General features: G+C 34.9%; 2 protein-coding genes across 4 annotated transcripts; one reads left to right on the forward strand and one right to left on the reverse strand.

The window, feature by feature from the left end:
• Positions 1 to 570: 570 nt before the first annotated feature.
• LOC100113675 lies at positions 571 to 29287 on the forward strand. Of its 2 annotated transcripts, none has more exons than XM_008213545.4 (9): positions 571 to 817; positions 4040 to 4143; positions 4718 to 4937; positions 25277 to 25573; positions 25649 to 25824; positions 26219 to 26374; positions 26452 to 26737; positions 28327 to 28455; positions 28542 to 29287. In XM_008213545.4, exons 2-9 carry the CDS (start codon positions 4040 to 4042, stop codon positions 28779 to 28781), a joined length of 1608 nt encoding a protein of 535 aa, XP_008211767.1. In that variant the 5' UTR covers positions 571 to 817; the 3' UTR covers positions 28782 to 29287. The 2 variants fall into 2 exon arrangements, with proteins under 2 accessions (XP_008211767.1, XP_001599057.2); XM_001599007.6 differs by having other exon boundaries at positions 25277 to 25561; positions 28542 to 29277.
• A 17518-nt stretch (positions 29288 to 46805) lies between these two features.
• On the reverse strand, positions 46806 to 49355 carry LOC100679172 (UPF0047 protein YjbQ). 2 transcript variants are annotated; one of them, XM_031923425.2, is made up of 4 exons: positions 48917 to 49274; positions 48465 to 48821; positions 48257 to 48393; positions 46806 to 48163 (listed from the first exon to the last, which is right to left on the reverse strand). In XM_031923425.2, the coding sequence occupies exons 2-4, from the start codon at positions 48622 to 48624 to the stop codon at positions 47948 to 47950; spliced, it is 513 nt and encodes a 170-aa protein (XP_031779285.1). In that variant the 5' UTR covers positions 48625 to 48821; positions 48917 to 49274; the 3' UTR covers positions 46806 to 47947. The 2 variants fall into 2 exon arrangements, with proteins under 2 accessions (XP_031779285.1, XP_003427218.4); XM_003427170.5 differs by having other exon boundaries at positions 48465 to 49355.
• Between the last annotated feature and the right edge of the window lie 22734 nt (positions 49356 to 72089).

Here is a 72089-nt window from a genome sequence, read left to right on the forward strand (position 1 = left end):
CTGCGCTCGGGCGCTCATACACGCCGTGCAATAATCGGCCACTTAGGTCACACGTATCGTAATATACTAATGCGATACTCTTGACTTAAATGGTTCAGTTTACACGGCGCTTAGCGCTCTCGCTACGCTCGGGTGCTAACTGCGCCGTGTAAAAAAGAACCATTTAAGTCACACGTATCGTAATGTACTATTTTTTCTGCGTTTAAAATGATTCTTCCATCATAATAAATTTTCATTAAATATTTCTGATATAGATTAAAAGGGATTGGTCTTATGGTTATCTTATAAGTGGTTAATTTGTGTAATCAAATCAAAATAAATATAAACAAGTACAGAAATTTCTATCCGGCTCGCAGCTTAACTCGTTTGATTTGAGAATATGATTTTCATATAAAAGATAATAGAAAATTGAATAAATTGGAAAAATTGGAAAAAGGAGATACTGAAGTAATGTGGTGCGGAGAACTCAAAGAGAAAAGAAAAAAATCAAGTAGGAGGAGCGAGGGAGGTGTGGAGCTGGAAGAGAGGGAGTAAGCGAAGCAGTATGGTTTAAAAAAAAAAAAAAGAGCTCAACGCCGGGAGATTCATTACCCAATAACGCGTCGTAGTTAGAGTATACATATAGCAGCTATTGTGGCTTTTTTCATATAGGCAATGTTGCCGCTGACTTAGGTCGACTGGGACTTGCTTCGTCAGTTATCAGCAGATCGTCAGTCGTTGGTACGAGCCTCCCGAGGAAACACACTCTTGGAATATTGCAGCGTACAGTTTCGTTTAACAGTTCAAAATCCTTCTACGGCCTGCCTCTGCGATAAACGTAACTATCAATTCAACGTTCTCCTTTGCATTAGCTCTCCATGAGCATAATATTTAGGTGCTTTTAATCTATGCCTATAGCCTCTAGTAACAAGTCTCCTGGCAGTAGTTCACATTTTTTAGTTACGTACAAAACATAAAAGCTGTAATGACTGTTGTGATATAATGGATCATCGTCAAACCATATATTCGTTGATTTGATAGTTAAATAATTTTATATTAGAATATATTATTCACTAATTATCACTGGCAGTGGTATAAATGATAGTCATATTACCATCTATTTCTTTTATCTACGCTTTTACCTTACGCCATGGTTTTTATAGTTTCAGCCCTCCTACGTTTATTTTCGTTGCAAGAACTGCCTTTTTTATTATATTGTGTAAAAGTGAAATATTGAAAGATTCTTATATTCTTCTGTATACTTTCATTATCGTGATATTTTTACAATCGCAGCTATCTATGTGGTGAGTAGCGTCCTGCTACTGGCGGAAACGCGCAATAGACGCATACTTGCCACACGTTGTCACGCAGTGCAGCATTGATAGTAGGATATACTGATAGTTTTCTAGGCTAAAAAGAACAAAAGCTATAAGTATTGTAAAATATGAAATATTATATGAAAGAGCCGAAGCGCAATTTAGTGGTCAAGCAAAACAACGTTAGAACAAAAAATCTCAAACGCTCATGCTGCGATATTTTATGTTAGGCTTGAAGTTCAAGAGCCGTGCGTCGTGGCTAAAAATGCACAAGAAAAACAGACGCAGATGGTTTTAAATGAACCACATGGCCCATGCCAGCAACGCAAACTTGAAACTCTTATAATATACATCTGCAGTCCTATATACCTATAGGCAATAGGCCGCAGGCCTTCTCTCCCCCCCCCCTCTTTCTTGCTACTTTTACTAAACTATAAAATGTATAAAAGTACTAAATTATGATTAATCTTTTCATGTTACCTCGAAGAAAATTTTCTACTTTCGAAAAATATAATTTACACGATTCATACTTTTAAAAAAATTAAATTCTGCATTGAATACTTTATAAAGTAAGAAAAAAACAGAGTTTCATGTGTTCAAATGATTAAACTCTGCTTTTTATACTTTTCGTAAAGGTTAAATCGACGCGTTTCGACTTTCTAGCGTCGATTTTATATGCATTGTAAATGTCTGAAAACAATAAAAATTGTTTGCTTTATGCGAACACACGACAAAAAACGTTGGCTTTTCAGGCATCTTTTCGCATTTTTGACGAATTTTACCTTACTAGGAATCACGGCGCGCTTTGCGTGTTCTTATTTATACTTTTGGTTTCTATTTATAAATAAAAATGAACGAAATCATTTAAGTATATTGGATGGATTTTGAGCTCTGGAAAGGATTTCCAGAGATATTTGCATATAAGTATATAAGATTTCATTAGAGATGCTATTCGAACAATTTGACATGTCATTGTAGTTATATGCAATGCAGTATTCAAATTAGACATCTGACTCTTTCCACTAATACTTGCGAAAATGGTGTAGAAACAGTCTACAATAACAGTTTCGATATAAGTCTCTTGGTTTGCTCTTTCACTTGAAACTCTTTGGCTGTGTCAACAGAATTTTTATAATAGCTGTCTATATAAATATAAAAAATTTCATCAGCTAATATGAAAATAACTTAATTTCATGTTTTAAAACCATGAAACAAACCTACATACAAAATTTCAGCTCTCTAGCTATGATAGTTTTTGAATAAACCTAAAAACAAATTTATGGTATATCAATCGTATTGAACCCAAATTTTTGTTTGGGCCTTTGATTAAAATCTATCATAGCTAGATATGTATGTAGATTTGTTTCAAGGTCCTAAAACATGAAATTAAGTTATTTTTATATTAACTGATATCATTTTTATAGTCATATAAACAGCTATTATAAAAATTTTGTTGACGCAGCCATAGAGTTTCAAACAAAAGAGCGAGCCAAGAAATTTATATAGAAACTGTTATTATAGACTGTTTCTACACCATTTTAGCAAGTATCAGTGTAAAAAGTCAGATGTCTAACTTGAATACAGTGCATATAACTGTATAAAATGACATGTCAAATTGTTCGGATAGCACCTCTGATCAAATCACATGTCTGGTGAAGATTAACAAAAGTCTATCATAAAAAAATTTTCATTCTATATTCTCGATGACGTATATAAATAATGATAGAATTTCTTCAACACCTTGAAACAAATCACTATACAAAGTTTCAGCTCGACACCATGCTTCTGCAGTTCTGCATATGTATAAATATATGTGCGAGGTTAGGTTGCCCATTTTCAATACACATTATATAACGGGTAATATACCCAGGTCTCTTTGCTACTACCTTATTTTATTTATTTTATTTCAATTTTTCATTCTGGGCAAGCAAACACCTTAAAAATATATATCATTAAGGTTATGAGTTTAAAGTATAGATCTTAAATCAAGCAGACGGTTGATCTCGTTACCTAGGCAACTAACCCGCAACCAATCAAAATCACGTATTAAATGCTTCACAACAAAGGCCATCATTTTTTTAAGAGAGGAGGAAGGAGGATTTAAAATTGCTCATAACGTTTGATAGGGGCGGTCATTTTTAACGATTTGGTCGCAGCTGTCCATTAAGGCCGGAAAAAATAATGTTTGCTCTGCTAAATAATAAATTATCCGGGGCGCAACAAAGGCTATTTTTTGTTAATTAGTAATTGACCCGTAACTTTTTGTTGGCATATGGTTTGGAGGTGGCATCCATCCCTGATAGCACAAGACGTTTTAAAGACGTTTTTAAGACGTCATAAAAAATACATAAAAACGCCTATCTCGTTATTAATAGATTTTAAGATGTCTTAAAATCAATAGAATTAATTAATAAAATATTAATTAATAAATTTGTTTACACAAAGTTAAAAGCCAAAATAGATATTATCCGGACGTTTTTTATACTTTCAGAAAATACGTTTTTACGTATTTTTTATGACGTCTTAAAAAAGTCTTTAAAACGTCTTGTGCTATTAGGGATATTTTTTACATATTGTATGTTCAAACACACGTAAAAAACTTGGTCCGGTGAGTGTGCCCTAAAAAATATAAGACATCGACTTTTCAAACGAAAAGTGTTCGACTTCTCGTATAATGATTCATAATATGTACCATACATATAGGAGAACATTTTCTGTAGCGATTTTTTTTTTCGTGCTTTCAGATGGATTTTTGTAAAGTGCGAGTCATGGGGCTCAAAGTTCTGCCTACCTTGCTGATTTTATGCTTAGGAGTATGTTTAAGTCGAGCAGAGTCTCGAGAAATCACGTAAGTTAGTAGTATATAGTGTCACTTTTTACTTTTATAATTCTCTCGAGCATTTACTACATTTATTACTTGTCGAAAAAATCGCCCACGAATTGGTGAATAAAGATGGCTTTTATCGCAGACGAGCACTATATACTGTCCAGTTAAATCTTCGATGGTAGCGGCTAGGGAACGCTAAGGTCTGGTGTTACCACGTACAGAAGTGCAGTGTATGCATTTCCGTAGGCGCGATCACTCTCCATCAACGAATCGCATCGACGGCAGAGCGGTCAGATCACCGCCGACTACCAGATTGAGCACAAATCTTATTTGCGTAATAAACTGGGCTCCACTAACTCCCCTTATTGCATTTTACCCTCTTACAGAGCAGAGATCATCATCCACCCGTCACACCATTTACAAAAAATTTTTTTTTGTATTCCGCACATACAGTGTTCAATGGAATAAAAAACATGAATTTTATGCTTTAAATTTTTATTTGATTTTACCTATAATATGAGTATCTAAAGGTATGGCGCGGAATAAACAAAGAAAAAAAATAGACAAACTAATAAAACGAACAAATCTTATTTAGACACGAGGATATAAAAGACGCGATGCTAAGCCTGGTGCACATGATGCGCGATAACACAGAGAAGCTCGAGAGACACGAAGCTAGAGATCGTCAAACAGCTGAGCAGCTCAAAAAGGCGATATCATTGTTGACCAAGAGGATGTCCAGCATCGACGGATTGAAGGCGTATTTTGTGAAATTTGATGAAAGGGTCACCGGCATCGAGCAACTTATCAGTCAGGTGAAACATTTTTTTAAAGATTTATCCGGTAATCCTTCAGGGAAAACCGCTAAATATATGCGAAATTTCCTGCAGGATATCCTACAGGATTAATTTTTACCAAGAGTAAGGTAAGTGTGTCGTCGCGTTAAAAAAAAACCGCTGTAATTAAATGCCAATTCATTGGCACTTATATAACCTTATTCTTGTATAAAAACGATGTCAGTGTTAGCCAATTATAACCCAATATTCTTGGCTTAGATAAGCCAATTCGACACTTATAACTTCCGACATTTTTAAATATAATAATGTATGTATCAAAATCTTGGGATGTTTGACACTTCTAACCAGCTCTCAAAACATCGAGGTTAAGGTAGTTCACTTGGTCAAAAGAGTAGTTTTAGAATTTGGAATATTCAAATACTATTTTATTAGAATAGTAGTTTTTATTAGAAAATCACTCATATTTTCTTAAACAAACTGATCTAGCGTCGTTATGGTAAATCGTATCTTAATTTTTCCTACCGTTACCATCCCTGAAATTTCTCAACGAACAAAATGAGCCTTGTTTCGTTAGGATTGAACAAAAAATAAAAAAGAATAAGAGTTATTATTGATGCTTTTTTATTTAATTAATATCCGAGCAATTAATGCTTGAAATTGTTTGATAAAACATAGCTTTTGTTCTACTTTATATAATTTTTAAATATTCTTGCTTGTATATTACTATTCTAATAAAATAGTATTTGAAAATTCAAAATTCTAAAACTATTCTTTTCACCGAGTAAACTACCTTAACATCAAGCGAATCCCGACTCTAGCTTTTTTATGAGCCCAAACGTCTTCGCAGGGTTCGGCATTTACTTTGTCCCACTTTCTTTTCATGGATTCACTCAATTTTTTACGTTGCAGATACACTTTTTTGCTAAAGTTTTTATTTTTCCACCGAAATGTTTTATCTTTCGGGATGCAACACATTTTGCGATGAAGCAACTCACTGTATTGTTTTGCCCTACTGAAAAAAGGCAGATGACAATCAGCTGATTATTAGATGATAATCAGCTGTTAATCTACTAAAAATCATGCCAAAACGTCAGCTGATTCCCTGTTGAAAATAATCGGACGGATGGATTGACATGGATTCCATGTGGATCCGGCATGGAATCCAGCTGGATAATCCGCCCGGATTTCTAGTTGGATATCTACTGGATTGTGGCAAAATCCAGGTGGATTTTCCAGCTAAAAATCCAGCTCAAAATAATCTTAAAAAAACGCCTAGACCTGGGCTCGAACCCGGGATCTTTGAGTTGATAGACTTGCGACTTAACCACTTGGCCAATTCATGACTTATCTTATGATCTCATATCGTAACATATATGGTAAATCCTGTATATTCCCGATATAATGTTGCATTAATTTGTGTTAACCATAATAGTACATTACGATACAAGTGGCATAAGTCGTACTTTACAGCACGGCGTATATAAGCGTCCAATAGCAGCAAGTGAATTTTCAAGCTGGAATTTGCGTTTAATCTCGAGCGTAAAATGATAAAGTTTATACATCGGTTAATGCATATTTATAACATTAATTAGGAATATGCAAGATTTACCATGTATGTTACATTATGAGATCATAAGGTAAGTGATGAATTAGCCAAGTGGTTAAGTCGCAAGCCTATCAACTCAAAGATCCCGGCTTCGAGCCCAGCTCTCGGCGAATTTCTTAACAATTATTTTGAGCTGGATTTTTAGCTAGAAAATCCACCTGGATTTTGTCACAATCCAGTGGATATCCAACTAGAAATCCGGGTGGATTATCCAGCTGGAATCCATGTTGGATCCACATGGAATCCATGTCAATCCATGTAGATATCCAGCTGGAAATCCAGGTGGATTATCCAGCTGGATATCCATCCGATTATTTTCAACAGGGTTATCAGGTGATATCAGCTGAATATATAAGTTTTATTGCCGTCGCGTCGGGAGGTGATATCAGCTGAATATATAAGTTTTATTGCCGTCGCGCCGGGAGCGCGTCGCGACCTATTGTACTTTGCATTTGCTAAATAACCTATTTACGTTTTACGAATTCTGTATATATTTTATTCGATGTCTTGTTGAAGTTTTTCATAAGATCTTTCTAATTACCATATTATTTTGTTAAGAAAATTGCTCGTTTTTAAAATAATTAATTTTGAAAATTCATTTTGCGAACTAAATTATTTATATCTATTAATTATTGATTCTCTTTTTTTTCTTTCAGTCAGTCATAGCGATAGATATACATACGGTTCTTTAATTATTACAAAGGCTACTTGATAGATATTACAAATATAAAAGAATTTAAATTATATGTCCTGTTGACTTATCTGTTGTATTATAGACGTAAAGAAGCTTGATTACTGTACACCCAACGGTAATAATTTTGAATGAAAAAACGGCTGCGTCATGTCTTATCAGGTTAGGTTAATTGATCAGCTAAGGCGAGTAAACACTCAGCGCGGGGCGCGAGTGCTCGAGTTTTATTCTCATCTCAAGGCTTGCAGCCGTTTCTTTATCGCTGCAAGGGTCGAATATGCATATTGCTATGCAGTTACATGCAATTTTTGAAGCCCATGCTTAGTAGCCGACACTGGCAGAAAACCGCCCGTAGTTCCAAAATATTCTTATTCCGAGAAGATAATCATTCAGTGCAAGCCCAGCTTAGCTGATCGAGCAGCAGAACAGTCAATATTCCAGTCAGAATTCAACAGATATAGATAGAGAAATTTTAGTTATATACTAATTCAGACGCCAGCTTCCTTTCTGTGTTTTTTTAATTGTTCCCTGGATTTTAAACTCGATATGGGTCTATTTATAGCGCTTATTGAAAATAACTTAGTTTTCCTCCTAGGAAATACTTTCTCTGTTTGCTATTAACAATAATAACGGCAAATTCATGGTTTTTTAAAAATATCTCAAAAACTACTGCACCTACAAAAAATCATCGTGATTAAAAGTTGCTTGACATATTGAAATGCATAAATTATCATCTGACGTATTTTCGTGTAGAAGCAGTTTTTGCAAAAATGTAACTCCTAGCATCATGTCCCTAAAATTTTTCAACTGGATATTGTTGTAATCGAGCAGCTTATTACAAATAATTTGGTTTTCCAGCTGTCAAATACTTTTTTTGTTCATTATTATAAATAATAATGGGCAAAATGTGGTTTTTCAACAATAACTCAAAAGCGACTGCTCTTATTACGAATAAAGTTATTAAAACTTGTTGAAGACAAAGTATACAAAGTATTATCTAAAGCATTTTAGTGCAGGTGTAGTAGATTTTGCAAAAATCAAACATAAACTTTAAACTATTATGCTATACTGTAATTCAAATTGAATTTTTCTTTAAATATTTCTTTATAAGTTAATTTGAAACTCATTTAAAAGTTATTAGATCAGTTCGAAAAAACACCTTTTTCAAGGTAAAATGTTGGCAACTATAAGTTGTATTTTACCCATCCTCACCATTCTGTATCTTAGTATTATAATTATGATTTCTCCTCTATAAAGTTATGCAATCTTTAAAGAAATTGTCTAATGTTTATAGCTTACAAAAGTTTTTCTGTATTTTTATCAATATACGCTAATGAATGCAGTGAAATCAGTTTTAAAAATGTTAAAAATCAGCACACTGACAAAAATCATGACTTACTCCAAGAAGAATCAAATATCTCACTATAACTTCAAGGTGAAAATCTGCTTTGTGTTTCATAATTTTCTCCATCTAATCTGAATGTTCTAAAACTAATCCAAATCATTTTGTGCAAAAAATGAGCAAAATCATAAATATAAAAAAACCAAGTAAATTCCTTCTAAGTATATACACTGAAAAAAATGATATATAAAAAATGATATATAATAAAAATTAAAATAACTTGAATAAAAATTGCTATAATCTTAAGTAATAGCGGGACATACTTGCACTGTTATAAAAATTACTATACTGAGAAAACTATATATTGAAATTTACTACTTTTGTAGGAAAAATTACTATATTATATAGTAATTTTTTCTACAAAAGTAGTAAATTTTAATGTATAGTTATATATTATATAGTAATTTTTATGCTGAGATGAATTTTTAAAAAAATTAATTTTTTTCTTGGTTTATCCATTTTACACGCTTATCGGATATTATTATTTTATTATTATTGTTATTTTATTTAATATTATATAGTGGAAGGAATCAATTAATTATAAGTAACAAATTTTCTGCGGCGACGGGAACCGAACCGGGACCTCTGGCATGGAAGTTGAGTGCACTGAACCTAAACAGAACTGTTATGTACCGAATTTCAGGTCTGATATATTAATCACTTTTACTTATAAGTTAACATTAATAATAATTTAACGGAAATAAATAAATAATACCAGCGAATAATATATTATGACTTGATAATATCATATAAACGAAAAATAATAGATTTTAAACTCTAATTACTGCATAAACTAACTTTCATAAAGACACATAACCTCAAATTCAGACACCCGGAGGAATTCTTAAAATAATTTTTATTATAAAATGACAACTTTTAATACAATTTTTAATACACGTCTAACAATTTTTATGACCGAGGGTTAAAAAAAATAAACTTATAAGAAAATATCTCATAGAGCCGTTATGTCCCGCGATTACTCAAGATTATAGTAATTTTTATTCAAGTTATTTTAAACTTTATTGTATCGTTTTTCTCAGTGATAGAAGAGTCATTTAAACACAAAGCGAATTTTCATCTGATATAAAAAATAAGATGGTTGTACTTTTCAAAATTATTCTTTTAATGCTTACTTGTCATCCCGTTGTCTTATAGTCTACGATGTGTACAGAGTAAATCATATGCATACTTACTAAAAACAACTTATTGATTACTTAACGATCAATACCCACATACATATGAAAATTTATCGCCTTTTCAATCGAAACAGATCTTGAAGCAAAATTATCAAAGTAAATAGTACATTACGATACATGTAACTTAAATGGTTCTTTCTTACATGGCGTAGTTAGCGCACGAGCGTAGCGAGTGTGATGAACACGGTTCAAAAAAGGACTACTTTAGCCACAAATAGGCGTGACTTAATAGTAAATTACGATACGTGTGACTTAGCACCCGAGCGTAGCGAGAGCGCTAAGCGCCGTGTAAAACTGAATCATTTAAGTCAAGAGTATTGTATAAAATTTTATAGCACAGACTGCTAAAATCCGTAAATCTCGCCTGATCGTGACTAAAGTAGTCCTTATTTGCACCGTGAGATTAGCGCACGAGCGTTGCGAGTGTGATTAACACGGTGCAAAAAAGGACTATTTTAGTCACAGATAGTCGTGACTTAACAGCGGATTTTAGCCATACTGTACTAGAAATAATATTATGATTCCAAAACTACTTACTATTTTTTCAAATTATTAAATTTAGCTTTGAGATTTTTTCTATGCAACAAACATGGTATATTTGATGATTTTGGCGACAACATCCTGATAGTAAATCTCCTTAGATTATAATTAAAAAAAACCGCTGCCAATTCATTGGTAATAGCTTTCTCCAACTAAATTTATATGTCCAATAAATAAAATATTGTTTAGAGGAAGCAAAAGTTTTGAGAAAAATCGGTTTTTACATTTTCGCTCTTTACTTGAGAGCTCGTCGTAATCGTTTAAAATTTTAGCACGAGATAGGTTTGTTTACGATGAATCACCATATACAATTTTAAAGCATTTGACTACATTGTTTTAGATATATATATATATATATATATATATATATATATATATATATATATATATATATATAATCAATAAAATTAAAAATATTTAAACCTTGATATCTCATGAACCATAGGGGTTTGAAAGCTGCGCAATTAAATTAGCCAAAACACATAAAATATCTACTTTTTCCCAATATCTGAAGTGCAATAAGGCCTTTTTACGACTGTAATCGAGGCGAAAAGAACTTATTTTTTTCATTTTTCGATTTATTACTGAAAAAATAAGTGATAAAATCACTTGAAATTTCATTTCATTAAAAAGTCCAACTTACGTAGATTACTTTGCTATTTTTAATATTGATAACGAAATCACTTTGTTGATGAAAGAAAACTCTGAACACTTCAATTCTGTGCTTGAAACAAGATATACAATCTATTCAGATGTTAAAGATTTTACCGATGGAATTGTATACAAAAAGTTTATAAAGTCGATACCATTGCATGAAAGAAATAACATTATAACTGCAACATTTAATACTCTGACTTATGGTATATGGTTTGGAAAAGACAAACCTGATATGGATATTTTTTTGAAACCTTACGTTTCTTATATGCATAAACTGGGAAGTGTTAGTGTTAAGTACAACATTAATGGAGAAGAACGACGAATTAAAGTGTGTGTATTATGTTGTTGTGTTGAGTCAGTAGCTAGATCTCGGGTGCAAGGCTTTGTGCAATATAATGGCTACTCCGGAGTATGTAGCTGGTGTTTACACCTAGGTGTATACGTTCGCATTTTAAGAGGGGGTGCTGTAAAGTATGTCCTTTTAGATGAACCATCGCCAAAAAGAACTGTATAGGATCACATAATCCAGTTTACGCCGTTAAAAGACCATCGATTTTAGTAACATTAGATAAATTCGATATAATTTCTGGTTTTGTGCCGGATAGTATGCATTGCATTTCTCTAGGTATTGCATATCGATTTTTAGGGCACTCGTTGAACACTTCTAGTCATATTCTTTGTCCAATGATATTTCTACAATAAATGAAATTTTGTTGTCGATAAAGGCTCCAAACCAAATAGCTCGATTAACTCATTCTATTGATGATAGATGTTGGTGGAAGTCGCGAGAATGGGAGAACTGGACTCTGTATTACAGTATACCTATATTAACGTGTTTTCCACATATTATGTTTGATTATATGAAACATTGAGCACTGTTAGTGGATGCTTTTTATATACTTAACAGCAAATACATATTCCGCAATGAACTAGAGCGCGCTGATATGCTGCTTAAACAATTTGTTGCTTATATCGAGCATTATCATTCACAAAGTGCTATAACATACATCGTCCATCAGCTATTGCATTTGCCACAAAGTGTGGTAAATTGGGGTCCACTATGGGCACATGTTATTTTTTATATAAGATGAAAATCAGCTTTGTGTTTAAATGATTCATAAGGTCAGTAGATGCGAGAGAGAAAGACGGCAGTACACGTGAGAGCAAGAGAGATAGTGAAACAACGTTGCCAAACTTCGCGCCTGATATTGTCGGTATTTTCACGACCGAAATTCAACATTTTATATGCTTGGACGTTATATAGAAGCCTTTAAAGAATATAAAATGCAGTCCTCTTTAAAAATAATACACAAATTTTCATTAAAAATATGATTATTTTAGTATACATTTTTATCGCCAACAGTCGGCATCAGATTCGCGATACAATGCTAAAGGATAGGACTCAGTGTTACCAATATCTAAAAACTAAACCACGCTACAGGACAACCTTAATGTTTTGTACGGTAATGCCATTAATTTTGCAAAGTAACCAAATGGGAAGCTGAATTATAAAAACTAATTTTTTGAGATACTAGCAAAATCCAGCATACTTCGTGCGCTTATCTTTTTACTGCACGCGCTCTTTTTATTATAATACCCACATAGCAGGAAACAATGTAAGAACGTTGCTGCAACGTTGCATTGGGAACCCCGGTTAAAAATAATTAGGTAAATTTAGTATATGATATTATTACATAATTTTATTACATATTTTTATTATATGATATTTTAGTCCCAAATATTCATGTAATAAAATCATATACTAAAATTATGTATATATTAAAAATATACATATAATAATATGATTTATGAGGAAAATGACACATATACATATAGACATTACAAGGTAAAAAGTAGACAAAATGATGCTGAATATTTTATAATGAATGTTTACACATATTTTTTACATATTTACCATATTTTAATAATAATATAAATTAAGCCCAACAGATAAATATGTACAATTGTTGGCATTGACAGAAATACATATTTTTTTAATTCTATCATCGTGAGATATATAAATAGCTATATCATCGTGAGAAATATTTACAACTCTTTTTACAGATAAACAATCTATTAAGAAATTCTCAGTATTTACAATATTACATATTCTTTCGTAGTGATTTCGACAACAATAAATTGCTGTATCCAAATGAAGCGATCGTCGTCAGTTGTTGCGATTGAATTATTCGACCTAAGCCTTGGTCTCCTGCTGGGCGTGTAGAGGCATTCTTCTTTAATCATTTTAAAAAATGATAAACTATCAACAGATAACTGTAGTTGTCTGATCCACGTGCTTTTTGCTCTTTTATGCCATCCTAAATATCTCGCGTTGGACAATTTTAACGTTCCTTCAGCATTTTTATTATGCAGATGTAATAAAAATGGTGTAATATTTGAATCTGGTTTTAAAGCAATATTTTCGTGTAAAATCAATTCACTTTGAGGCAAACTGATTAAACGACATAATTGATATATTACGCCTTCAGCAGCATGCATTTTGCGAACTAATTGGCCGTAGCTATTCTCAAAACAATAGCCACTATGTGCCCATAGTGGACCCCAATTTACCACACTTTGTGGCAAATGCAATAGCTGATGGACGATGTATGTTATAGCACTTTGTGAATGATAATGCTCGATATAAGCAACAAATTGTTTAAGCAGCATATCAGCGCGCTCTAGTTCATTGCGGAATATGTATTTGCTGTTAAGTATATAAAAAGCATCCACTAACAGTGCTCAATGTTTCATATAATCAAACATAATATGTGGAAAACACGTTAATATAGGTATACTGTAATACAGAGTCCAGTTCTCCCATTCTCGCGACTTCCACCAACATCTATCATCAATAGAATGAGTTAATCGAGCTATTTGGTTTGGAGCCTTTATCGACAACAAAATTTCATTTATTGTAGAAATATCATTGGACAAAGAATATGACTAGAAGTGTTCAACGAGTGCCCTAAAAATCGATATGCAATACCTAGAGAAATGCAATGCATACTATCCGGCACAAAACCAGAAATTATATCGAATTTATCTAATGTTACTAAAATCGATGGTCTTTTAACGGCGTAAACTGGATTATGTGATCCTATACAGTTCTTTTTGGCGATGGTTCATCTAAAAGGACATACTTTACAGCACCCCCTCTTAAAATGCGAACGTATACACCTAGGTGTAAACACCAGCTACATACTCCGGAGTAGCCATTATATTGCACAAAGCCTTGCACCCGAGATCTAGCTACTGACTCAACACAACAACATAATACACACACTTTAATTCGTCGTTCTTCTCCATTAATGTTGTACTTAACACTAACACTTCCCAGTTTATGCATATAAGAAACGTAAGGTTTCAAAAAAATATCCATATCAGGTTTGTCTTTTCCAAACCATATACCATAAGTCAGAGTATTAAATGTTGCAGTTATAATGTTATTTCTTTCATGCAATGGTATCGACTTTATAAACTTTTTGTATACAATTCCATCGGTAAAATCTTTAACATCTGAATAGATTGTATATCTTGTTTCAAGCACAGAATTGAAGTGTTCAGAGTTTTCTTTCATCAACAAAGTGATTTCGTTATCAATATTAAAAATAGCAAAGTAATCTACGTAAGTTGGACTTTTTAATGAAACTCTTTCATCCCAGGAAGCGCGTGTAACTTCGCGATCATCACGATGAAACGATCAACTTTATAACGGGTATCAGGAAATTTACACGAACCAAGGAAACAGTTGATCATTTTAAAAATGTATAAACTGAGATTTTGAAATGGAGAAATCTATAAAACAAAAATGTTGAATTAAAATATTGCGAAAAGTGATATTTATGGTTAAAATTTTGCAAAAGCGATATTTTTAGGAATTTCCAAATTTAGGTTTCCAAATTATACCTTTCCAATATTCTGGGACTTAAAATTTTACCTTTCGTTATAATTCAATTCGTAATTTTTTCTTTTCAAATATTTATTTTTCAAAATGTTTACCCTCACCCGTGATTAAATACTTTTTTGGAAATGCCAGAAGCTGCTGAATCAGTTGGAATCACACCCACTATTGTATTTCTAAAACTACCAGATCTGCTATTCAGACACAAAAGGCCGATAAAAGACAAAATTTTGAATTTTGATAGTATATCATTCCAAAGTCACTCAGCATTAATAACATTTATACAAGAGCATTTTCTAATAATTTTTATCTGATTATTACTTACAAGGTCTATTGAAACTCGTACAGGAGCCATATGTTAACTATTAATATACAGCTATTTGGCATTATATAGCTACGTTAACTATTAACACAAGTATCATTGGCACAAATCAAACATGCTTATGTTAACAGTTAACATACATCTTTGCTGCAACCTTACTTTTCTCATAGCGTGCTTCAGAGACATTTTAAAATCAAGATATCATAAATATATGTAAATTGTTTTTTTTATTATTTTAGTTAATGATATTAATTGTTAAAAATCAAATTATTTGATAATAAAGTTAATGAAGTAGCATTTTGGAAAAAAGTATCAAATAGTACAATATTTATATTATAAAATACATGAAGTATTGATAGAAAGGATTTTCATTTACAAATTTTAAACATGTTTTCTAAATAATAAAATTCAAGAGAAAATTGATCCAAAGTGAGAAAAACTGAAAATTTTTGTTATCGATGAACAGAAAGTTGAAACGCGTATTAACCTTTTCTGGTCAAAACACAATACAATTTGAATTGCACCATTTTTGATCTATTGTATGTTACAAAAGGACATTTTATAGCACCATGCAAGTTTTTAGACCTCTGAATGCTATGTTTCAAGAGAAAATTGATCTAACGTGTGTAAAGCTGAACATTTGTTTTGTCAATTGACAGAAAGTTGAAGCACGCATTAACTGTTTCTAGTGAAAACACGAACTAACCCTACCGGCATCAATTTACATGCATATTGTATTAGAGCAGAATATTATAAATTGGTATGCAAATTTCCAGACCTCTGACTGCTATATTTTTATAATAAATTGATGTAATGTAATGTGGGCCAGATTCCAAATATCTTTCGATGATTGACGAAATGTGGAAGCGGGCACCAACTCTTTCTAGTTACAAGATAAAATTTATTATGATATACAATACTTTCTAGCTATAAATAATAACTAGATAAATGCATTATTCACTGCTTTATTTTACCTTTCATCATCCTTTTGTATCTTATGATTGTTAAATATATTTTTCGAGTTATGTTGCAAGATACATGAATATAAAATTTATTTTTGATATAATTTGTAACTTGGGTTTTTTGTGCAACCCCGTTACTATGCAATTGCTTGCCCGGGACTTAGAAAATAACCCAGTGCCTCCAGACGCACTCCGCGAGCGTCTCGCGACTCTTTGTTTCCCGGTGCGAGGTTTTGTAGAGTGTTTTGCTCGGCTAGCTGCAGCCCCAAAATCGGTAAGGAGAGAGGGTGGTTTGGGAGAATCAAAACACGTTGGTAATCAGACAGAACTTTATATTCGAGTTAAACTTTTACAATTCTGAACCGAGATCCGCACAAATTATTAAAATAGCCCGTAAACATAGACAACCATAACAAACAGATGTCCGTACATGAAAGATACCCCGCGAGACTTGCACGCGCCTCAAGGCTCGAGGAACAACTACTTAACACAGTCGCTAAAACGCTTCGTTACACACTCACTCTGACATTTTTGTCGAACTCAAATTCCGCAAACGCCAGAACGACATATTCTAAGGTTGCCCGACCACCTTGCGCCTCTTGCGTCTAGGAGCCGGCGCCAAATATTATTTAACGGTTTCACTAAATTCTTATTTCTGCGTTTTGCACTAAATTCTTGTTTCTACGATTTATTGTCACACGATAAAATAACCCGTGTTTTGCACTACAAATGAGATATCTCTTTCTTCTGGACGGGAACACAAGATAAAAACAGGGGCGGCGTTTCCACTGTGGATGGTGTGGAGTACTACACACCTTCAGCTTGGGAAGATGTGGAATTCCACACCTCGAAATCCACGCATCAAAATTAAAATATGGGAAATAGTTTTAGAGAATACTGAGAGCAAGCAAAATCAATAAATATAAAAAATTGACAGTCATTTATTTTGAAAAAAAGTGCGAGAAAGCGAGGCAGGCTGGGATTCAAAGAAGCGGTATCTTCGCGGAAAATTCGGCCGCGTGGCCCGCGCGAGTCGGACGCGACTCGCGGCGTCGTGCTCATTGGTCGACTGCACTGTTTGCGCGGATCGCGCTTCACTAAGTCATTCCTGTTGACCGAAGTCAACAAGTTATTGATTTTAGACAATAAAAATATTAGGATTTCAAAAATGGCATTCGTAGAAGAAGGTTATGGCTGTTGGAAAAATGCTGTATCAAGATTTAAAAATCACGAAAAAAGTGAATTACACCTTCATTCTATCGAAGTGACACTTGCTAAGAATAATAAGCGCAGTATAATAGATCATTTGAGCTTGGCAAAAAAAAAGAAATGATAGAATCTCGTACAGCTCTAACGAAAATTTTCACCACTGTTCTAGTATTAGCAAAACAAGGTCTTGCTCTAAGAGGACACGATGAGGATCGATCAAATTTACTACAATTTTTGCATTTGAGAGCCGAAGATGTGCCTGAATTGAAATCTTGGTTACAACGTACTGGGCATAAGTGGGTCCATCATTCTATAATAGATGAGATAATTGCTCTCTATTCAGAAAATCTATTAAATATAATAGTGAATGAAATAAAATGCAATAAATACTACTCCATCATGATCGATGAAACATCCGACGTTTCAAGACTCGAACAAGTTTCAATTTGTCTTAGAACAGTTTCCCACAACTTCGTGGTAAAAGAACATTTCATGGAATTTTGCAATACAGGAAACACAAAATCCGAGACGCTTCTAAAGATTGTGACCGAATATCTTGCTAAAATAACGTTAAGCATAAATGATCTACGAGGTCAGTGCTATGATGGAGCGAGCAACGTATCTGGAAAAATTACCGGTCTTCAAACTAGAATTCGTGAACTCGAACCCCGTGCACTATTTGTACATTGCTCAGCTCACTCATTAAATTTAGTTGTTCAAGACGCACTCGAAGACATCCAGTTCGTAAGAAACTTCATTGGCATGATTAAAGAAATCATCAATTGTATACGTGATTCTCCAAAACGTCTGCATGATTACAAAATCTTGCAAGAATCGCAATCTCAAGAGCGTACCACTGCGCTATCTCCGTACTGTCCAACAAGGTAATTATTTTATTTGTATTTTCTGATACTCTGTAAGTGAAGTTTGATTTTCCCATATTATAAACAGTGCACAAAATGTACTCATGTATCGGTCATGCACGATCAAAATATTTTATTTTATAATTACCTAAATATTAAAAATTATAAAATTTATTTATATACTGCGAATAACGTCGAATTGTCGAATTGAATAAATATACTTACTACAGGCCATTAATTTTGTGCAATATTTTTCAGATGGGTGATGCGAATCAAGTCACTAAAAACGATACATACTGTTGAAAATTATAAAGCTGCTATTGAGTTTTTCAACAACCTGAGTACAGACCGTAATTCCGATCCTAGTAATTCATCAAAGGCAAAAGGTTTTTTGCAAAATATGTATTCGTTTGAATTTTATTTTCTTTTAACAACAATTATTGAAATTTTTACGCAAATTGAAACTTTGAACATGGAACTTCAAAAATCTGATTTGTGCGTAAATATGTCTCATCGCAAAGTTCAGATCGTAACGGAAAATATCAAGGAAATGAGAAACTCGAAATTTGATTCAATTTGGAAGACATGCACAAAAGATGCTCAGACTTTAAATTTGGATGAACCCACTATACCTCGAACTAGAAAAATTTCTAAGCGACTAGACAGTAACCAAGCCAGTGTTCATTTATTTGAAACTCCAGAGCAGTACTATCGAAAACAATTCTATGAAATTGTTGATAAAACCTTAATGGCATTATCTGAGAGATTCAATACGGACACAATTAAAATTTTAAACAATTTTGAAAATTTTATAATTAATGAGAATAATGTCAATGTCAAAGATATAACATCTTTTTATAATATTTCGATTAAAGGTGCCGCTGTTAATGAAATTAACGGAGAAAAGTTACTTCAGCAAAGGGATCTTTTTATAGATATAGCAAAAAGGCACAATATCAAAATTAAATCATTGAAAGATGTCATAGCATATTTGAGAGACAGTGAAGCTCTTAGAGATATTGTTTGCGAATACTCAAAATTAGTCAAATTGTTGGTTACCATTCCAGGATCATCGTGCTCAAATGAAAGATCTTTTTCTTCATTAAAGCGTTTGAAAACTTATTTAAGATCAACAATGCTCCAAGACAGATTAAACGATCTCGCTAGAATTAATATTCATCAAGACTAGCTTGCAACATTGGATTTAGAAACATTAATAAATACATTTATCAAACGCAATTCACAGAGGCGGGCGGTATTTGCAATATTATAAATTTTAACTACGTATAAGAATAAATAGAATATGCATAAACGTGTATAGGTATTCTTTATCATTAAATAACTGTACTAGTCCTAAATGCTTTACTCTGTATAATAATAAAGGATGTTCGTAAACCTAATTAATGACTTTTATTTTTTGTGTTATTGGACAGTCCAAAAATGCATCCGTAAAAAGTTATAAACAATTTAATTGTTTAAACTGCTCTAAAATTAATGTCGGGTAAATTCTAAACGAATTTAATGTAACTATGTTCATATACAATCATGAACCTTTTTGCAGAATTGAAAAATTGTAGTTAGAACCAGAGATTTTGCAAATTTAGTGCAAAAAGGCAGGTTTTTCTCGCTTGGCGCCCGGACGCATCAAGTGTTCGTCTCGTACCTTTCGTTCTACTTTGAATTATTGCACATAGTAAGTATAATTTTAAAAAGTAAGTATTTTTATATATTTGTATTTACAAAAAACAACATACAATTGTTTAAACAATGTAATGTGTTATTGTATTTGTTTATAAACTCGCTTGAAATTTTTATCAGAGATTAAATATAAAAACTCCGTACTGAAATGAAACTATTTTTATATATTTTTTATAATAAAATGATGACACAAAGAGAGACATGAATTATAGGTATTTTTATGGGATCTTTCTCATTATGTAAATATTGTATTACAATTGAATTGATTTTTATAATTCGTGTTCAGGTTTATTTGCAAATATTCATTCTCTGATAAAAATTTCCAGCAAATTTACAAATAAATTATAATTTTTTTATAGTCTCATATAATTACTCATTGTTTAAACAATTGTATGTTGTTTTTTATAAATACAAATATATAAAAATACTTACTCTTTAAAATTATACTTACTATGTGCAATAATTCAAAGTAGAACGAAAGGTACGAGACGAACACTTGATGCGCCCGGGCGCCAAGCGAGAAAAACCTGCCTTTTGCACTAAATTTGCAAAATCTCTGGTTCTAACTACAATTTTTCAATTCTGCAAAAAGGTTCATGATTGTATATGAACACAGTTACATTAAATTCGTTTAGAATTTACCCGACATTAATTTTAGAGCAGTTTAAACAATTAAATTGTTTATAACTTTTTACGGATGCATTTTTGGACTTTCCACCTTTGAAATTCGGATTCAGCGGGTCAAAATACGTAAAAAAACCTTTGGTGGACGACTGGACATCGATTTGCGACAAACTCGGTCTGGCGCCTGGACTTCTAGCCACCGTGTCACGGGACGCTAATTGGTCAGCGCGTTGCGGCCCGACGTTCCGCTCGCTCGCAACACTATCGGTTCGCGCACCGTTGCCGCGTCGCGCGGTCGCGCATGTGCACTGATATCGCGTCGGCTGCCTTTTACTCACAGACAACCAAGATTGCTCTTGGCCGTGGAACCTGTAGCGACTCCCAATGCCTCGTCGTCAGGGCCCTTGACTCGGGTGGCATCTGTCACTACGAACGCGAGACGCTGTAGTTTCTATTTCTGACGTTCGTGCGGGCGAGCTGCCATCACGCTGGTCATGCTGCATCAGACGCTCACGTAGGTACACTGAAAAAAAAACACAGCCGTTTCTACTGCAAAACACGGTAGTTTTAGCGAGTGCGGCACAGTAGCGACTTTTGGCAGGTCTCGGCGAGCTGTCTCTATCTCGAGGATATTTAGGTTATGTATCACCTTTTAAAATATCAAAAATCTTAAGAAAATAATTTTTCAATGATAGTATTATGATAAAATATAAAGTAATGGCCATTATGGGACTGATAAGTAATAAAATTAAAAATGTTCATGTAACTTATTTGCTAATATTCACTCTGCATGCGATAATGGGATGGTAATAAGTTGATGGTTGTTATTCAAGGTATTTTTCTCTCTTATAATGATTATTACTAATAACTTTCATTTAAATAATCATATTACTCATTAAAAAAAATATTTTCTTAAGATTTTTGATGGTTTAAAAAAGGTGATATATAACCTAAATATTCTAGAGATAGAGATAGCTCGCCGAGACCTGCCAAAACTACCAGTGGCCACTCGCTGTTTTTACTAAAAAGTCGCTTCTGTGGTGACACTCGCTAAAACTGCCGTGTTCTACAGCAGAAACGGCTGTGTTTTTTTTTTCAGTGTAGACCCTACGAAGGGTTTTGCCACCTGCATCGGCTGTCTTACGGTGCGTGGGGCTGACTTGAACGCCCTGTCGAGGTAAATGGTTGCTGCTGCTGCGCCCACGTTGCTCGTCGTCTCCCCGCGTTTCTTACTCGCAAGTTGGTGACGTGCCTTGTCCTATTTGTCTGTCGCAGCGACTGCTTCTCTCTCACCGTTTACTCGGAAAAATAAACGGCGCAATTAATCACATGCACTCTCTCTCTCTCTCTCTCTCTCTCTCTCTCTCTCTCTCTCTCTCTCTCTCATTCATACAGCCTTTAGACGGTCTACCTCGACCACGCCGAACGCTGTTGTTGCACGGCGAAATTTCGTTGTGATACAAATTATATAATTTTTGTACATGATTTTATTACATGAATATTTAGGACTAAAAAATCATATAATGAGAACATGTAATAATACATTACGATACGTGTGACTTAAATCGTTCTTTTTTACACGGCGCAGTTAGTACCCGAGCGTAGCGAGGGCGTTAAGCGCCGTGTAAAACTGAATCATTTAAGTCAAAAGTATCGTATAAAATTTTATAGCGCCGACTGCTAAATACCGCAAGTCTCGCCTATTTGTGGCTAAAGTAGTACTTATTTGCACCGTGAGGTTAGCGCGAGACTTAACAGCGGATTTTAGCCATACTGTGCTATAAAATTAAATAACAATATCATATACTAAATTCACCTAATTATTTTCAACCGGGACTAAAGAACGTTTCCCTTAAGCGAAAAAACGTTGCCAGATTGTTGCCGCAGCGTCGAAAAGTCCCACTTCGCTGACAAGTGAACGTTGCCAAAACGTTTTGTGAAATAGGGTTCGAGAAGTTGATAGAACGTTGTCCTTATTCAACGTCTTACCAACGTTTTTTAAACGTGTTAAAAGCGAGTTGAAAATGTTCGTGCAACCGAAATTTAAATCAAACTTTCGTTAGCAATAAACGGAACGTTGATGGATTGTTGCAAGAATGTTTCTGTAACGTGAATTTAAAAAATGTTAAGTATTATCGAAACTTTATCTGAACTATAATATAAATAAACCACTACATCTCCCATCCTACCACCCTATCTTTGATACTTTCCTTTATAGACTTCAGAGAATTACTTCACTTGCGAATTTGGATACACTATCTACATATTAATTGACGTACTAAAATCATCCTTACATACGTTCATATACTTTTAGAAACGTTCTTGCAACGAAGCATCAACGTTTCAATAGCCCCTTCCCGCTACTTTCCGGTAATGTCTCTAACTCTATTATCTCAAAACTTTTACGTACACTTGTCAACGACGTAACTTTAAAGTATTCATAACTCTAACAAACACCTAACAATTATTAAGTATACACCTGTATTTGATTGATGTACTTTCTCAAAAAGATAAGTAGTATTATTTAAAACATAGCAGCTTACGAAACATTTTAATTTTTGAGGTTAAAAAATAATTAATATGGTACAAAATAAGCCAGAATAACTTATATAAAGTAAACAATCATATTATTAATTATATTCGTAAACATAATCAACTGAATAATTGACACAAATCAAAGTATTAACCCAATAATGCCTATGGCCAACCCATGAGCTCACGCACCCCGGAACCAATGCGAAACAGGACATTCCAAATTATGCAAATATACGGCAAGATTTCGAATTTTGCAATTTTTTAAAACAATTATTGTTTAAACAAATTATGCAAAATTCACTTTTTTAAAAATTTGACAGCGGATATCAATTCTACGTCGAAAATTACTAAAAGAATGACTATTAGTTCCATGATAATCCAATTTGATAAGTAATAATAGCGTTATATGTTTAAACGAATTGCAAAACTAGGAATTTTGCCATATCCTTGCATATTTAGGGCAAATGGCCTGTTTTGGTTTGGTCCCGAAGTGCTTGGGCTTATATCGTCGGTCCTTACGAAGAGTAGTACGGTTCAGATTTGCCACAAAGACTACATAGTACATTTCATTTTTTCCGCGAAAAAAATTTAATTAGAAAAAAAAATAATATTAAATCTTATAGCAACTTTTTAAATTTCGAAATTTTTTAAAAGATTTTGGCAACTTTAAAAATATAGCAATTTTATTAGTTTTAACCAAAATAACTATTTGTTTATCTCTAAAACAATTGGATTTTTTCATGTGGGAAAGATCTGAAATGTACTAGTCTTCGCGGCAAAAATGAAATGTACTAGTCTTCATGACAAATCTGAACCGTCTCTTCGTAGGGACTAACGATGTATAGGTTGACCATTGGCACCGGGATCCATATGTTTGCGGCAAGTCCATTTTATATTTATTCATAACGCTATAATTACTTATCAAATTGGATTATCATGGAACTAATAGTCATTCGTTTAGTAATTTTCGACGTAGAATCGATTTTCGCTGTCAGATTTTTGAAAAAGTGAATTTTGCATAATTTGTTTAAACAATAATTGTTTTAAAAAATTGCAAAATTCGGAATTCTGCCATATCTTTTTATAATTCGGGCTAACGTCCTATTTCCCATTGGTTCTGGGGTACTCGGGCTCACGGGTTGGCCATGGGCATTAATGGGTTAAACTTTAAACATACTAAAACATTTTCAATTTTGGCGCCATCCAACTGGATGCCAGTCATAATCAATCAAATTGAGTTTTAAAAGGCTTCACAACATTCAGCCATCTCTTTTTTAAGAGAAGAAGAATCAAAATATTAAACTTAAACCATACTAAAACATCTCAAATTTTGGCGCCATTCAACCGAATGTCTAGCCATAACGAATCGAATCGAGTTTTAAGGGAGTTCTCAAGTAAAATAAATAACGCTCAGAAAATTCTGAAAATTTATATACCGGTTCATATACGGCTAAAATTAACTCATGTAAATTTTCAAGAGGCTGGGGTACCTACAATATTAATGTTTTTATTTTCTGCGGTTTAACACGTGCTTTTATGGGAAATCGCGATTTCTTTGTAATCATTTATGCATTGTTCAACATTTAACAGTGAGATTTTGTTGAAAGAAACTTATAGTATAACATAAATATTTAATAAAGATTTAGAGTACTCGAAATACATGATTGGATACCTCTAACTCATAAATACTAATCATTGAAAGCAGAAACACATATTTAACCTCAAAAAATGCATCAAAGCAGCATCTACATGAAACTTTTTAATGTTAATCAGGGCAAACATGTGTTTAATTTACTTGAATAATTGTTATTTGTTGTTGGTCTATCTATACAGCTTATTTAACATTGTATATTTCGAGAACAAACAGAAAATAAAAAGTACACCGATTTTGACTAACGCAATAGGTTGAGAACTCCCTTAAAGGTTTCACAACATCCGGCCATTTCTTTTTTAAGAGAGGACCGTACCGCCGCATTAGATATTTCAAATCAATGAAAAATTGAAATTTTATATATATATATATATATATATATATATATATATATATATATATATATATATATATATATATATATGGATTCATCACCTCCGAAAATGATTATTTTCTGTCATGGCTCATACATTTTTACTTGTCTTTATACTATATAGAAGGACGAGCGCGAGCGTATTCAGATACAGAAGACAGCCGACAGCTTACAGGATCTGGAGAGCCGGCTCGAAGGGTGGGCTACGGAGATCGAGTCAAAGGTAGTGGAGGGCATAAGACAGGCCGTGGCAATGACTCCCACCGTCGCTAAACCAGACCGAACAGCTGAGCTGCTTGCGGGAATTGAGGCTAGCGAAGCCAAACTCGAGACCAAACTCGAGACTAAGCTGAGCGAGCTTATTGCCATAACCGACACGCGCCAGCTCACTAACAAAATGTTCTCCGAGGTTAGAAATACTGTGCGTATTATTTAACAATAAAGATAGTGACATGTAATTTTACTCAAGCCTATTTATGCATTCTGGCTGCAACAGGTTCAGCAAATTGGATTAACGATTACCGACGTTTCACAAGCTGTAGAAAAACTGCAAAAATACGAGTGCACTTTGAGCGGCCAGCACAGATTGCCCAGTAACGCAAGCGATGATCAGCTGGTCCGTGTTCACGATCTAGTTCAATCGACTTTGGAACAGATTCGAGAGTTACCGAGGTTTGCTCTTGCACTCTTTTATAACTATTACACAAGTAGAAATCGATAGCGCAAATTGCTTAGTTTGGCGAGTAAGCCTTTTTTAGTTGAGTAAAATTTGCTTAACTGATGTGCAATAATCGCCGAATACTCCAGTGAGAAATTAATACGACTTCCTAGTCTTCGCACGTTGGCTGAGTGGTCAGGGCGATTGCCCCTGATAACATTTGAATTCATCTCACTTTCTCAACAAATCTAGCTTAGCTTTTTAAGCAAGTATTACTTGACAACTGAGCAATATACATATGTCCCCGATATCGACCCATCTATATGTATTCTCCGAAATAAAGCGTTCGTGTTAATTATATAGTTAAATGATGTCTAATAAGTATATCCGCACTTACATGTGTCGTAGAGTTTCAGAGCTGCAAACTGTATACAACGAGACTAGGGCTTCACTTCAAGAAATGAGGCACGCTGTAAAAGTTGCGATTGTTGAAGGTAACCAAGCTCTTCAGACTAAGATGACAGCAGATGAAAAAAATGTTCAGGAGTCAATAAGTTTGCTTAGGTATATTGTCAATTAATCATAATGTAAAAATACTTGCAGATTGTGCGGTATAAACCATACTAGCTATTCCAAAATAGGTTCGCGTTAACGAGCAACTCCGATCATATAAATCAGGAACTGCACGAACTCGGAAAGGGTCAGTCTGTCATGGTGGAAATGGCCGATCAAGTGCTCGACACTAAAAAACGCCTGGAGCACGCGTATAAAATTTTGCGCGAGCTTGCTGAATTGATAATGGTCCAAGGCCTTAACATCAATCAGACCTTAAACACACGCTTCGATGGAATATCCAATGACATTATGGACAATCAAAACGGAGCTTTAGCTAATTTGACCGTGAAGATGGAGCAAGAAATGAATCAGGTATATACATATTACATATGACGTATTGTGTACTGTATCATATCTGTATCATATGGTAGAGCGTTAACAAGTTTCGCCCGTTAAGTTATTAATAAATAGTTAGAACTGATAGCTAAAAATTAAGCACTTTTTTTAGCTAGAAACCCGTTAAAATTGTAATAAAATATTAAAAAAGAACTACTTATCATTATGACTAATCAGAATTTTATCATAGCTAAATGCTTGAAATAATGACCAAATATAGTTTGTAGCTGGTGTTTAGAAACGCGCACAGAGGAAAACACAAATCAAGAAGGTTTTAAGTGTTGTTATTGCACAAAATTATCTGACGACACATCTGCACTCTTCGAGAGTTCGCAAAAATCTGCTCGTTACATTTTCACGCGCTCACTCAATTGTTTTAATCCAAACATTTTTTTTTGTATTGCTAAGCAACACGATTTTCAATCTTTATCCGACCTCGAACTTCCAAGTGTTCCAATGGCTCACGTCCGTGAAAAGCCTCTACGCTTTTTCACCCCGTGCCCTCCTTTAATTTTCAAAGAATTTTTTGCACGATAATCGTGTCGCCTTACCGAAGGAGGAAAGCGGCCCCGGACGATCCTTTACGAACGCCGTGCACGCAGCCTACGAAATGGTATAAACTATCACCATTCGTTCGGAACACTTGATCTTTTTAAATAAACGAATAGACATAATAAACAATTAAGTGAATACAATATTTATTAACATTGAAACGGTAACATAGTTTGTATTAAAATTTCGATATTTAAAGATACTCATATGTACTCAAATATTTGAACTTGCACATATTTTCAACAGAAGATCAAAACGATTTCAGATTAGTACCAACACTATACATATTTACTAAATAACAATAAGCTTTTCAACATAATGTAAGTTTATTACAATTGTTATAAGGTTAACAGTTAAAAAGTTGTATTTAGATCTATCTTATAAAAAAATTTTTAAAAGTAAAATATTAGCTTAAAAAGTTATTCTTTGTAACACACACACGCACGCACAAAACAGTAACTGTGTTATAATCACAACACTTATTGTGATTATAACAGTCTACCCAGATATTTAATTTTGTTTTATTAACTTTTATTTTCGTTGGTGTTCATTAATAAACAAAGATTATAGACGTCTTACATCATCGCAATTTATTGCAGTTTGAGGTTACATTGAAAATATTCAGTTAATTTGTTAAAGTTTGGGGAATGACTTGCAAAAAAAAAAAATGTTGTATCATCAGAAAATTGACAAATATTTTTATATTGATTTCGTCCGCTCATGATGTTATTTTAATGCCTAATATCTATAAAAATATATTAAAAATATTTAAAATACAAAAATCAGCAGGTCGCTAGAAACCCGTTAAAAAGTTCGCTCTGATAGAGAATTTTTAGCTAATTTCATAAAAATTTAAAACGGGTCTCGCATATTTATATCTGGAAACCCGTTAATATTTCTGCACATTATAACTAAGTTTATTTTACTACTTTAATACTTATTTATTTATGATGATGATTGATAATAATATTCAAAATACTATATTCAATTACCTGTTCGCTGTGCGTGTATAGGTTTGGCGACAGATTAACGTCATGTATCAGCAGATGATGGAAAGTGCTAAGGCTCTCGATAAACTACACAAGCAGAACGAAGCTTATGTCAATGGAACTACTTCGACGATGGATGGAATGGAGAGCAAGGTATACTAGACGATTCAGTTTGATTATATCAATCTATACAAGTACAATCTACTATGAGATAGAAAAATAAAGCCCTACCCCTTCAGGTGGGAGAGATAACGAAACGTATGAGCGAAGTCGACACAAACCTCAACTACCTATTGGGCCGTCTGTCTCTGGTTACCCACGAGTTTAACCAGATCAAACAGGGTCTTGGCGCCGCGCTTGACAACATCAAAGCTTCCTTCAAGGAGGTTCAGGAAAAGGCAAACGACCTGCGCAGCAGTCCCGGCCCACACCCGTTGCCCCAGGACTACGAGGAACTCGGGTTGCGACTCGAACCTTAATCCAATTCAACAGACTCAATGCAGCTCTTACATATTTATCAACATATATGCGCTTTATTACATATTTTATATTCAAATCACCGTTCTTTAAACCCTTTAACTTGTCTCATTCTTTTTGCATTTAATTTGACAAATCTGAGTTTTCTTTTACCATTAAACTATAAGGAATAATAACATTTTAAAGATTATGCGCTTCAGCGATATTCTCTACACATCTAAAATAATAATTGGTTTTTACATCAGGCTGTATTTATTTTTATCAATTCAAATTTTATTTCCGGCAAACAATCATTGGATGGAGCAATTGATTAATTATGAATGCTTGCTTCGGAACAATAAACTCGCTTTCTGGCGTTCACTCTTTTTTTCTAGATCAACTAAGAATCGATCCACCGTGTAAGTGAGCCTAGGTTTTGGTTTTTGTTTAATATTTTTCTTTTTTCTGTGTTTAAAATCTCAGCCCCTTTATTATATAAATAAAGTTTCATTTAAAGTTTCTGTTATAATTAAGAATACTTATGTTATGCCCGAGACTCTTTACTGCTCGTTTTATTCAAGATCATTGAGATTCTGTTCGATATCTCAATTGAGATTCAACATCTGGAACATGACTTCGATACAAGAGATAAGAAATTTTTCATAACACATGCATCAAAAACACGCTTTTCGCCTACGAAAAAGAGGAGCCAAAGTAGAGTTTTTCAAGCCTGAGACGAAAGCCTTTTCTAGTGTTTTTGTGTATATATATTCGTATAAACACACCCACACATACATATATCAGAGGCGAAACAGTTTTTTCCCTAGGGGCAAAAGTGCGTACTTTCGCCCCAAGGGAAAAAACACCTTCGCCTCAGATATTAATTAATTTATATATATATATATATATATATATATATATATATATATATATATATATATATATATATATATATATATATATATATATATATATATATATATATATATTAACGGGCATAAGTGCCATTACAAAAAATATACAATTCAGGTACATATACGAGTGCAAAATAAATATAACGAACAATATTATAAACAGAGTTTCCTAACCAAATGCCGACACAAATTATTTGAGATTCGATTCGAATTCAGTCAACTGCTCGATGACAGTGATACGTTGCGCGAGAGAATTCCATGCGCGCTTTAGTCTAGGTAAGGTCGAAAAGAACCCAAAGTTCGAATGCGCCTGATGCTCATGTATAGGTCTATAGTTACGCAGATTATAAGATAATTGTCTAACTGAGAAAAGGTCGAAGATCGACGGACAAATCATAAATTTACGCAAAAGTTTAAACGTAAGCAGACCGTCATGATAACGATGCACCTAATGCACCGAAGGAATACCCAACAAAGACGCTATGAGTGAATAGTCATGATCAATAGGCGCCATGCGCTGGCCGGACTTGTAAGCCAGGTAACGAATAAATTTATGCTGAACGGAATCTAAATGGTTAATAGCAATTTGAGTATAAGGTGATCAAATTTGACAACAATAAATGAAAGTAGGCATGACTAGAGTATTGTAAAGATAAATAATAGCAGATATGTTGGAAAAGTCTCGAGTATTTAGTTCACTTTACAAATCCGATCAGCCCGCGACACCTAGAGACCACGTAATCAACGTGAGCAGAGATTAGTAGAGAGATTGCCGATGAGCATGGGCGAAAGCGTGCCGTGCGATATGCAGTCGTAAGCTAGCGCCGCCCTGCGGTTTTCGCTCCGAACTATACGCATCTAGAAGCAGCGAAGGAGAAGTAGGGGCGGCCGTACGCAACTAGCTTCCCCACCAGCAGCAGCGGCGAAGAGGGTACACAATCACATCGCGGCGCGGCAGAGCATAGAGGAGAAATAACATAAGCGGCGGTAACTGTCAAGGATTCGGGCTTACTCGGTGAATATGATTCATAAACAATGATATATTTATAAACAATCACCGATAAACTCTATTACAGACTAAACTCTAAGCCCTTAATGTCAGTGGCCATGATCGTCTTTATGAAATCAACCCTCATAATTAAAAACTTTAATTTTTTAGACGGATTATGGTTAAACCGACACAAACACGTTAAGCTTAAGCTTAAACAAAGCTAAATTAAACTAACAAGCCACCCCAGCCTCCCGATAAACATATGCTACTTTCAGTTTTTCTCCATCAACGATGATTGTGGCAGCGCGCGGTCTACGTTGTTGCTTGGTATTCCTATGCACTCGGGTTCGAGTCCGAGTCTCAGCAAATCTTTTTTTTCTACTTGCTGATAAAATATACAGTATACAATAATAACGCAATATGCCATTCTGCTTCTGCAATTATATTTCAATTTGCAGATTATGATCGAATTCGCCACGCATTTTTAACACGGCATCGGCAATCTCTCGTTTAATCTCTGACGTGAGTTTGGTATAGTAGATTACGGGCCTAGGGAGAAAAAAACTTGGGCAGTCCATATCTCGTGTAAATTGCCACCTGAGCCGAAGGCGAGCTACACTAGATATGGGCTGTCCAATTTTCCTCCCTTGGTGCGTATACTATTTTTCTTTACGATAACGATACCGAATATGCAAATTTCTCTCCAGGCGCCCGGGTGGAAAATTGTACTTTCGGTGCAGGTGTAGAGAAATTTGTGTGTGCCACATCTCATATATGTATGTATACACCATCGGTCCGTGTTACATCGAACACAATTCAGATTTAAAACGAAATTCTAATATGAGATACTGGACGACTCTGCTTTTTCAGGCAGGCTAAAAGGGGCGTTACCGATGAACTGATTATAAAAAGCACGGTAAAAAACAAGGAGCGAATTGGCTTTTCCAGACTCGGATGATGGTTAAGGACTCGTGTCCGTCTCGGGCGCCTGCGGCGGCGGCGCCCTCGACTCCTACTCGTGCTCAATCATCATCCTCGCTTGAAAAAGCTAACTTTCGCCCCTAGTTGTGTAATGTACTATTCCATGATCGCGTACAATACAGGTTGCATACAAGACATTAAGAAATTTTGTTTTTTGGAGTTTATTATGGTTGGAAATTATATATTACCATATAACATTACATTATTATATATTACACATTTATTACATGATAACCTCGAGCTTTTACATCTGTCAAATCCAAATTTCTTGTTTTTCCCAAGAAGCAGCGGACTGCGGAATTTTCTGCTCATCGCAGGTTGCGCTACGGTAAGGTAACCTGTAGGATGCTAAAGTGCACTCTGTAACAGAATTTACCTAGGCACACTTTTGTGTTTATGACGCAAGAAAACAACTTTGGGAAAAACCTACGTCCGGTACAGAATACAGGGGCGGGGTCTGGGCTGGTAAATCCGACAGAACACAGAGAGGAAAAAAATGACCAGGGAATAACGCCATCTATTTGAGATTAAGGAGCAGTGGTAGGGTCACGATTATTCTTATCGGCTCCCAACGGCTAACTTCAGGGGGCATCGCGGAACCTCCATACCTCAAATCTACTTACCCACTTCGTCAAAGAGTTGCAAATATATTTATCAATACTAATGTATCTCAAGCCTCTAAACTTATCTATCCCAGACATAGTAAGATGCAAATCAAAAACGATATATGCTATACTAAAATCTCCTAAAACCACCTACACCACCCTGGTAGAAAATTAACAATTTTGGTTAGTTAACGTGTTAATCAAATGGAGGCATTTTTTCCCAAAATGAATATCTGAATTTCTTGTAAATAGTCTAACTCTATGGTAATTAGATAAAGCATCTACATTATAACATGTTGACGGGAAAAAATTTTTATATATACGCGTTAGTAAAAAATAACCATTGCGTGTCGTTTTTAATTACAGATTTGGCCAACGGTTCACCAACTGATGCTGAGTGTTTCTACCAGGGCAAGCACAACAAAATGCTAATATAAAACAAAATGTGAAATCCTAACCCATGACTATTTGCAATTTGTTGTTCGAACGAGGCGGTCACCGACAATTCGAATATACCTCCTTCGGGTCAGGGAAGGGACATGCGCAGATGACATGACCACTGCTCTCCCCGCGCGCGCAGCGGCGGGATGGCAGAAGCTGAGCCGTGCTTGAATGCATCAAGCCAGAATATCATTTTTGACTTCGCGGCGACGCCCAGAAAGCTTTTTCCATCACTTGAATAAAAATTCATAAGAAATGTTTTTTAAGGAAGTTCGATTTTTTGGTTTTTCCAGTATTTTTTATTGATTAAATGTGCTCACAAGTAGTATGTTCGATTCTTTATATAAAAATGAATTTTGTAAATAATGAAAACATTTTTTTAATATGGCTACCCTGGTGAAAATATTGACGTGATTTTGTGATGTATTAAAATTGCACATTGCACACCTGCACCGAAAGATATGAATAAGTAAATAACTTAACACAAACATTAGATAGCGAGCGCGCAACGCCAAGCGCGCTAGTTCATTAAAGGTTTATTTAAAAAGTTTTATAATATGATATCATGTTATATCGCTATTCTCAGTACGAGAACAAATTTTTTAACATTTATGTCTTTGAAACTAACTGGTTTCATAAACAGCAAAGAAATCTAACTAAATCCAAAATTAGAACTTGATTATTGCATTTGTACTCCAGTTATCGCATCACGTAAAAAAGCGACTTATGTTTTTCTCCGGATATGCTCCATGAAATGACTTAAAATCAAAGTGTTGTATAGTTCTAATGATCTTCAATAATCATGTAAATTTTTAGAAAGGTTCAACATTTAGTTTTGAGTGAAAACGATTTCAATAAATTGCGCGTTATGGTGTATAATAGAATAACTTCAAACGATAATATAAATTTTCCGTAGTAAAAAGATAGGTAATTTTATTCTCTTGAAGGTACATATCAAGCAATTGACTTTGATTAATTTTTTCAATAACTTTATCAGAAAAAAACTGAACTCTCAAAACTAAAAATCGCTATAAAAAAACGAGTTAAAATAATGTAAAAACGGACTTTTCAACTTAAAATACTTCAAAACACATTTCCAACGTGTTTTTAAACAAACTCCAAAAATTACTATTACAAAGCTTCTTAGGAAGGAAGCAATATGCTGTATCATCAAAAACAGAAGATTGACAAATTTCGTGCTATTAATTTAATGTTCACTCATTATATTATTTTAATGCCTGATATCTATGACTATATGTTAAAAAAATATTGAATAAATCAAAATTAACAGGTTCCTAGAGCTAGAAATAAGTTTAAAACATCGCTCTAATAACGGCTTTTTAGCTAATTTCATGCTAATTTTTAACAGGTCTCGCATGTTTCTAGCTAGGAACCAGTTAATATTTCTACCAGGGTTATATAGAGCTATTTTATATAATAATTCATGTTACATCATTTTTATATGTTTTATGTTTCATAATATATAAATTATAATAATTATAATAATTAAATAACAACGCTTTTCATTTCGAATAATATTTATGTACCGCGGCTATTATCTTTAATCATATTCCATGATCTATATTCCATGATGCATATAAGGGTGCGGATAAGCGAGCTTATTATTTACTCCTGATGCATTTTACATTATAGTTGGAATTACAACTGAATCACTTACAAGTAAATAATTGTGGTTACGCTCAAAATTTTTTGGTTTTTTATTTTCTGATCCCTGTTGGAAAAAGTTAATAAAAATTGATAAGATTTTTTATAAACTTGAATTATAAATCTTAATTCTATTTTTTGCATTATAGGGCTCGATTAAAAGCGATATAGGCCGACATAGGTCGATATGGGTCAACCAATGTTCATACACGAAATTTGTACAGTTGAAATTAATAGAATTTCAAGATGATCTTAGATTTTAATTGTAATTTTTTATGTAGTTTTATCAACCATATCGATTTATATCGTATTTGATCGGTGGATATACTACAAACAATGGAATAAACTTCACCATTCAAGTCGATAAGATTTTTTATCGACTTGAATGGTGTATCCTATCATCGAACGATCGAGTGGAGCAAAAAACCCTTTAATTCAAAAGCGATGAAAAGTATAATCTAGAGAATGGTCAAGAAGTTTATACAACTACATTATGTATTCGAATTTAGTCCCATGTTTTTCTGGTAGAAATTCGAGTATTTAAAATAGGCTATGAGAAATAGCCTAGACATGACTTATGATAAAACGCTTTTCTCCCATTTCTTGGAATTTGTTGGAATAAAGATAACCTCAAATCTTTCATATTGATATTAGTCCTTGTGTCGTACACTAATGGTTTACACAATTAACAGTCAATTAGAGTTATACAAGCACAATATACGAATATATTCGTGATTTCTTTATTTTTTTACTTTTTTGACCCGATTTATTTTGCGTAGTACTTTCGTAGCCATTAAATAGCTATCACTTGTGCTTTGCTTTATACGATGAAATCTATTTTTACAAGGTCGAAAATTCCTTGTAACACGGTATGACTCTATTTTTACTCCAATAAATGCGTAAAAAATGTTCCAAAAAGCGTTTCATCGCTGGTCGAAAAATGGACCCATTTTCGCCCATTTCTAGTAATACGAGGTATAAAGTAGCTTTAAACTTATTTCTACCAGGGTTCATATAGAACTTTATTCACGATTTGACTGTGCAGCCATTTTGTTGCCTTGAGAAGTGGAACCTAAAAAGCCAGTGTTAATACAAACTAAATTTTAAAAATTCAAGGAATTTTCAAGATTCTCAGTTTTTGTAATTAATTTTTTTTTAATTTTTCCAAATTTTTAAAATTTAGTTTGTACTAACAATGGATGTGTAGGTCCCACTTTTCAAGATAACAAACTGGCTAGACAGTTAAGTCGTGAATAAAATTCTATATGCAACACGGGACTAAAGTCCATTCCCTCGCTTCGCTCGGGCAGTAAACCCGCCAGCGGGAATAATCTACGACTTTAGTCCTTTGTTGCATAATGTACTATTATGCATTATAATTTATCTAAAAGCTAAAATAATTAACTTTTAATTAGGATTTTCATACTTTATATAATCTTTTTTAACAATTCGATCACAACAGATCAATCAACATGGCGTCGGGCGGGGGAATACCGCCTGACAAGGTTCGTGAAAAATCGTTTAAATGTCATCCCTCAGCAATAGTTGGAGTAGTAATTTGTTTAATATGTGATAATGTGTACCATAGAAGTGACTTTAATAAATTAAACAACATAAGATATGTCAGTAATACATTGGTAATTTGTCCTGATCACGCGCACATAAATCTAACCTCAAAATATAATGAATCGGCATTAAATGAGGATGCCAGAATCATAGTAGCACATGTGAAAAGTCAATTGAAGGAAGAACTAAGGGAAGAAATTTTGAAAGAACTGGAAAACAAGGACGAGGAGGACGTACAAAATAGTCAGGATGATAGTATGGAAGTGAGTAATTTGAGAAAAGAAAATAGTCTACTAAAACAAATAAATACAGAGATGAGCGATAAGAATGAAATATTGAAGGAATTTATTAAGCAACTACAAAAAGAAAACAATATTGTTAAGAAACCATATGCTCAAGTTTTATCAGGAGAAAAGCCAAAAAGCGAAAGAGTACCGAACATCATAATAAGGAAGAAAAACAATGAGGACAGAACAGATATAAGAACAAGTGTGAAACATTATTTAAATAAAGAGAAGTCAATTCAAACCAAAAAGGTATATTGCAAAAATGACAATGAGATGATAATCAGTTGTATGAACAACACAAGTGCTGCTGAAACCCTTAAATACATGAGTAAGAAATTATCTAATACATGTACGATTGAAAAAGAAGTAGTAAAAAAACCAAGATTGAAAATAGTGGGTGTGGATAATTATGAACAAATGGACTTAAAAGAATTAGAAAATGACATAAATACAAGAAACTTTAAAGGCTGTGAAACAAAATGTGTAGCTGTGCATAAATTTGTAAACAAAAAAAACAATCAAGAAAGCATAATAATTGAAGTAACCTCAGAACTATACAAGACTATAAAAGAGAACAATAACAGAATCTTTGTAGGATACCAGAACTGCAAAGTATATGACGACATTAATCTACAACCCTGTATAAACTGTGGGAGATTCGGACACAGCAGTAGGAAGTGCATAAATGACAAGGTATATTTAAGATGTGCAGGCCCTCATAATACAATCAACTGTACAAAGCAGTCTGATTTATGCTGTATTAACTGTTGTTTTATTAATAACATCTACAAGACAAAGTATAATACAGCACACGTGGCAAATGATAGTCACCAATGTCAAGTGCTTATGAAAAAAATCAAAAGGCATATTGAATCAACGGATTACCCTGTGGACCCATTTATCCAGAGATATATCGGTAAAATAGATATCCCTGTACCGACTGATACAAGACCAAGAAGAACAAATTCCATGGACACGCTGCTATCAACTTCACCTCGTTCCAGCCTTCTCAATCTGCAGAGTCAGCGAGGAGGCAATCAAGGAATCAAGTAACATGGAGAATATCATTGACATAGTAGAAGATATACAGAGCGAGACGATACAACGAGAAACAACAATATTAGATCTAAACTCTCTAAATAAACACTTGAAAATGAATAAAGAAAATATACTGTATGTAAATATAAGAAGCTTAAATGCAAATTTTAACAAACTTCAAGTATTTATTGAGAGACTAAAGATAAAACCATGCATAATCGTATGCGCTGAATCATGGAACTTAGATTTTAAAGACTATTTTATGATAGAAGGATATAAAATGTATTATAACAGTAGCAAAATAAACAGATCTGACGGTGTGGTTGTATATATTGAAAACGATATAGAGGAAGACACGGAGATTATTGATATAGGCAAGCTTAAAATACTCAATTCTTGTATAAAAATAAACAATGAGAACACAGTAGACATATCCGCAATATATCGATCTCATGACATACCAAAATCGGAATTTATTATGAACATAAAAGAACTAATAAAAAACAAAAAGAAGACTAAGAATCATTTAATAATAGGAGACTTTAATATTGACACACTGACACAAGAAAATTATAGTAATGAGTTTTTATGTAACTTACTAGACTCCGGGTACCACCCAGGTTTTCGGGGTATAACTAGACCGTCAGATTCTAAAAATATTGGAACATGCATAGACAATGTATTTATAAAAACTAATACAATTTTAACCAGGACTTTCAAATTAATTTATGCGCTAACTGATCATTATCCACTATTAACAAGCAAAGAGCAAAAAAGGTAGAAGAGAACAAAACAACAATAAATTACAAAAAACTAAGGAAAATAGCCAAGGATGTAAATTGGGAATTGATATTGACTATGCATGATCCAACTGAAGCTACCAATACACTTATTGAACACATAAAGATTAGCATAGATTTAGCTACGGAAAACAAAAAAATACGTAACATACATCACAAAACCTAGAAAAATATGGATTACTAAGGCCATAATAGACTCGTGCAATAAAAAAGAGTTATTGTATAAGACTTGGCAATTGGAACCAGGTAATAATAGGTTGAAGAAAGAGTATAAGGACTATACAAAAATTCTAAATAAAGTTATCAATGAGGCAAAATTTAAATATGATAGTGAACAAGTAGGAAAAAATCTAAGAAATCCTAGACGTTTATGGGAAATAGTGAAAACTAAACTAGGGAAAACAAATAAGAAAGACGACACTATAAAACAAATTTTAAATAAAGATATGCAGAAGATCGATGAACCCATTGGCATAGCCAATGAGTTCAACTCTTATTTCTGCAATATTGGTAAAAAACTAAGTGATAAAATTAAACAACCAACTAGTGCTAAGGCACATCAACCAATAAAGTATCCAAAATCTATTTTCTTGACCCCAACTAATAACAGTGAGATAAGTAAAATCATAAAGAATATGGAATTGAAAAGCGGTGGAGTAGATAAGATAAATGTAAAAACAATAAAGCTGCTATCGGATTATATAATAAATCCATTAGTGCATATTATTAACTTATGTATTGAAAAGGGTATTTGGCCAGAAGCGTTAAAAAGTGCTGAGGTGATACCAATATATAAAGCGAAAAGTAAGAAACAAGTATCAAACTACAGACCTATCTCTTTAATCTCAAACTTAGCTAAGATATTGGAAAGAGTTATATATTGCAGAATTACTGAATTTATAAACAAAAGTAAGATCATAGCGGAAAATCAGTATGGTTTTGTAAAAAATAAAGGCACAAAGGAAGCATTATATCATATAACAAACATTATTTATAATAAATTAGATAAAAGTAAGCCAATAGCTATAAGTTTTTTGGATCTCTCAAAAGCATTTGATACTGTAAATCACAAAATTTTGTTGGATAAACTTTATAATTATGGTATTAGGGGAATAGCATATAAATTAATTAGGAGTTACTTAACTAATAGGTGCCAAAGAGTTAAACTGAAAGATGTCGTAAGCAGTTATGAGGCTGTTGATACAGGGGTGCCACAAGGAACTATATTAGGACCACTATTTTTTATTTTATACGTCAATGATCTCTTGATAAATATGACAAAAGAAACAATCATATCCTATGCTGATGACACAGCTGTAATATCAACTGATGATAACTGGAGTAATGTTGAAATCAAGATGAACGACTACTTAAGTAACATATCGGTCTGGCTTGCACAAAATAAATTATCCTTAAACATTGACAAAACGGTATATATGACTTTTGGTAATTATATTGATAGTGTCCCAAGAAACTTTACATGTCAAATAGAGGGAAAGGTCTTGAAAAGGGTGGAACACTGTAAATACTTAGGTATAATCTTCGATTTCAACATGAAATGGAAACAACATATAGAATATTTAATAAATAAAACTAAATATTTAGTGTTTGTATTTTATAAGCTAAGAACATTCATGGAAACACATACATTATTAATGATATACTATGCATTCTTTCACAGTGTTATAAATTATGGAATAATAGCATGGGGGGGAGCGTATAATAACAACTTGAATATATTACAAAATTTACAAAGTAGATTGCTAAAAATAATAAGTAACAACAAATTCATGACTCATAACAAACCTCTAAACTTAAGACAATTGTTTGCGTTTGAATCCATAGTGTTCCACTATAATGATATGAAAAACAGGTTCTCGACATCGAATAGCGTAACAAGGAAAAAGTTGATACAGATACCACAAAGAACTAAAACTGTAAGCCAAAAAAACAGCTATATAAAGGCTGTTGGTGTATTCAATGATCTTCCGAACGAGCTAAAGACTTTAAACAAATATGAAACAGCGAAAAGTAAAATAAAGGAATGGATTAGGATGAATGAATGATATGCTAAAATACTAGGGATGAATATTTAGGTTATATTTAAAAATTAAATTGTAAGAGGATCTCTTGTAAGGGGAAATGTGTTATAATAAAGGAATTGTAATTAGTATTAAGTTTTAGTAGATAAGAGTGGCCAGTCCTGCCAACAGGTACCTGCGAGTACCTCTGCGGGATTTACTGGTGCATTGCGGAGTGTAAGTCACTATTGTAATTCACTAGTGTAAATTTTCTGGTTAAATAAATAAATAAATAAATAAATTGAATATGCCTCTACGTATCACGTGACTTGAGCATAACTCATTCTAAAGTCCATTTCAGCGCCCTCTACTGGGGCCCGATCGATCGGATTAGCTCGGCTTTTTCCAGCAGGGATATTTCATCTTTTCATTATATTTTCTATTCATTCGCTCTTAATCAACATATTATTCCAACTATATTCAATTATAAGATGTAACTGTGGTCAATCATAAAAAATAATGCTAAATCTACCCTGTTGAAAATAAATGAATGAATATTATCCAGGTGGATATCCAGCTGGATTCGACATGAATTCCATGTGGATTTGACATAGATTCCACGTGGATAATCCAGATGGATATACAGCTGGATATTATAGAAAGAAAAAATATAAAAAATTCCTTAAATAATACTTTTTATATATTTTGTGACCATTAATGGTAGTACCATGCGGATTATAACACTTAAACAGATAGCTTTGTTATCATAACTCTAAATATATTTTGTTTAAACAAATAAAAATTTACAAGCGAAATAACAAAGCTCAATGCTCAATGCTCCGGTTTGAGTGTTATCATCCGCATAGTATTACCATTAATGGTCACAAAATATATAATAAATTCTTTATAAAATCTCCAGCTGGATATCCATGTGGATTATCCACGTGGAATCCATGTCAAATCCACATGGAATCCATGTCGAATCCAGCTGGATATCTACCTAGATTATTATATGCTATGGAAATGTAAAAACAGTTTATATAACTTTCATACAGTTTCGATTTGACGAAATGTTTGATTTCTATGGATGTATTTCCTTTCTTCTCGAGACTCGCGAGTAGGGTTGTGCGAGTTTCCGAAAGACCGATTTTCCTGCTCGAAAAACTCGAGTAACTCGAAAAAATCGAGAAGCTCGTTAAACTCGAGTATAGCTTTAAAAAAATTCAATTATCTCAAATAATGCAAAGGCAATCACCATCAACTTAATTTTGATATGTGATTTGTGACATCAGTTTGTTATGTACTGATTTAGAAAGTTTCATCGCGTAATTTTATGACTTTTTAGAAAAATTGAAATATTTCAGCTTCACGAAACATTTTTACGTGATTTAAGTATGTTCTTTGATTACATAAATATTAAGTTCTAAATTCTTACTACTAAATACTCTTAAATTTGTTAAAATGAGTGGCCATATAGGTGCTACCATGCGGATGGTAGTGCGGAAAATGGAGGCTTATGCCTCAGAGATTAATCATTTTTAATACTTTTACTAAATTAAAGAATATAAAAAAATAATATTCATCACTCATTAGTTCCTACTTTTAACTCATTTTAACAAATTTAAAGTATTTAAGAGTATAATTATTTAGAACTAAATATTTATGTAAGTAAGTAACATACTAAAATTACGTAAAAAAGTTTCATGAAGCTAAAGTATTTCAATTTTTCTAAAAAGTCATAAAATTACGCGATGAAACGTTCGAAATCAGTACATAACAAACTGACGTCACAAATCACATATTAAAATTACATAAAGAAATACATAATTTTAATACATCACAAAATCACATCAATGTTTTCACCAGGGGGGTATAATGCGCTTCGTGGTTTTTTGTCTATTCTGTAAATATTGAAATACCTATCGATAGTATTATTTGTTCAGTATTCGTATGGCAACCCTGGCGAAAAAACTCACGTGATTTATCACACGTTCAATCACGTGATTTATCACTTGACTATTTGGCGTGATTTCTCACGTGATAAAGCACATTAATAATCACGTCAGAAATCACTCATAAAATTGAAGTATCTGTTTTAATTGAAATAAATTATTTTGTTTTTACTAAACAATTATGAAAAATATATATTTCTTGATGCTTATCTAAACAAATTGACCGCAAAAAAGTGAAAAAAAATCTTTGCCCTAACCGAGACTTGAACCCTGGTCCTCAACTCTACAGTCCATTATCTTACTCACTGCGCCATTTTTACTTGTCCTAATAATGATGACTTGCAGATCATATATGAATCTAAGTAATATATCATTTACGTGTATAGACTATCTGCTGTTATTTGATAAAAAAAGGAAAACAATTTTATTACATTAAAAAAAAATTAATTTAGCAAGTAAACATACGTTTATTTTGTGTTTAATCCTTATAAATTGTAGTGATTCTTCTATACTAAATAATATCTATTCTTTAGTAGTACAAATTTAGGTTATAAATATCGAACTTAACTTCAAAAATATTTTAGATCTTTTCAATTTTTATCTTAAAGTATACGTGTAAATTTTACAAAGTTATAAATCTAACATATTTTTAGGTAAAAGTAGCCTAGAATTTCAAGGCTTACTACAGTACAGCACAAATAGCTCAGGCCGTAAGATAATGGATTATGAAGTTGAGGACCGGGGTTCAATCCTCGGCTAGGACAAAGTTTTTTTTTCATTATTTCTAGTCAATTTATTTGAATTAGAAACAAATCTATTTTTCATAATTGTTTAGTAAAAATAAAATAATTCAATTTATTTTGATTAAAACAATACTTTATTTTTGTGAGTGATTTCTGACGTGATTCATCACGTGAGAAATCACGCCAAATAGTCACGTAATTTATCACTTGAGTATTCAAATGACCTATCACGTGATTGATCGTGTGATAAATCACGTGGTTGATCGTGTGATAAATCACGTGGTTGATCGTGTGATAAATCACGTGGTTGATCGTGTGATAAATCACGTGGTTGATCGTGTGATAAATCACGTGGTTGATCGTGTGATAAATCACGTGGTTGATCGTGTGATAAATCACGTGGTTGATCGTGTGATAAATCACGTGGTTGATCGTGTGATAAATCACGTGGTTGATCGTGTGATAAATCACGTGGTTGATCGTGTGATAAATCACGTGGTTGATCGTGTTATAAATCACGTGGTTGATCGTGTGATAAATCACGTGGTTGATCGTGTGATAAATCACGTGGTTGATCGTGTGATAAATCACGTGGTTGATCGTGTGATAAATCACGTGGTTGATCGTGTGATAAATCACGTGGTTGATCGTGTGATAAATCACGTGATTTTTCTCGTCAGGGAAATCACACGTATAATAAGTTACGTGTTACATTGCATAAGATCTTAAAAATTAAAAGAGTTTTTCGAGCGACTTGCCGATTTCCCGCAAAAAATTTTGGCTCGACTCGACTCGTGTTTTTTGGGAACTCGCATAACCTACTCGCGAGACATTTCAGAAAGTTTCGAGATGAATAACAGAAAACTGATATACTTAAAAACGTTGTAAAATTAGAATTTGAAACAGATTTCAGTAGAATTAACAATAATTTGACTTGAGCAAATGATAACGCACTTGCGAAAAAACTCGATATTTAAGAGTTTACTCCCAAACTTGAGTGTTTACTCTCGAAATTGAGTTTAACCCTCTATATTGCATGTACATTTCCTGTTGAGGGGTTTATTCTCAAAGTTGGGTGTACTCTCAAAAATTAAGAATTAACACTCGGAACTTAAGAGTTAACTTTCAGAATTAGGTAAATACTCTGAAAGATTTAGAGTTGATAGTCAGCTGTCAAGGGTTAATTTAAGAAAAATTAAAGAAAACTAAGAAAAAATGCATGATTATCTTTTTTTAAGATTTTAGTAGTTGCCTGTTGGAAAAATTTGATAGAAGTCGATAAGATGTCTTATCGACTTGAATAGTGGATCTTAATGCCATTTTTGCATTAGGGTTGGATAAAATGCGATAAATGTCGATATAGGCTGATAAAAACTGTATGCGAAAAATTATAATTGAAACCGATAAAATTCAAGATGATCTTTTGAGTCTATTGATTTCAATTGTAATTTTTTGCATAGAATTTTTATCGACCTATATCGACTTTTATCGCATTTTATTGAGTACCAATGAAAAACATGGCATTAAGATTCACCATTCAAGTCAATAAAAAATCTTATCGACTTGAATGGTGAATCTTATCGATTTCTATTGGTTTCTATCAGCTTTTTTCAGCAGGGTGTATTGGAGGAAATCTGTCATTTTGGCCCAGTTTATATATGATTATTACTTAACAATCATCCGTAAAAACACAATAACACACACTCAAATTGAGAGTCACACTGAAAATGAGAGTAATTATTAAATTGAGAGTTATACTCAACTTCAGAGTTTTTTCGTGTTTTATTCTCAAAATTTGGGAGTTTTCACCGCAAGGGCATGCAGAGGAATTGCTAAGTATCAAGAGTAACCTTGAATATACTGGGTCTCTCAGGGTTCTAAGCGCTACAATCAAATGTGTGTTTTATTATGCAAGCGTCCCAATGACTGTGATACAGTTTCATTTTCCAAGCTTGTGATATCAAACAGGAGCAAAAGCAGGGAAATGTTCCAACTTCTTAGTGCCAAATCCTCGTAAGCGATAACCATATTACCATAAGTGCTTAAAGAGTATGACATTATGAAGTTGGAACCTTTCCCCGCTCTTGATCCTGTGTAATATACCATAGAAGACAACTCAGTGTCACAGTCATTGATGGGGACGCTCACTTAGAAATTGTTCTAAAACTAGTTTTCCGTTTCTGATATTGGAACGTTCCGAAATGTCTTGCGTGTCTTGAGACAAAATGAAATACACGCTATGTGAATAAAATAATAAGCGATAGGATGATGCAAATAATCTAAAATGCAAAGATGCTGCTTCATAAATAAAAAAGTACACACATTACATAATATATAATTTAAGCACCTACGATTTTAGTATTAATTTTCTTTAATCTTAATAATTATTTAGTTTTTATTTATAACATTATTTATTTGATGTAAAATCTTATAATGGTATACTTAAAAAATTTGCTTTGCATGTTCAGAGTTGACTAGCTTTGAGGGACTTTAGGCTCAATTCTGTTTTTTTATGAAAAATTAACTTTTAAAATTGTTATCTTAATTATGATACCTTTATAATATATTTGCTGGATTAAGGAATGTACAATAATTATTTTATTACGTTAATGAAAATCAAAGCAGAAAGACTTTTAAATTTCTTTGATAAAATAAAGCCCAAACGGATTAACAAAATAATTCGGATATTGCAATGCTACCATGTGATTAAAATTACACACGCACACACACACACACACACATATTTATATATAATATATATATACATGTACGCGCGCACACAAACAATATGTATACTTGCTGCAAGAGCTGCCGCATCTCTTCATTTTACTTTTCTTACTTTAAATTTAAAAAGTATTTGGATACTTTTTGTATTTTAAATGTTATGTAGATTAATTTTTATCAAGAGTATATGCGAAAAGTGTTGTTACTAGTTATAGCAAATATCAGCAGTTTTCAACTTTTTTCAGTTTTTTTTCTAAATTGTATAATAGATATACATATAAATATATGTACATAGATATATCTATATTTATATTTATGCAGACAAAGCATAAAAAGGTCTGCTATGGCAGCTTTTATGAATGTACGGAACGATGACCAATGCCTTTCCTTATATAATTAAGTGTTATGAGTCTGTCTCCACTACCGATAACTCGTACGCAAATAACAATCACTCAGAAAACCAAAAAATAGCGTGCAAGTCTCTACAAATAGTACGGGAAAAAGAATAGCACGCGCGAAAAAGAACAAATAGCGTATGCGAAAAAGTTGTTTTATTTTGCTAATTTGTATTCTTTCATACTTGTAACCTGATCGGAGATTACGAGACAGACGATTATTTGGATTTTAACCTGGTACCTAGGTCAGTGCTTTCGATCTACATAACCTTGAAATCTTAAGCAATCGTTTATTTCTTGTTATCTCTATTCGAGTTACAAGTTGAAAGAATACTGCTTAGCAAAATAAAGTTGTTTGTGTGCGCTATTTATGTTTTTTTTTGCATACGCTATTTCTCGATTTGCTGCGCAATAGTTTTTCGCAAACGCTAATTAAACCTCGGCGGTGTGCAATTTTTTTCGCATGCACTAGATATCTTTTCGCGTACACGCTATTCGAGGTGTTACGCGTTGAGTGGCTCCACAATAATTATTTTTCTAGTTTTATTAAGTAAAATGAAATATTTTTTTAACATATGAAATTTCTCTCTCTCTCTCTCTCTCTCTCTCTCATATTAGACTACATAAACAATATTCTTATGTTGACACTGTCACATTTACCTCCTTTGCATGTATTTGACGCATTGGTTGCAAGAAGACCATATACAATATTTTTATAATTTCTTTTTTTGTATAATTTATTTTGATAATTAAGTTTTGCTTGAAAAATTAACAATCCATGTTTGCAAAGAAAATTGCTTGTAGTAGCTTTAAACAAAGTTCAATTCAATGTTGTTGAAATTATACTTCTAAATCGTACATTATTTTGAATTACAAATATATACATTCTATGATAATTATTCAAAATGTTTACTGCTTACAGAATTAAGTTATTAATGTTAAGATCAATGCCATCTGAGTAAGTTAACAGCATTCAATAATTTTACTTTTATTTTCAATTTACATGATTCTTTCAAAATTAACATTTGAAATTGTGAAATGTTCAGCTTCCTAAATAAATAACAGTAAGATGTTAATACGTTTTCATGAGGTATAAATACACAATAGTAGATTATGTTTAAAAAGAAACATTCTTTGTTTTGGCTCATTTGATTAATTTATGCTTAATCAAAACATCAAACATAATTTGTAATGAATTAAAAATCAGTCATAAATTTATATTTCGTCATAAAAATTATATTTCCGTTTCTTTTCTCAATGCTTTAACAGAATATCTAGCTTACTTGTTGTTTTTTGAGGACTGACAGAAAACAAGGCTCCGAGCCATGCTTGCAATGATGTCGGATACCGACAAAATGTTTCACCACTTTTTACATTTGTATTGAACAGTTTACCCAAACATCTTATAAACCAATATCGTTAAACCTGACCATGCATCTATGATTTAATAATTGAAAAGGATGAATCGTGTATGCGTTAAAAATAAAGCAAACAATAAAAAATCTTTGGATTAATGATTTTACACCTAATGAATTAGTCAAATAAATCACTTTAAAAAAACAGGTGTTGCATTACTTTGTAGGCAAAATTAGTTTAAAATGGAAAATTCTTTGCGTTATGATCAAATCAAATAAGTTAATTAAAAATTAATTTTTAGTAAATGACAAAGTTTGATTTGATAAGAAACTATAAGAGATATCTAAAGAAAGTAAGATATCAGCTTCGAGCTCTATATCAAGTCCAGCTGTACATTATGTTATTAGCAATTGCCAGAAATTAGACAAATAAATAATGAAATTGTTGGATAAATAGCCAAGTAAACTGCAAAATACAAGTTGATGAGATTGAGAGCATCTAATGTATAATAAACATCTTCTGCAATCCTTTCTTTCTGCAGCCAACGCGTCTTGGGACTTGTATTAGCCTCATTGATCTTATTTATCTAGTCACTCCTTCTTGGATGCTATTTTTGGTATGGGGCTAAAAACGTGCAGCCGCTAGCTTGTGTTGCTAGAGGTAGATTTGCGCAGCGTGCGTTTGCCGCGCCTACGCGGATGCGAGTGGTCCTAGCTGCTCGTCGAGGCAATTGGGCTAACAGGGCTGAGAGGACTTTGAGCTGAGTCCCTGAGGCAGCCAGTGAGAGTAAGCACAAGCTTGCGACTACCTGCATGATCACGATGTTCACAGAGCCATACTCCCTGCCATGTACCAAGGGCTAGCTTGCCATCTGTTATTGGGATACTCAGTGATGAACCAAGGAAACATGCCTTGACATGTGCTGGCTGTTGGAAACACACATGTTTGTTTCATTAATTATTTTACTGTTGCATGAATGGCATTAGTTATGGCCAATAAAGATATCAACAGTATATTACCATGTCATCAGGGCCTTCACAACTGTGTCTGTACGGTAATCCTTCAGGAACTATTTTATTAAGCATCATTTCCATGTCATCTCTAACATCAGGATCCCAACTCTCATTCAGTGCTAAGCTGGCTGAGGTATGAAGAACTGTAATAGAAGCAGTTAAAGAAAATTAATAAAGGGGTAATGCTAGAAGGAAATCAAAGTGCAATACCTACTTTGAATATGACAGAGGCCAACAGAGAACTGACAAAGTTCAGGTATCTGTCTGAGTATCTCTTCAGTAACAAGATGAACGCCTCTGTGCTGAGGCCTTAGGTTGATTTTCTTTTGGAACCAGGCATTGCCGATTTGTATACCCTTCTGAGACGATGCCATTTCCTGGAATTAAAAATCCGGCCGTCGTGTTTCGTTTTCTCGGCGTCACTGGCAGTACTTATGTAGCAACTGGTTCAGTTTGAAGTGCTGAGAGAAAAAGCGTTAAAAGCAGCGAGTCCTCTAGCTTTCTCGTTCAGCCGCAAGTGGTGACATTGATGATCGGGGCGGTTGCTGCTGCTGCGGCTGCCCCATATCGTCTATCGTCATGTGGAGACAGGACGTACAGTATTAAAAAAGATTGTACGAGAGATTACGAGTAGTCGTAGAGCTGGTTTGCATGCATAGGCACAACCATCGTTCGCTGCTCCTCTGTTGCTGCTGGTCTGTTGGCTCGAGCGCGCGAAAAGGTTAGGATAGATAACGATTGACTTAACGTGCACCACTCCTCGCTCCCGCTCGTAACACCTACACTACCTACTGCTTAACTGCTCCCGCTCCAGGGTTGCGTGAGTTCCGTCTTTCTCTTATTCTACCTTCTCCACCCCTTCACTCTGTCTCTTGCTCTCCCTCTCTCTCTCCCTCTTCTGTCCTCTCTCTCTCTCTCTCTCTCTCTCTCTCTCTCTCTCTCTCTCTCTCTCTCTCTCTATTATCCAGTGGCTCTTTGCAGACTTGCAGTCCTCGCCGATGCTGCTGCTACTATTTATGTCCTATACCTATACAACGTCTAGCGTCTAGCTCTAGCGTATACTATAGTCATAGACAGTATAGCCACCCACCTGCATCCATCGCAATATTCGCAGTATTCGACCCATAGTCGACCAGTCGCAGGCATTTGGCTGCGTCCACAATTGAGCGTATACGTTAGGGTTTACGTAGAACATAACGTTTTGGGCAGTACTGCCATTCCACTGTAGCAGACTGCAGATGAAACGAAGGAACACACCTGCTCAAAATTTAACCTATAAAAATGTTTAAATTTGAATTGTATGGTAATAAATTGTAAAATTCTTTTTTCAAATAAAATTATAAAATTTTGCAAGAGAATATATTATAATAAATTAGTTTCTGATTAAAAAAAAAGGTCTACCACTGTCTCAAAAAAGGAAAGGAGAATAAAAAATAACGCACATTTCCAAATGAAAATTTTATTATTAAAATTAGTTAAATATCATAGGCAATGATTGTATGATTATGTTTAGATTAGAGCATGTTTTATACAACTTAGCCCAAAGTTTTTATCATCAAGAATATCGAATAGTAAAGAGTCATAGAGAACAATTAAACAAAACTGCCCATCGATACTTATTTGCAAAACATCAATTCAAAATGGTTTTTCTGAAGATTGAAGCAATATATTGTAAACCAAATTTAATGTCAAAACTATGTTCAATTAATTATAAACTATATGCTGGACAAAATTTTAACATGAGCAAAATCCCTGGTAAACATAACTTATTAAATCCTATTCGAAAGATAATAGGGTTTAATTGGATTTCTTAATCGGAAATTATCGAATTAAAACCTATTTAATCGATTAAAATCTATTTAATCTGATTATAAGTTTTAGTCGGTCTTAATCGGATTTAAATAGTCGTGTTTTTAAATAAAATGTTATGTTTGTTGAAAAATACAACTGATTGAATCCGATTAAAACCGACTAAAAGTTATAATCAGATTAAATAGATTTTAATCGATTAAATTGGTTTTAATTCGATAATTTCCGATTAAGAAATTCAATTAAACCCTATTATCTTTCGAATCGGATTTAATAAGTTATTTTTACCAGGGATTTCAAGTTATTTTAAAATAAAATACGTATGATTCGTCTTTCAGGTTGAAGCTATTAATCGCTTACTTATACAATGAAGAACATAATCATACAATCATTGCCTATGCTATTTAACTAATTATAATAATAAAATTTTCATTTGGAAATGTGCGTTATTTTTTATTCTCCTTTCCTTTTTTGAGACAGTGGTAGACCTTTTTTTTTTAATCAGAAACTAATTTATTATAATACATTCTCTTACAAAATTTTATAATTTTATTTGAAAAAAGAATTTTACAATTTATTACCATACAATTCAAATTTAAACATTTTTATAGGTTAAATTTTGAGCAGGTGTGTTCCTTCGTTTCAACTGCAGTCTGCTACAGTGGATTGGCAGTACTGCCCAAAACGTTATGTTCTACGTAAACCCTAACGTATACGCTCAATTGTGGACGCAGCCTTATATACTTATAGCTCTTAGTAGTGCATATGGCATCCAAGATAATATAACAGCACGTGCTGCTAAACGATAGTTGCACATCCAAGCCCCACCAGGCGTCTCTGTCGTCATGTTTCTAATACCAAAGTCACGCAACGTATGCAGGCAAGCTTGAACTACGTTTTATAAATGATTGTTGTAGACTAAAATGTCTAAATTAATCGTTGAGATATATTATCGAATTGATTGTCTACGCCAGTGTGGGGCTTTTACCCTGTTGAAAATAATATGACATCCTTTAATAAACCGAAAATTATGTCATTTTCTAAATACTTATTCATCCGGATGGTAGCACGGAAAATGGGGGCTATAGCACCTAGCAAATTTTGTCATTTAATTATTTGTTGTTTAATGAAATTATTAAAAATTATTCATTTATTGATGGGCATCATTTTCCGTGTTATCATCCGGATGGTAACAACAAGGTCACTTATTTTTATCAATTTTTAAACATTTAGGTCTTTTGAAACTTCGCAATCATGTAATTTTCAAGATCAAATCAAAATAGTCAGAACATGACGTTATTCTCGACTCATTAGATGACGTGTCATTATTTTCAATAGGGTGTTTGAAACGTAAAATGAAATCATGAAATTACGTTATTTTTGGTTCTAATTTTTACGCTAAATAAAGTCATTTGATGACGTCATTTTATAACGTCATTTAATAACGTTGACCGTTTAATCGAAGGTGATTTAGTCTAGTTCGTAGCAAATCAATGTACAGTTGTTCTCCAGAGAGGTTTCCTCGTGTATTTATTTCACTAAATTTTATGCAAAAAGGCTATATTTTCTCGCTTAGCGTCCGGGCCCATCTGATCCCTGATTGCACAGAATCGTTTTCAAGCGTTAAAAAAACGTTTTACTCTAAACCATTTTAACGTTTGTAAATCTAGATTATAAAACGTTTTATAAACGTTGGAAATGTCCGCTTTTCGATTTTTAATATAGTAACTTACCCTTATTAACGTTTATATAACGTTTTATAATGGATTTAAAAATGTGCATAAAATGTTTGTAAAACGTTTTTAAAAAGACATCGAACAAACTATACACATAAAAACCATACACAATAGTGCATTACGATACGTGTGACTTAAATGGTTCTTTTTTACACGGCGCAGTTAGCACCCGAGCGTAGCGAGGGCGCTCAGCGCCGTGTAAAACTGAACCATTTAAGTCAAGAGTATCGTATAAAATTTTATACCACAGACTGCTAAAATCCGCAAGTCTTACCTATTCGTGACTAAAGTAGTCCTTATTTGCACCGTGAGGTTAGCGCACGAGCGTAGCGAGTGTGATAAACACGGTGCAAATAAGGACTACTTTAGTTACAGATAGGCATGACTTAACAGCGGATTTTAGCCACACTGTGCTATAAAAGATTATTAAAATGCTGAGGTTCTACTGGTTGGCGTAATAGGATTATATAGTTAACTTTGTGCATCTTTCGGGAAACTCGTCGCGCCTAAGCAGTTTTTTTGCAATGATTCGAATAGTGTGGTTAGAATAGGTAGTCTCGATCGGGGCGATCGCTATGAAGGATTTTCGGTCTATTTAAATTTTGCAGGTTTGCTAAATCGCGAGTGGTTGGAACACGGAGCTTAGATTGGGATGAGAAAAGTTTTGAAGGATTTTCTGAACGTTAAAAATTTTGCCTAAGTAATCGGGCTGGATGGACCTTTTTATTATACACGATCCATGAGATCTGCCGGGTCTAGAACGTTATGTTGTGAACGATTGGTTAGAACAAGAAGGGACGATCGGGACATCTACGTGGAGGAAATTCTTCATAGCGGCCACCCTAATCGAGGCTACCTGTTCTAACTACTCTCAATCGAATACTTGCGAAAAAATAAAACTTTTTAGGCCCGGTAGGACTCCCGGAACATTCACAATGGGTATAATAAAGAGGTCCATCCAGCCCGATTACGCCAGTACCTCATACTACAGTTCACAATCGAGGTTTCCTAGAACAGGAAAACATATTTCATTCGATTCATTATGAAAAAACACACCTGTTAATACTTCTTTATAAATAAAAAGCCATATAATTATTTACAAAAACTGTAAGTAGTAGGGGCTATGCGGGTTCTGCGCCACTTACCATCCGATCTGGCATTTCTACAATACCGACGCCGGTAACTGTCGGTATGGCAGTTCTACCTTATCGGCCCCCTTCCCTGTGTCATCTTGCGTCCAGCGGCACCCTGCATCTTCAGCAGCCCGCGTCCCCTGGGTAAAAAAATCGATGATCTATAACGATTATTCCTGCCATGCCGACGTCTGTAAGTCGCGGGCATATAAGCATCTGGCTACTTATCTCCGCGTTCCCTGGGTAAAAGAATCGATGATCTATAACGATTATTCCTGCCATGCCGACGTCTGTAACTCGCAGGCATATAAGTATCTGGCTGCTTATATATTTTTTTCATCCATAGGCCCGATGCCCGAATCCCGCGTCCCGATTTTTTCTTCACGATTACAGGCTGCTGCCCGTGGGCCGAGTCTCACTACAAACTTGATGTTTATTAAAATATTAATCACTGAATTTTTTACGTTAGTTATCACTTTTTTCACAATTTTGTTATACAACACTTTTTTTATATTCACTTCATATTAATCACACAATAACACTTCATTACACTATTTACTGTAATAATATAAGGAAGAAAAGGATGATGGTTAATGAAAAAAAAGGAAACTCATTTTTTAATAATATAATTTTTATTTTTCAATTTAAACAACGAATCAATTTAATTAACTGTATCAATACCCTCATGAGTCATCCAATTTAAATATTCTCTAAATATCCACGCATGTATCGCTATTACATTTTGCAATGCACAGTTTTTTACCCATCCTTCTCAATGGTATACACTTACTTCAGACCGTCGAAATCCTGGTGTATGCAGTGATGCACAATGCATATCTTCTAAATTATAAACATCATCTAAATATCGCTCTAATATTCTCTTTTTATTTAAACCTTTGCAATTAAACTTTACTCTAACACCATCTCCTCCAATCATCTTGAGTTCTTTAAAAACATCCTGAATATCATTGAATGGTCTAGTTCCCTTATCCCATTCAAGTCCATGATAATTACGCTGCAGCCAACCGTTTTCCCTAGCTTCATCTGGTGATAATTCTTTCCATGCACAAGGTGGTTGAAACACATACACACTCGGTATTAAGAGTCCATCCACGTCGACTGCAGCAAGTTCTTTAATAATTATATTATTTGCATATTTGAAGCACTGGATATCCACAACAATCTCCACAACAATCATAATTGTGAGTCTAAAAATCATAGAAAAAAAAACATTATTTAAAAAAATTTTTTTAATAAAATTCACAATAAAGAATTAAAAATTACACTGGTTGACAACGAGCCATCACATTGCACTAGACACTATACACAAAATGCACCAAATGACCAGACGAGCGATTTGCAGCGGATTTTATAGGCAGAGATCAAGGTCAATCCCACCCGTTCGAAAAATTTCATGCGCGCGCACTCAAGGATATTCGCTACCTCCTACTCTCGCGCGGATCCGAGGTCACCCGCGACCTTCCACTCGATCATTTGCGCTGATTCAAGGTCGCACTCTCGAATTGCTCCTTTCCCACTTGCGTGCCCCCGCTATCACACCGCCAGCTCTTATGCACTACATCAAGGCCGTTCTCGCGCGCTTCCTACTGCCGCTCTCTTGAACTATGCCTATGCAGTCAAAGCTATATCTCTCCCTCTTTCTCTCTCTCTCTCAATCTCTCTCACTCTCACGAAGCCTATAATGTCACATTCTTTTCTCACTTACAGATTTTAATTTTTTAAACTTCTAAATATTTTGCTTATTATTATATAATTGGAATGTGAGTATTCAAATTATTATATTACTTAAATACATTTTTTACATATTTATTTTTTCAAAAAAGTATACATTTGTATATTACTTATTATGCTATAATATACTATATTCACACTAGTTTTTTTACATCTCCACTAATAGGATTATATTGAATTATGCGATCATGTAAAATTAAACAATAAGCTGTCGTTGCCGGAGCTATGGGTTCTTTAGTTTCAAATTCAATACGAACATCTACAGCAGCTTGTTTCACAGACTCATTTTGTTTTGAGCAATCGATGACAATAAATGGCGTATATTTGATAAACTCACTTTTACTAACTAGCAAATCAGATTGTAAATCTTTGTTTTCATAGTAAGCATTTTGAAATTGTATGAACATTTCATAAAGTAAAGCATATTGATTCTGCTCGATGTCGAGATTTAAGTTACCATATGGGTACTGTGAGTTAAGAAAAAGTTTTACATTGGCGATTTTACAATGATCAAATTGACTTGCATTGTTTAGAGCTATACCTTTTCTGTTTGTCTGAAAGGCTAAAATAACAAATCTTGGCTTCTCTAATTGATTCGACGTTTTTATTGTCCAAATATGTCTTGATGATGCTGGAAGCATTGGATATTCATATAATTCCCATGAACGAAAACTCATAGCAATAGGAATATCCTTTTTAAAATGACTGAACAATTGTATTTTACGTTTGTCTGACATAGCAACGTGAGGCATCATCCACTCAATCCGAGTGAGTTCAAACTTATACTCTTCAGCTGATGCACCTGCTGCAGGAGCTGTTTGTATAATAGCATTAATATCATTTCTTGATCTTGTGAGTATAAGTTCATGCTTAACGTTTACAACAATTTTATGATAATCTTCAGCAAAACCTAAAATCATTGATAGCGGGATTGATACGTCAAATTGTCCAACATCAAGCCATCCAGCATTCTCTAACAGCTTACTTTGATTTGAACTATATGAGACATAACTTTTTATGACACTGGTTATACCAACATTCTTACACTTATCGATTTCAATAGCGTTAATTTCATAACGAATTTCATCAAATAAATAACATATAGCATTGTTTACCAACTTTGTTGCTGATACGTTTGTATTATCTGTTTTTTTTATCTTTCCACAAATATGTAATGAACTTTTTGAAGGCAAAAGACATAAATCTTGATGTTGAATTGATATACGTATCTATTCACTATTATTAAAATTTAGTGAAGTGTATGGTTGATGAGCATGTATTTCGTAGTGAGCGATGGATTCGTCAGAGACGCTTCCATTTTTTCTCCTATCGTTTAAACAACAACAGCAAATAAGAATACAGCTTATTTGATCTTTTTTACAGTTTTTCTTCTTTTTCTGACGTCTGCGATCACTTTGAGTCCGAGACTCTTCAGATACTGAGCGTTTTGAGGTGTTAGACCTTTGACTACTTGTCGATGAATAACTTTCTTTTGACATGGTAGTCTGTTTATATAGCCTAAGCCCACCTTTGTGTTATAAATAATGCCCATTACGTGACCTTCTTGATGTGTAGTCTAATAGTGACTACTTCTCCCCGAAGATTTACAAGGTCACCGTTCTGATCAACAATACGCAACTGTAAATAGTCAATTATTTTCACTGACACTGGTAAGTAAATTATTTGTTTTGGTACTTCAATAATTTTATATCCAGGCGGCACAGCGGGAAAAAATTCGTGTATGGTATGAACTTTGTTTTGATTGATGTACGCTCCTGATGTTATATTACATTCAACACGTGGAGCATTCACTTTGAGAATGGATACTGGTAAGTCAGATACGTGACTTTTATATGGTTGCAGAACACGTTGTGTAAAACCAAGTAATCTTCCTATGGAATTTAGTGGTTGAAAATCAATCTTATGACTGCAGTATATTTCACTACGTAAGGTATTATTGTTTGGTTTTATGCTAAGCTCTATTTCTTCAGATTCAAGTTGCTTTTTCAGAAAATGTTCAATATCAGATATTTCATAGCTACCAACTGGAAGCTCCTCGAAAGTTAGATGTTTGTAGTTTTTTAGCGAATTTTTGTAGATTATAGTCTGTCAATGGATGCTCAGGTAGCTTTACTTCAACGAAGTTTTTTTTTTCCTCGTCGAACTATTTTTTTCTTCTTGACAACCTGTTTTTTCAATAGTATTCCGTAACCTTTGTGATGAGGCTTTAAATATAAACCTTTTCCAAGTGCTTGTGCTTCCAGTTTTTTATTATGTCGCTGCTGTTATTCTAGTTGTTGCTTAGCAGCATTCGCTCTGTTTACAGCTTCCGCTATTCCAGCAGCACCACCAGCTAATGAACCAACTGCGCTTAGTCCTGTAAACAGTGGAATGAGTGCAGGAAGAAAGCCGCCTACTTTTGGAACAGGTAGTATTCTTGGTAAACTCACATTACGTTTACCACCAGCTTTTTTCATGATAGTGCGAGCTGCTTGAACAGCACTTTTAATAGCAACGCGTGAGTCATTGCTATGTGTTACCGCTTTCGAAGCAGTTTTTATTATTTTTTTCAAGGTTAACTTCTCTTGTTTCTCTTATTACACTTCTTTAACCCCATTCCAAATTTTGATTTAACTTTCATGATATTTGTAACAGCGTATGCTGCAGCCTTTTCACCCAAACTAAAGTCTGAAGCTTTAACACGTTGCCAAGCTTTTTCAGCCAATACTCGATCTGCAGCGTTCCGAGCATTTATATCTTCACGATTTTTGGAGTATGCAATATCGTGTTCTTTACACGCTGCGTCTAGAGGATTAATGCCAGAATCTCCTCGTGCTAGCCGTTTATATAGCTTTGTGCCTGGACCACAGTATTGATAGCCTGGAATATGCATTTCAAACGGTAACTTATTAATAAATTTATTTATTAAACCTTGACCTTGATGCACGATCATGACTTTTCAATGATTTATACACTACTGGACTTAAGTTATAAAATGTTACTTTTTATAATTTCGTACGTCAGTTACGATTTAGATTTAATACAGTATGGATGTGAAACAACAATCACTCAAACTTCCTGTTATAAATTTTGACACTCTGATAGAGTCAGATCGACGTAAGGGAAAAAGACATGGGGATCTTTTACCAGATAACATCCGAGCAGTTTTTTGTGGACCGTCAAACTGTGGTAATACAAATGCTCTGTTATCTCTTATTACACATCAAAATGAATTGAAATTTGAGAATAGTTGCGTTTATTCAAAGTCTTTGAATCAACCTAAGTATCAGATATTAAGAAAACTCGTTGAACTTATCGAGGGGATTCAATATCTACCGTTTAGTGAACATGATCTTGTTGTATCGCCAGACAAAGCTCGAGAAAATACGATAATGATATTTGATGATATTGCCTGTGAAAAACAAGATAATGTTAAAGCATTTTTTTGCATGGGTAGACATAAGTGTGTAGATTCTTTCTACCTCTGTCAGTCATATGCTCAAGTTCCTAAACATCTTGTACGTGATAATGTTAACCTTTTAATTATATTCCGTCAAGATGATATGAATCTAAAGCATATTTATAATGATCACGTTAATACGGATATGTCATTTCAGCGCTTTAAAGATTTCTGTAGATTTTGCTGGACTGATAATCATAGCTTTATTGTAATTAATAAAGATTGTAATATGGAAAATGGAAGATATAGAAAAGGCTTTGATCAATTCATTATAAATATGACAAATTTGAAATAGATCAAACATTTGAATGTAAGACACTAACAGGTCAACATGGCTAATTTTGAAGAGCAAATTGGTATTCTTCAGCAGATTGAAAAAGCTCGAGAAGCTATCAAACGAAAATATAATAGTTTAAAATTAAGTAAATTAGATGCTGAAGATGTGGCAAATACTACTTTTAAACCTATTGTTGAACTACTTGAAAAATTGATTGATATCACAGAAACGCAGAGTAAAGTTTCAAGAAAAAAAGGTATAGTGAAAAAAGAAGAAAACAGCGATGATGGTATTGATGATTATGAATTAAAACAAGAAGAAAGGGAAGTAGTGGACGAAGAAGAAGAAAAACCAGTGTATGTCGATGAAACCTTAAAAATAGATACAGAAAAACATACTAATACACTGAGTAGAGGTAATAAAAAAGATTTGGTAATAGATAAATATATTACAATGATAAGAAGAGGTGAGACAAAAGCATTAGATCTAATAAATGGTGTACGTAAAAAATCTGATGATTTTTATATTGGAAACACTCCTTTTTCCTACGATAATGAGTTTATTATTCTTGGAAACAAACAGTATAAAAAGAGTTCCGGATTGATTGAATTATTGTTTAAAAAAGAACCCGAATCCACTAATATAAATAAAACTGATTTATCAGACTATGCTAAAATTGTTAAACAAACTAGTGCACATAAGAAATATTACAAGGAAGAGGAATCAATACGTGATTCAAATTCAAAAAAATTCATCGACTACATTGCAAAAATGTCAGTCATTAAGAATAATAAACGTACGTCTAAAGAAGGTTCAGGTTTACCCCCTCCCTTCAAAATTGCAAGACGTTATACAAATACTGATTATATATACTGGGATGACAAACGAACTTGTTAATCGATTGAGATTATTAATAGCTGAAACATCAGCTGGCAATCAAAACCATGTGAATGAAATTCAGTATATAATTGAAGAACTCCGTGAAGCTAATATAATCAATATAAATAACTGAGATGAGAGTATAAATAAGAGTAGTTGAGTAGAAAACAAGCTATTTGAACTATGAGTCTTGACCTGTTCGGACGGCATTTGAATAGCTCAGAGGGCCTTCGAGGTCCTCCAGGAATTGGATATAAACTCACTGCTGACGGTCAATATAGTTTACAAGATAAAAGATTATGCAACGTAGCAGATCCTAAGGATTTAAGTGATGCTGTTAACTTAAATACTCTACGCACTGTTACTCAAGCTACAACATCACAACTAAAAAGTGAAATTACTAATTTAGATAAAATATTTGAGCTGCATGGAGACGAAATTGATGAAAAGTTAAGAATACTTACAGTTAAGATTGAGACAATACACAAACTGCTACTTGAAATAAAAAAAAAGTGAATATGGATCGACATAAGTATTCTACGAATACTTACTCTTTTCCTGGACAAAAAAGCAATAAAAAGCTTGATAACAATACATTTGAAAATCAGAAAACAAAAGATAGCCAATCTTCTAATAGCTGGAAGAAGTGTACTGAGAAATATTCTATTAAATACTAATTCTTTTCCTGAAAAACAAGGTTATAAAAGATTCTAAAACTATGGATCAACGACATCAAGTTGTGGAAGAATTGCATAAGCCTACTCGACGTAATTATACACGCAGAAAAGTTGATATTCGAGATATTGATGAAACGTGACAAGCTGATCTTGTCGAGATGATAACTTACGCTCGAGACAATAAGAATTATAAGTATATGCTCACAGTAATTGATATTTTTTCCAAATATGCATGGGCAATTCCAATCAAGCGGAAGACTGGAAAAGATGTAGCAGCAGCGATGCTGTCTATTTTGAAGCAAGGACGCGTTCCGAAAAATTTACAAACTGATCGTGACAAGGAATTCTATAATAAGGAATTTGAAAATCTCATGAAACGATATAAAATACACTTTTACTCTACCTACAGCAATCTGAAAGCTTCAATCTGTGAACGTTTTAATCGTACACTTAAAACTCGAATGTGGAAACTGTTTAGTTTGAATGGAAATCATAAATGGTTGCAAATTTTATCAAGTTTATTAAATCAATATAATGATACTAAGCATCTAACAATTGGCATTAAACCTACAAATGTCACAGTTGATAATGCATCTAGTATATATGACAAAATCAAGAAGCGAAAAGTCACCAATCCATTATTTAAATGTGCTAAATTCAAAGTAGGTGATAGAGTTCGAGTAAGTAAAAGTAAACAGATTTTTGAGAAAGGTTATACACCCAACTGGTCTACTGAGATTTTTACTGTTGATCGAGTACATCATACGAGTCCATATACTTATCTCTTGAATGACTATCAAAGTCGACAGATAGCTGGAGGATTTTATGAAGAAGTACAAAAAAACGAAGTGTCCGGGTGTCTATTTAATAGAAAAAGTTGTTAAAAAGCACGGTAATAATTACTATGTAAAATGGTTAGTGAATATTAATCTTGGAACGAGTGAAAGAACTCAGAGTGAGTTCCGACAAAAGGAAAGGGTTGAGTGAGTGAAGGGTTCTTTTTAATTAACACACACGATTTCGCGGTACACAAAAAGCACTTGCTTTGGCGTAAAAACCCTCACGGTTTAGAGGGAAAAGCCTCAGCAAGTGTAAGCTTTATTGAAAATAAGGGAAGGGAAACTATACAAATAAAAGAAAGAGAACAGTGACTCTAAAAGAGAAAAAACTCAAGTGAAAGAACGCACGCAAACGCAAAGACGCGAGGTACCTTTTCCGCACGCAGAGAGAGCTCTCTTACCGCAAAGACGAACGCAAAAACCGCCGCTGAAGAGGGCGTTGAGCAGGCCTCGTCGTAGTCCGCCGCTGCTTCCGTCCTGGCCTGGAGGTCTGGAAGCCGGACCTGGGGAGCGAAAGGATGGTCCGCAACCGTGCACCAAGCGCGCCCCGACGTCTCGGGGAGCCAGACGCTTGGCACGAGGGCAACAAGGGGTGTTGCCGCTGTTCGCTCGCCCCGAAGGAGTCACGTACAACACGTGGACACCTTCGCCAACAAACCTTAAGATTATCGCCTCGAGGCACACTCACACACTCGCACAAATACACACACGCGAACGACGCGATCGCGAATTTTCCGCTAAACACTACCAACACGGCGCAGAACGAGGTGAACAGTGATAGCTCTGAGAAGAACAAGACACTGGCTCACCGTCAGAAGACAAAAAAATCGAAAAGCGTAAGGAAGCCAAACGTGCGAAGCGCTAGGCAGTCCGAACAGGAATCCGCGCGCGCGGGCCCTTCGCACGCTCGCAAGCGGGGCCGGCGGCGCGCAACTCGACGCATGCGCGCGCGCTCTCAACGTCGCAACGGAGAGCGAGCAGCGGCGCGAAATTCAAAAAGCCTAAATTTACACCTACACTACTTGAACGAATAAAACGAACTGAACAGTTAGGATTTGATGATACACATAATAGTTGGATAAGTAAAAATGATTTGTAATGAGGACAAAATTAATAAACAACATTTATAACTAATTTCGTTTTAATTAATTTATTTATATATATACATACACATAACTTTCCATTATATGTTTTTCTGCTTAGTATTAACAAAACTGTGAGATTTTTTTTAAAATCACTGGATTAATAATTACTCCCATTCTTTCAATCCTCCTTCTAAAACGTTCACGATCACATGCAGCCTGCATCCATTCACCACGTCGAGCACTCTGATATGCAAACGTCCACGTACACATATTATGAATCAAAACTTTATCACTAAAACTTAGATTCTTATTTTGTTTGCTTGAGTTATTATCAGCACTCGATAACCTGAAATTAATTTATACTAACTTAAATTTTCTCATAATATTTCTAATAACATGATGTATCATTATTGATTTTGTAAAGGTTTATACTCACTTTATTCTATAATGTCCCCAAGCCAGTGTTTCATTGCTGTCTGGTATCAGGAATCTTTTATCATCGTACGGACTTAGTGCAATTTTTTCTTGCTGTATGGTTTCAACATTGTGTAATTTTGATCTAATAACAGATTGTTTTCTTTTCAAAATTCTTTGATTTTGCAAACAGTCTACATAGTCATCAAAACAAATAGTTTTTTTCACAACTGACGACTTTATACCTTTGATTTTCTTTACAAAATCCACATTATCAACACGTGTGCTGTACATTTTACTTCTCAATCCAATGAATTCAGTAAGTATATTTCTATTGCATTCATCTTTCATTAGTCCTACAACTTTCTTATTCATACGTGGCATTCCAAAAACATTGTTTTCTGGATAATCTGATGTATCAAATCGTTCAATATTTGATTTAATATCTTCATACAAATCATTACAGGTTACTGCATAAATCAAACTATCAGTGTCTGTGTACAACAACTTACAATAATTTTCATACTTTTTTAACATATAATCATAATGAAAGCCGTACATAACAGTCTTTGAAATATCCAATACTGACAAACCAATATATAAAGGTTTATTCACATATACACTAGTCTTTCTCATTTCTATATCAACTAAATTTTCACTAAATATTGCACTGCTATGAAAATTTGGTTTTGAAATGAGAGCTTCCACGCCATATCGTCCTTCCCACTTTGTCATGAGTTTTACATCAACATGCTTACGTACATTCTCCATAGTCTTGCCGTAAACAGCATTATTCATTAGTTTAAAAAGATTTTTTTCAAACTCATTTTTTGCTTTAGCTCTCATAGAACTATTTAAATCTATGTAAGGCTTCAACCATTGAGATTGTTTAAACTTTAACACTCGATGAATTTTAACAAGCTCAAGTCCATTTGCTAAAGCCTGTTTTAAAGCTCGATAATGAATAACATAATTGTTTTTATTCATCAAACTAGCTAATAGTTTTTCTTGCTTGGATCCAGGAGGTTTCATATGCTCTGGGCAGAAAGGTAAATCATTATGTATACTGTGAATGTCCTTAGGATACTTAAGATCTACTTCCAAGATATATCCTTCAAGTTCATCATCGTCTATAGTTTGAACGTTTATATTTGTAAAATCTTGAATCCATTCAAATGCATCATATGGTAGAGATTGTGTCATTGCATAACCATAAAGATTATTAGCATCTAAATATATGAGATATACATTATCTTGATCGCATTTATAATGCTCTTTCATATATTTATGATTAGCTTTAGCATATCTATGAGAACATTGACTTAATCCTCCTCTGATACCACGCTCAATAAAAAGTAACATATCAATATCCGTGATCAGTTTCAATTTAACACCAGTAATTTTAAGCATTGCATCCCAGGTGAAAACAGGTGTTGTATAATAATGTGCTGGATCAAGACCATATACAGTCAAACACTGATCACGAAAATTTTCAAAAACATCAGCTAATAGTAGTATGTCTGTTTTCATTTAAAGATCTGAATATTCTCCAAGAGTTGTTATTTCAAACTCTGTCCACACTTTCTGCGCATGAGCATAATCATCTTGCGATACTGTTGAATCTGTGAGTGAACTGAAAAACTTCTCTATAGCAGGCAGCTCAGTTTCATTTAGTTTTTCCATACAATTAATGCATTCGTAGGGAAAAACACTTTTTTTTGTCAAAAGTTGAAATTTCCTAGCCTCCAAATCTGAGAAAACAGATTTCAGTATTTTAAACTCGTTCAGAAAATATGCTAATTGATCGAGAGATGATGCCGTAAAGCGGAATGAGTCGATGAAACGGAACTTTATCACACTATTTTCAATATGCTTAGTAAAAGCAATATATTTTTCCTTTGTTAAGGGAAGAAGATCAACTTTGCCTGGAAAACAATTAGATATATCTTTGATTATAAAATGAGCATCATACCCACTTAAATTATGAAAAACCACTGGAATTATTCATGAATCTTGATAGTTCAAATTACATCCAGCATGAGCAGATCCTCGATATTTTGAGGTTAAGTGACAGTGATCATGAACTTTAATTCTACCATCTATCGATTTTTCACAAATATGACAGGTATCTGACTCGTTAAAAGATATTTGTTGCTCTAAACTAAGATTTTCCATTGGTATAGGATTTCCATATAAATTATCTATTTGTTCAGCTATCAATTTCAATTCCTTAGCAAACCACAATGCTGGTTCTTCTCCTCGATAACTGCTAAATCGAGATAAAGAATCATCATAACTGCATTTCAAGAAATATCCAATACTAAACATATCATGTTTTTAATATGCTGTAGTATTCTTTGGTTCATCTTCTTCTTCATCATCTTCTGACTCATTAATCGGTATTAATAAACATTCACAATCTGCATAGATAACAAATGGTATTTTTTCTTTAAATCTATCATTTTTAAAGGTTATGATATCATTACCAACTTTTGGTAATTTAACCTTGCAATCATTAATCAGCTAACATTGCTGCAGATGTGCTTCTAAATATTGTTGAGTAGAACAAAAAATGTAGACATCGGTCACATATGTGAATCTTCTTCTTTGTACGTGTCAGACTACTACTCACCAATCTTGATAGATTTTTAATGTAAACGTAATGATAATCGTTACAATTCATGTTACTATCATCATCACTATCATACATATCTTTTCCAGCTTCAATCAAAAGGAGATTAATATGATTTACTTTCTTTTCCGACGTAAGATGAAGTGGTACAACCTCTCGGCCATCTAAACCAAAAACATTCACTGAAATTTCATTATTTTGCTTTTCGAATTTAGATACTTGTTTCAAAGCTACTGGAAATTCAATTCCTTTCATATTTAATTCTCCATCAAATCTGACATAATTAATGACTCTCAAGATGATCTTGGCGAGAAACTGGATGAAGCGCGGACAAAATTGCCCACTTAAAACATTGATTGTCTGTATTTTTAACATTTATACAAGCTTTTTTTTCTTTAATAAATTTAGGTAATGGTATATATGAACTACCACCTCGCATTGCGTTTAAATTGTTCATATTTAGTTGAATATTGATAATTGAATCTAATGTCCAGCCGGAATCCTTATCTTGAAATTCTTCAATCGCATTTAAAAGAGGTAGTTTAACGTTCTCAACAGACCATCGTTTTAATGAAGTTGATAAGAAAATTTCTGCATTAAATTTGTACAAATTTCGATCGATTAATACCAATTGCTACAATAAAAATCTTTTTAACCGATTATAAATAACCATAGCAATCCAGACCGCAACATTTATCCAATTACAGACGATTTAGACCGATTTAATGAAAAAATTGATTAGACTGTTACACATCGTCAGGTGGAGTCCGGTTTTTCTCCCTCGCAAGCGCAAAGAATCTATGATGGTCAGTATACAATAAGGCAGCTCAAGTTACTATACTAACCAATTTATCATAAAATAGGTGCAATTCTAACCCATTAAAGCAGATCCAAATGTATACACACATACGCACGCAGGCACGCACACATATATAAACACACATAGATGACGCACGCACAAAATACGTATACACACATACACATGCAGGCACGCACACATATAAATACACCCATAGACGCACGCACGCACACACACGATTTGTACCGAGACATATACACTCATACTGTTTAAAATTAAAATCATAATATTGTGACGGAAGTGAGAGTCAACACGAGGAGAGAGAAGAGACGGATAGGTCGCTGTTGCACTATTTATTGTTCCGTAATATTGGAGCTCCGCTCGCTAGGAGTGTCGCCGGTAGTCTGCCCGCTCGCTCGTCGACGCGACTCGTCGACGGTGAGCGGTTCCACGTGCCGAAGTGCAGCGTTGCACTTCTGCACGCGGAAACTTTCGGGCCGTGGTGTTCTAATGCTGACAATGCGTCTGGTGCATCGCCGGAAACGCAGGCCATCGGAGATGCCGCCGGAGAGCCCAAAGCTCGTCCGTGACACGTCCGAGGTCGCGTGGGCAGACGTCCCCGTCGCCCGAAAAAAACAGAACCTATGCAAAAAAATTGGTTAGAACACTGCGCCGAAAAGTGCATATGTATGTCAGTTTTGTGTGAATGTGTGCGTATTTATGCGTGTGTGTGTCCCCGTTTGAACTATGAGGGTGTGTGAGTTCGTTCTCTTCCGTCCTCTGCGTGCAAGACGCTAGATGAATGTGTTTTGTGTGTGTGTGTGTGTGTGTGTGTGTGTGTGTGTGGGTGTGTGCATGTAAACGCGGATGTTGTTCCTTAGCAGCCGCTGCTACTTTACAAATTGTATGGATCGAAGCTCCTGTATGTACATAATTCTATTCCTTAATACTAGATGTGCGGTAGACTGGATAATAATTCCGCTGATTATTCTACGAGATAAGTAATATTTTATGAACAATTGATTAACCATTATTTTGTTTTACACCAAAATATTAATACTAATAATAGTACCCCTGAAATAATCGAATACAGTAATATATAAAACCCATAAAGCTAATAAATGATAATGTAGGTTACATAATGGATTATTTAATGATAATATTTTAATTTTCTAATTCCTGAAAAAGAAGCATTCGTTATTATTATAGTAGAGAGCGTTTAAGCTTTTGCGCGGCTAGTGTCGTTTCAGTACTAGTCGCAATTTGGCTTTATTTTATTTTTTTTTTTTGCTGTGAATGGTGTACAGAGGGAAAAGGAAATTGTTTGTGAACGTTGCGTAGATGGCAGATCTAGTCACGGCTCCTAGCCCGATTCATCTCCCTCAAGGTTTGCAGCTCTAGCTGTTTTTCCTGCTGCTTAATTAGCTTGCGCGTTGACTGACCGGCGCGACGCTTTTTGATGGTCCATACGCCACTTATGATTACAATTATTATTATTACAACCGTCCAGCTTGAGTAGCTGAATTTTGACGTGAAGCTTGACAAATTCTCTAGCTCGAATGACTTTTCTTTGCGATCCGCGATTTCGCGTGCCTTTGTTGTTATATCGCGAAGAGCCGTACCAGTTTCCAAGGTTTCGAATTTTACGCCGTGCGAGTTTTCCGCTCGATTTTTGGCTTCGATCTCGATTGCTTGTTGCAGTTCGATCGCTTTGCCTTCGATATTACCTATTTCGGTTAGCATTGCGGAGACGTTGAATACGACTATATCGAAAACTGATGCGTTTGCGTAAGATGTTAGCGATTGCGAGGCGGCCAAGTGTGCGTTCGCCGTGTGCGCTGAGCACCCTGGGCGTAACTCGAGTACCCCTGTGCCACTTATTTCAGATGTTATTTGTTCGGCTCGCTGGCACTGTATGTAAATGTTCTCTGCATTGCTGGCGGAAAAAATCCAGGCATTTGTTTTATGGAGTCTGAGCCACACCGTGTCACGTAGCTGTTTTATTCGAATATCACAGTGTTCGGCCTTTCCCAGCGCGTGCCCTGACGCGATTTTGATTTCGCATGCGCCGTTGCTTCGAATTTCCCTAATTGGTTCAGGGTTAACTGCAATTAGCAGGTCGCCGAGCTTGCGTAGCTTATTGATTCGTTCAGGTGGTATAGGCATGTACGATCTGTTAGATTCGCTTACTGCGAAGAAATGAAATTCGGGCCAAATATAGGCCGCGATGTTTGGAATATTTAACGCGCGCTGCACAGATGGCAGCGGTGAGGCTTTAAATAAATTAAATTTTTGGATATCTAAGAGCGGGATGGCTATCTGGTACACCAGGTGACTGTTGACCAGTAGTACCGTTACTTTGGATATTTTAAGGATTGGTATGGCGGAGAAGTTGCCATCTGGCGCGGGGAATTTTGCATTCGCGATAGTGTTGGCTGCTGTTTTCGCCGCGTATAATAGCGTTTCTGGTGGCATAATCCGCGGATGAACCATGCCCTGTGTCGCGAACAAAATTGCATCTGTCAGGACTTCCGTGTCCAATTTAAATTGCAGTAGGTTGTCCTTTACGGTTTGTACCGCACTGCGTATCGCGAACTCGTTGTCCGATGTGATTGATTTGTTTATTAGGACGGCTGTTGTAGCTTCCAGCCTTGTCAACTTTTTATCCAAGTTGGATAAGGCACGATCGATAATCTCTGTTTGGTTCGCCAACAGCGCCGCAGTGATTTTGGTATCGTTTGCTATGGCTCTGACGGCCTCTTGGATTTCTGCTTCGTCGGCTTCTGTTAGCGTGCCAAACAGAAATTTATGTATCGTACCGATAAACGGAAGTAGCGATCTTCGTGCGCGGCGTGGTTCATCCCCGATATTATGTACCAGTAATAAATCCATGACCCTTCCCGCCTGGCGTACGGCTTCTTTGACCGCTTGCTGCAACTCCCCAATTTCGCAATGAGGGCCGCATGCGTGCGCCACTAACGCAGTGTGTTTTTCTAGCGTTTCGCTCGCTCTGAAGTATGGTCGTAGGTCCAGTTTCTGGATTAGCTTCCAGTCTGTGCTGGACGTAGCGAGTGGTGCGATTTTTTCGGTGACAAGGCCTACATTTTCTCCCAGTAGGCGAATGAATGGGGCCGATCCAGGGTCAGGGATCGCGTTGAAGTTCTCCTGGCGGCTTCCCGCGGCTACCCTAAAATATTAGTTGGCGTTAGTTTTTGTTGCCAGTAGCTCGCTGGCGCATGTAGCGAGTCGCCGGAGATTGATCTCTATGGGGCATAAATGTTACGTCTTTTTTTTTTTTTTTTTTTTTTTTTTTTTTTTTTTTTTTTTTTTTTTTGAGCGGTCGGAACGTCCGGTGCCGCGAAAAAAAAACAGAAAAAAAAAGTCCTGTTCCTACTCTTCTTCCGACGCGTTCATCTGCCTGGCTAATTCACTCGGCCGCTTTAATTTGTTCATGTGCACAGTCTTTGTGATCTCGTCGTTGCGTATCGTCACGTTGTGCGTTTTTCTGTTAATGTCGATGATTTCAAATGGCCCGAGGTACTCGATCGCGTCCAGCTTTCCCTTTTTGGGTTCTTTTAGCAAAAAGACGGTTTCGCCCTCCCGGAAGTGTTTCGTGTTAAGTTTCCGGTCGTAGTAGTGTTTTGACCGGTACTTCGACTGGACCAGATTCATGGCCGCGGTCGTCTGTAGGGCTGTCAAATTCATCGTCATTTCGTCAATGTATTGGTTGTATGTAACGTCGTCGGTACTTGGCGAGAAGCTAGACGGAGTGCGAGGTTTTGTACCGAAGAGCAGCTCGTGAGGCGAGTAACGAGTGCTCTCGTGTTCCGTGCAGTTGTATGCGTGTTGGCAAATCGATGTCCACTCGTCCCATCGCGTCGTATCTTTCACGTATTTTCGCAAGTATTCCGTTAGCGTGTGGTGCATTCGCTCTATTGAGCCATTTGATTGCGGATGGTACGCTGTAGTGCAGAACTTTTTAATTTGAAAGATTTTCGCGAGCTTTTCTAGCACCCGGTTCTGGAAGTGAGAGCCCTGGTCCGTTACGATAGCGGCAGGTGGCCCGAATACGCAGATGACTTTTTCCGTTAGGGCTCGCGCCACTTCGTCGGCGCTTGCATGCTTAGTGGGGATTAAAATGATATACTTCGTTAGCATATCTTGGATAGATAAAATGTACCTATTCCCGCGCCTCGAATTCTCCAAGGGCCCGTAAAAGTCTAGCGCTATCTGCGTGAATGGAGTTGATGGCGTGTTACTTATCAGCATCGGCAAGCGAGTTTTTACGCGGACCAGTTTGTTGCTTTGACAGACGGCACATCGGGCGACGAATTGGTTAATATCTGGGCGCATATTGCGCCAGTAAAAATCATTCGCAATTTTGCTATATGTCTTCGTCATTCCGCGGTGTCCGCCCATCGCCGCTATGTGGTATTCTTGGATTAATTTAAAGCGCTCGTTAACCGGGGGTACCGGCAGGTTATTCTTATAAAGTACCGCGGCCACGCGCTTGTTCATGAAAGTGGTGTCGAATAATTCTATTAATTTTGTCCATTCGACCGGTGTCAGCATTTCGAGATCTCGGATTAACGCTACGCTGTTCAAGCCCCTAGCTACCAAGACGTTCTTTAGGTTACGCAAGCATTTTATTAGATCTACGCGTAGGGGGCGATCGTCGAAGTGCGCTTTGATATAAACCCCGATCACGCTAAATCCTTTACCGTCGATGATGTTTATTTCACCGATTCCGAACTTTTTGTTTTCCAAATCTGCCGGGTTTATATAGCCTCGTTCGACGAGCGCCTCCTGTACTTCCGTCGCTAAATAATTGTCAGACGAAGTTAGGTAAACTAAGTTTTCTTGATAACGGAAGGGGTGCTCGTTCAAGGACTGCATGTGAACGAAGGGCTGGGGTTCTTGGCCGTCGGGAATAGCCCAAGGTGGCTTCTCGCGCGGAGGCCTGGCTCCGGCCACGACGTACCGTTTCATTTTTGGGTGCGATAACGCTGCACTTACAGCGGCAGCTGTCTTTTCGTCATCGCTCGTGGCGATGCTATTGCCCGCGTCACTAGTGCGCTTCGTTGCGGACATGCTTGCACCAAAATTCGGGCTTGAAAGAATAGGCGCGTCCTCGCGGTTGTCCTGCAAGTTCATCTGTGGCGGGCTTTCTGGACCGTTTGAGTGGCTTTGGTTTTGCGGAGGGGCGTCTGCGCATGATTTGTCGGAGTTATCGAAGCTCGAAATTCTAGTTCTCGTTGGTGAGGCGATAGATGTGGCTGGGTTGAGGACTAGCGACACGTTGCTTATGTTTGGAGATTCGCTCATAGCCTGAGTTGGCTGGGCAAACGGGTCTGGGCTAGTGCATGTCGCGATTATGATATTGCTCCCCACGCTCATGGCCGATTCGGCGCCACTCCTGTCGCGTTCCTTGCGGGCTTCGTGTTCCGATAAATCCGGCTTAACGCGCTGTTTCCGTCTTTCCGCTTTTTTCCTTCCGAATACCAGCGACTTTGCGCTCGAGTGGCTACCGTCACTCGTGGGCGATGGATCTCGCTGTCGTTTCGTGGGCTTCGCGGTTGGCGGCGGCGCGTTTATGCGGATGTACGGCGTAAAATGCTGACCCGTCAAGTTAAGGTGCAGAAATTCTTTTGCCCCGCTCGACAACACGTGACAGAATATGCGATGTTTGTTCGGTAAATCATAATGAATGCATATATTAAAATTAAACTCTTGCGCGAACAGGTAGGCGCAATCGACGGTGCCGTATTCATTTTTGGATTTAAGTATCCTCATGGTTTCGGATGGTTCGCCACAGGAATTTATTGCGGGCGATTTAAGCAGATGTTTCCTGAGGTCTATTGCCGAGATATTAAGCTTCGCTGCTTTAATCAGCGAAAAGAACAGGCAGTTCCCTGGGGGCGAGCTTGGTATATCATCCGAGCGTACCAGCTCTACGTGCGGTTCGGCGCAACGCTTTTTCCGTATATATGTACGCATAAGCACGTTTCCCGAACTAACCGACGAGTTTTCGGCGGACGGATCGGGTTTGCGATCGTAATTTCGTGGTATGCCCGCGAAATCCTCGAAGGGGCCGACGTCTCCAGATTCTGACTCGTCAGCGCTCTGATGCGCGAGCGCCTTCGTTCCGCTTCCTGGTTCGGATGTCTTCTCTCGTGTCTGTAGTTCTCCGTTTCTCGAAATCTGACCTTCCATTCCGGCAGCTGCGCTCGTTTTTCGCGCGCGCGGCGTTTTGCTTTTTTCTAAACTGTTCGACGCTCGCGCGTTGTCGTTCGGAATTTCCGGCGTTTCAATTACCAAGCTGTCGTTTGTTTTTCCTTTTTCGGTCG

Source organism: Nasonia vitripennis, chromosome 2 (genome assembly GCF_009193385.2).
Source record: "Nasonia vitripennis strain AsymCx chromosome 2, Nvit_psr_1.1, whole genome shotgun sequence".
NCBI classification, from domain to species: Eukaryota; Metazoa; Arthropoda; class Insecta; order Hymenoptera; family Pteromalidae; genus Nasonia; species Nasonia vitripennis.

What these genes read in the sequence shown, in the direction of transcription:
- LOC100113675 (XM_008213545.4), top strand. Translation starts at nt 4,040, where the DNA reads ATGGATTTTTGTAAAGTGCGAGTCATGGGGCTCAAAGTTCTGCCTACC. An exon ending in TCTCCGAGGTTAGAAATACT is followed by an intron (nt 25,574 to 25,648) that starts GTGCGTATTATT and finishes TGGCTGCAACAG; the next exon opens with GTTCAGCAAATTGGATTAAC. An exon ending in TGGAGCAAGAAATGAATCAG is followed by an intron (nt 26,738 to 28,326) that starts GTATATACATAT and finishes GTGCGTGTATAG; the next exon opens with GTTTGGCGACAGATTAACGT.
- LOC100679172 (XM_003427170.5), bottom strand. Translation starts at nt 48,624, where the DNA reads ATGGCATCGTCTCAGAAGGGTATACAAATCGGCAATGCCTGGTTCCAA. An exon ending in TGGCCTCTGTCATATTCAAA is followed by an intron (nt 48,394 to 48,464) that starts GTAGGTATTGCA and finishes CTTCTATTACAG; the next exon opens with TTCTTCATACCTCAGCCAGC. An exon ending in GTGAAGGCCCTGATGACATG is followed by an intron (nt 48,164 to 48,256) that starts GTAATATACTGT and finishes TGTTTCCAACAG; the next exon opens with CCAGCACATGTCAAGGCATG.